The 64,167-nt window shown below is 40.3% G+C and overlaps 9 protein-coding genes across 13 annotated transcripts in view; 4 read left to right on the forward strand and 5 right to left on the reverse strand.

The window, feature by feature from the left end:
• fam20a (FAM20A golgi associated secretory pathway pseudokinase) overlaps positions 1-9,902 on the forward strand; it is a 9,935-nt gene extending 33 nt beyond the window's left edge. Inside the window, exons 1-11 of the mRNA XM_072455577.1 lie at positions 1-622; positions 2,734-2,927; positions 3,965-4,015; positions 5,029-5,107; positions 5,300-5,392; positions 6,304-6,419; positions 7,935-8,115; positions 8,187-8,296; positions 8,371-8,452; positions 8,553-8,612; positions 9,618-9,902. The exon at positions 1-622 is cut by the window's left edge and continues 33 nt beyond it. Coding sequence (XP_072311678.1) covers positions 261-622; positions 2,734-2,927; positions 3,965-4,015; positions 5,029-5,107; positions 5,300-5,392; positions 6,304-6,419; positions 7,935-8,115; positions 8,187-8,296; positions 8,371-8,452; positions 8,553-8,612; positions 9,618-9,900 — 1,611 coding nt within the window. The 5' untranslated portion in view covers positions 1-260 and the 3' untranslated portion in view covers positions 9,901-9,902. The remainder of the gene's footprint in view (positions 623-2,733; positions 2,928-3,964; positions 4,016-5,028; positions 5,108-5,299; positions 5,393-6,303; positions 6,420-7,934; positions 8,116-8,186; positions 8,297-8,370; positions 8,453-8,552; positions 8,613-9,617) is intronic.
• Positions 9,903-12,816: 2,914 nt separating this feature from the next.
• LOC140368613 (cAMP-dependent protein kinase type I-alpha regulatory subunit) lies at positions 12,817-19,046 on the reverse strand. 2 transcript variants are annotated; one of them, XM_072455580.1, is made up of 11 exons: positions 18,887-19,046; positions 17,148-17,344; positions 16,362-16,529; positions 16,183-16,274; positions 16,033-16,094; positions 15,892-15,938; positions 15,655-15,813; positions 15,526-15,586; positions 15,297-15,418; positions 14,942-15,023; positions 12,817-14,874 (listed from the first exon to the last, which is right to left on the reverse strand). In XM_072455580.1, the coding sequence occupies exons 2-11, from the start codon at positions 17,319-17,321 to the stop codon at positions 14,702-14,704; spliced, it is 1,140 nt and encodes a 379-aa protein (XP_072311681.1). In that variant the 5' UTR covers positions 17,322-17,344; positions 18,887-19,046; the 3' UTR covers positions 12,817-14,701. The 2 variants fall into 2 exon arrangements, with proteins under 2 accessions (XP_072311681.1, XP_072311680.1); XM_072455579.1 differs by having other exon boundaries at positions 16,183-16,529.
• A 778-nt stretch (positions 19,047-19,824) lies between these two features.
• On the forward strand, positions 19,825-24,388 carry LOC140368612 (WD repeat domain phosphoinositide-interacting protein 1-like). Its single transcript, XM_072455578.1, has 13 exons — positions 19,825-19,939; positions 20,013-20,242; positions 20,961-21,043; positions 21,339-21,508; positions 21,577-21,673; positions 22,259-22,356; positions 22,437-22,529; positions 22,602-22,672; positions 22,964-23,071; positions 23,156-23,320; positions 23,395-23,502; positions 23,596-23,735; positions 23,825-24,388. The coding sequence occupies exons 2-13, from the start codon at positions 20,166-20,168 to the stop codon at positions 23,944-23,946; spliced, it is 1,332 nt and encodes a 443-aa protein (XP_072311679.1). The 5' UTR covers positions 19,825-19,939; positions 20,013-20,165; the 3' UTR covers positions 23,947-24,388.
• A 729-nt stretch (positions 24,389-25,117) lies between these two features.
• Positions 25,118-32,381, reverse strand: LOC140368616 (arylsulfatase G-like). Its single transcript, XM_072455582.1, has 11 exons — positions 32,226-32,381; positions 30,330-30,564; positions 30,021-30,256; positions 28,988-29,102; positions 28,288-28,437; positions 27,210-27,397; positions 27,049-27,129; positions 26,868-26,976; positions 26,621-26,741; positions 26,442-26,538; positions 25,118-25,540 (listed from the first exon to the last, which is right to left on the reverse strand). The coding sequence occupies exons 2-11, from the start codon at positions 30,542-30,544 to the stop codon at positions 25,254-25,256; spliced, it is 1,599 nt and encodes a 532-aa protein (XP_072311683.1). The 5' UTR covers positions 30,545-30,564; positions 32,226-32,381; the 3' UTR covers positions 25,118-25,253.
• A 793-nt stretch (positions 32,382-33,174) lies between these two features.
• On the forward strand, positions 33,175-35,363 carry LOC140368615 (monocarboxylate transporter 7-like). Its single transcript, XM_072455581.1, has 5 exons — positions 33,175-33,415; positions 33,515-33,658; positions 33,734-33,862; positions 34,153-35,013; positions 35,092-35,363. Exons 1-5 carry the CDS (start codon positions 33,178-33,180, stop codon positions 35,346-35,348), a joined length of 1,629 nt encoding a protein of 542 aa, XP_072311682.1. The 5' UTR covers positions 33,175-33,177; the 3' UTR covers positions 35,349-35,363.
• Positions 34,393-38,464, reverse strand: LOC140368617 (archaemetzincin-2). The gene is given in 10 exon segments (XM_072455583.1): positions 34,393-35,187; positions 35,902-36,062; positions 36,469-36,645; positions 36,711-36,885; positions 37,242-37,370; positions 37,407-37,516; positions 37,518-37,585; positions 37,676-37,723; positions 37,726-37,963; positions 38,414-38,464. Coding segments are annotated over 9 exon segments (1,107 nt in total). The 5' UTR covers positions 38,417-38,464; the 3' UTR covers positions 34,393-35,187; positions 35,902-35,903.
• Positions 38,465-40,944: 2,480 nt separating this feature from the next.
• On the reverse strand, positions 40,945-44,122 carry tepsin (TEPSIN adaptor related protein complex 4 accessory protein). Its single transcript, XM_072456730.1, has 13 exons — positions 44,005-44,122; positions 43,776-43,848; positions 43,585-43,676; positions 43,406-43,499; positions 42,961-43,028; positions 42,817-42,898; positions 42,665-42,736; positions 42,392-42,580; positions 42,125-42,308; positions 41,945-42,058; positions 41,788-41,866; positions 41,573-41,707; positions 40,945-41,471 (listed from the first exon to the last, which is right to left on the reverse strand). The coding sequence occupies exons 1-13, from the start codon at positions 44,041-44,043 to the stop codon at positions 40,974-40,976; spliced, it is 1,719 nt and encodes a 572-aa protein (XP_072312831.1). The 5' UTR covers positions 44,044-44,122; the 3' UTR covers positions 40,945-40,973.
• A 124-nt stretch (positions 44,123-44,246) lies between these two features.
• ndufaf8 (NADH:ubiquinone oxidoreductase complex assembly factor 8) lies at positions 44,247-44,822 on the forward strand. The gene is made up of 3 exons (XM_072456731.1): positions 44,247-44,472; positions 44,550-44,660; positions 44,734-44,822. The coding sequence occupies exons 1-3, from the start codon at positions 44,392-44,394 to the stop codon at positions 44,752-44,754; spliced, it is 213 nt and encodes a 70-aa protein (XP_072312832.1). The 5' UTR covers positions 44,247-44,391; the 3' UTR covers positions 44,755-44,822.
• Positions 44,823-45,302: 480 nt separating this feature from the next.
• On the reverse strand, positions 45,303-59,356 carry slc38a10 (solute carrier family 38 member 10). Of its 4 annotated transcripts, none has more exons than XM_072456729.1 (19): positions 59,159-59,355; positions 58,763-58,966; positions 58,216-58,333; positions 58,090-58,135; positions 57,936-58,029; positions 57,688-57,831; positions 56,349-56,473; positions 52,438-52,540; positions 52,165-52,347; positions 51,357-51,468; positions 50,262-50,368; positions 50,022-50,172; positions 48,585-48,740; positions 47,987-48,078; positions 47,635-47,953; positions 47,478-47,561; positions 47,234-47,254; positions 46,876-47,016; positions 45,304-46,759 (listed from the first exon to the last, which is right to left on the reverse strand). In XM_072456729.1, the coding sequence occupies exons 2-19, from the start codon at positions 58,850-58,852 to the stop codon at positions 45,588-45,590; spliced, it is 3,258 nt and encodes a 1,085-aa protein (XP_072312830.1). In that variant the 5' UTR covers positions 58,853-58,966; positions 59,159-59,355; the 3' UTR covers positions 45,304-45,587. The 4 variants fall into 4 exon arrangements, with proteins under 4 accessions (XP_072312827.1, XP_072312828.1, XP_072312830.1 ...); XM_072456728.1 differs by having other exon boundaries at positions 48,585-48,743; XM_072456726.1 differs by lacking the exon at positions 56,349-56,473 and adding an exon at positions 55,480-55,604 and having other exon boundaries at positions 45,303-46,759; positions 47,635-48,078; positions 48,585-48,743; positions 59,159-59,356.
• Between the last annotated feature and the right edge of the window lie 4,811 nt (positions 59,357-64,167).

The raw sequence follows: 64,167 nt of genomic DNA on the forward strand, positions 1-64,167 counted from the left end.
AGTTGCTAACTCACGCTCGCTCGTGGCTCGCCGCGCTCTTCATTTCCTGCCAAGCTTGAAGAAAAAGAAGGACGAGGAGAAGGTAGTTCAGGAGGAAATTAACCAAAACATAGAGATTGGAGGTAGTAAAAAGCTCAAGGAGGAGACACAACTATTTTCTTGGGAGTGTGTGTGGACTCTACAAGTGATGCTGTGCTGAAGCGCTCCAACTCAACTTTAGCTTTTCTATTTTTCCTGACAGTTATTTTTTGTCTTCAATAATGAAAAGAGGTCGTTTGGTCGTGGTTGCCATTTTAACTACTATCTTCTCAGCTGACCTCTACTTTGTCTTGATTCCAAAGCTGCGCTCTTTCAGCCATGGAAGTCTGTGCTCGTGCCCGCTCAGTAACGTCACTTTGCCAGGACATCGGGGACTGGCACTGCCCAGGTTTTCCAACTGGACGTCTTCAACAACTTTAGAAACAACTGCAACTGTAACGGAGGAAAACGTGGGGTCCAAACTGGAGAGGCTGTTCGCTCACCCGCTGTACAACATCCAGGCACCTGCGCAGGAGGCAGGGCGGTTATTTGAAGTGGAACAGCTGATGGAGAACTACCAGAAGAAGGTGTCGAAGTGGGACAGGTCGGTACTTGAGCTGCACAGTTCAGTTAATGGTTTGGAAATGGTTTTAGTGGTTCAGTTCCTATTACGCCTATGAAAATATTGCACTATATACCATAGTAAAGTATTATATATAGTGTTACTAAATTACTTAGATATCATCACAAATATATGAATGCTTCGAGTAATATAATGAGTACGTCAATACTTGCAAAATCAATTATATTAATTATTCATTAATACAGTCTATAGTTCTGATCATAATGCATCTTAAAGTCTACATTATTCCTGTTTTATGCCTTGATTTGAGTATATTAAAGGTGCCCTATGTAACTTTTCTGCTTGTCATCATAGAGATGTTATTGAGACACCAGCAGGCCAAGTTACATGTCAGATCTGTGGATCGGTGACCTTGCAAACAGTAAAAATGCATGTTTTCCAGGCTATTTGCTGAAATGATATATGAAATTGATAAATGCAAGAGCGATAAGTCCCCTGCGTGACCAGTTATTACAGTGCTCTGCTAAATACAATTTGTACAACACCATTTAGTTATAAATCCTTCATTTTTTCAGTAGCTAGTAACTATAGTAACTATTCAGTCAAACAGCAGCGTTCAGTATTTGTTTGAGGCTTGTCAGAGTGGTACAGACAGTGACCTCTAAGACCAGTCCAGCCCATTACAGTCGCTTTATACTCAACTTACCATAGCATACCGCAGACACAAGACTGCATGTGTCCACTGTTTGCGCTCAGGCATTTTTTGTAGAATCTTTTGGAGTGTGCCGTCAAAGTCCAAAGGCTGGCGGAGGAAAAGAACATCACATGTCACTTTTTTTTTTTAGGTAAACACAGATTTGAAAGTAGTAAAAGCTCTCCTAATCCATTGCTGGCTAAACCGACTTGGCATGTGTGACGCTGCCTGTCTATCTCCACTTTTAAGATGGAAAACTATGTGTAACATGAGTAATCGGTCATGTTTTGGCTTTCAACCTTTGCAACTAGTATCACAGAGAGACGTTTTTTTTGGCATGACCTGATCTAAACGTTTTATTTGCAAGCTGGAAAGTAAAAGCGGATACATTCCTGGTCAGTCTATCTTGGTGCGTTAGAAAAACAGCAGGACGAAAACAAACATAATTGACTTTGCGTCGCACCTTTGTCCCAATTACCCCAGAGCTGTCAGCCTTTGTGCTGCGTGACTGATGAAACACGTCTCTTACCGGGAGATTTGTGCTCAATCATCACTTTTTCAGCCCTGTCCCAGAGATTTTGGGGTTTCTGACATGATGACAATTCAGTACGGTGTGGTCAGCGCTCGCATTGTGGGGCCACTCTCATTGCAAGTATATGTTTTGGTCCTCTACGGTTTAGGGTTTGATAAAAATGTATATCTAGTTTATTTTATAAGATAAGATAATCCTTTATTGTCCACACATGGGGAAATTTCTTTGTTGCATCGCAGGTAGATACAGAGGAAAAGGACAGATAACACATAGGAAATTTAAAAAACACTCTTAATAGAAGAACTCTTATAAACGAAAACTCTTAAAAACAAAAACTCCTATAGACAAAACCTCTCATTTCCTAATAAGAAATGGAGGGGGGAAATTAAAATTAAAATTAAATAAAAAACAGCTAGCGTAGGACAAGATAATACTAATAATAATGTCAAAATAAACACTCTAATTTCATCAGTTACATGCACATGAATGTGAATTATATTCCTCTTAATGATAAATAATTCATAATATTTTTTTGCAATCCCTCAAAAATGTTCCTATGACAACCCTGTTTGTGATAGGTACTGCACAAAACAGGAAAAGACTGTAAAAGTAAACACAAGACTGATCCAGACTGAAATCCAGAAAATAGGAAATTGTTTTGTCTGGTCAGCTTTATCAATGCTTAAACCCTTTACACAGATAACATTGCAAGTCTCTTTTCGTTATATCAATATATTCCTCATCTCTACATTGAGGAAATTCTTTGAAATGTGTTCGTTTTTTGCCTTCATTTGAATGTTTGCTCAGTAAGCAAATATAACATCCCTGACAACCACCTATGGCTGCTTGCCTTGTGTGTCAAACGTCTTCATGATTTATATGTATATATCCGGTTCTGCTCGACAGGCATATGAAAATCTACAATGAAGTCGCGGCCAGCGCAAACATCAACGTCACCACACACAAGGCCACCTTCGACCCAGACGCCAGCTGGGTCAAGTTTCACCTGGGAATAAACCGCCACGCTTTGTACTCCAGAGACGACCCCTCAATATCACAGCTCCTCCAAGACATGACGTCGATGAAGGTCATCCATGCAGGTGAATCTATGGCCCCAACGTGCCCCCACTGTAATGGAAAGACCACAGTCAGGGTCACAAATACTTTTATATGTTTGATTTATGTGTACATTAAATGGAAGCGTAAACTCAGAATGAAGAGCAAACTGTTTGTTGCTCGTTAAATAGATGCACATATATTTTCCGTGCAAATGTTTGTTGATTTGTTTTGTGCATGTTCCTACACAAATGATTAGATTTGCATCACTCATCGTTCATGCCTTTGACCTAGATTCATGGTGAAAGGCGCAATATGTGTTTGGAACAAGGCCTTCTCAGTATCAGTGTGCATTTTGGCAAGTTTTTATTTAGTCTTAGTTTTTTGACTAAAGGGATTTTCCTTTTTTACATTTATATTTTATTTTAATTTTTATCAACTGTATGACATGGCTTTATGGGACGTGTTCTTTGGACTTTGAGTTTATGTTCTGATTTGGGGCTTTGGGATTGAAAAGTGGAACTTGGATCTTAGTCTCCACTTGTTTCTTTTATTATTATTTTTTTTTTTAATCATTTTGATATATTTAGTACTTTTAGTTGACAAAAACATAACTAAAAATAACTAAAATAATATATTTTATTGTTGTTTGTCTGTATGTTGTAACTGATTTAAGCTTTCCTGCCTCTTGGCCAGGACTCCCTTAGCAAACAGGTTTTTAATCTCATTGGGACTCTCCTGGTTAATCTTTATGATTACTTTTATTTTGTTTTAGTCAGCAAAAATATGACATTGACAAAAACTGGGACAAAATATTATAATCGACAACATTAGAATCAGAAACAGTTTTATTGCCTGAACCAAGTTCACAAACTAGGAGCTTGCGTTAGCTGTAAAATGCAACATAAATTAATGAATAATTATAATAGTAAAAAACAAAAACCAGATATGATGAAATAGAAGCATGCAAATATATTTGTAGGAATAAAATAGGCTTAAACAAAACACATACACAGCAATGAACACTGTTTAATGTTTCAAAATTGTATGACCAATTTGATGCTCTTTATTCCATCTCTAGATTACACTCAAGACGAGAAAGGTTTAAAAGGAGCCTGTGACTGCACACAAGGTAAACCACAAAACATCTTTTAAATGTTCTTTTGTCTCAGTCACAATGCCCCATGCGTAATTCTGACTGGAGCTTTGTTCCTGTGTGCTCGTCGGGACTGTCAGAGGCAAACACACTGCTGCCTGTTAGATAATAGGATTTTTTTGGCTTCTAGATCTATGAGACATGCACTTTGAGGGGAAAACAAAATGGTAATGTTCAAAGAAAGCCGGCTCTTAATTAAATGTTTTATGTGTACATGCTCAAAGAGACACTTTCCTGCTTCTCAGCCCACACACGTCTCCACCTACTCTTCTTTTACCTCTGTGTTGCTAATGCTGAGACAGATAATTGACTATTCACTCATTTTGAACAACATTATGAGCAAACATCTCTTGACTATACTTTGTTATTTACGGCTGTAATAATAGCCAACAAGTCAAAGCAGAATACATTATGGTGCACAGGCTGTACACAGTTCTGATGTATGCTACTTCTACTTCAACCTCACTGTTTTTGCATTGCAGTGGTCATACTATTACTTTTGGTTAGTGTGAAAATGTTGAATGAGCTATTTATGTTGAAAAATAGCACACATTCTTTCTCTGCACATGTGTAGTCTGTGTTTTGGTTCAGTCCGACCACATAAACACTACTCGTTGCCAAGACAAAAGCATAAAAACAAAACGTATCCATTTTAAAGTTATCCTTGACAAACTGTCCCTTTATTTTAGTAACAGCGGCAGAGATCTACTGCGTGCGACGCCCACACAGTTGGGTTGTTTGCCAATTTGGCATTCGTTGATTCAATTTCAAGAGTGAAAAGTAAATTGTAAAGTCTATATGTTTTGGTGTGTTTTATAGGCTCGGCGGGGGAGGTGTGTGTGTGGTTAGTGCAGCCGACTGCTATGACATAACTCACAGCAGGGCGATGAGAAAAGGCAAATTAAGTTTAAACACATCAAAAACACCACAGGCGGATATTGCTGCAACAACATGAAATAATTCCGTCTATGTTTTTGCTTTTATTCCAGTTGTGAAGCCCAGTGGTTTCCACCTGAAGCTGGCTTTGAAGATGCACAACTTTGCCAAAGTCATGTTCAAGCCAATGAGGTGAGAAGGGAGTTTGTAGGTTTCTTTAACATTAACATTATAATATTGCAGTTGTTGAGCTATTATCAAAATATTTAGCTTAATAAATTATATACAATCTCATAGTCATTTGTTATCCCCAAAAGATTTCCCTTGACCAATGATTGCAGATTTGCCAGTGTCACGTCTCTGTTCTTTGTCCTTGTGTGTTAGGCAGCAGAGACACGAGGAGACGCCTGAAAACGTCTTCTACTTTGTCGACATTCAGAGACACAACGCAGAGATCGCTGCCTTTCACCTGGACAGGTGCAGCCTCTTAAAACCTCATTATTTTTAATCTGTTTCTGTTTATTTGTGTCATACATTGGCTATTTTAGGGCCTGGGATTTTATGTTGCATCGTTGCTTTGGGCTACATGTTGTTATGGAGACACATCTGTTACTTTACTGGCCTCGATAATGAAGCTAAAGCAAGGTTCTTTCTATTGAATATATGGAACGCTTACAGAACATCTAAGACCTCAGACAATGCAATATGTGTGTTCAGAGTTTACCCACGAATTATCAATAGGAAACGGTAACTGGTCAATATTGTCTCTAGTGTTTTGGTGCCAGTATAATAACCTCCTGGTTGCACCATATCGGCCCTGCCCAGGGTTTCCACACACTGTACACACACACACTGTAGGTAAAGGCACCGAGGCTGAGCTGGTGTGATTCACAGAAGTATAGTCATCTGAGTGAGACCGTATCATTAGGAAGCCACATGAGCACAACAAGACACGGCTTCAATACAGCAGACTGAAAACAACAGTGCCACATCAGCAACAGTCTCCAATGACTATCATCTCCTGCCCAAAAGTGTTATTGCGGAGTGTGTCTGCTCAGAAATCTAATTCAATTTCTGCATTCAGATTTAGTGCATTTTTCATGATGCCAATGTAAAGTAATTTAAAGGCACTTCATAATGAAATCTGTAAATTGGGGAATGTCTACTGCAGCAGAAAGAGGTTTACACAGTGATTATTGGGACAGCTTTTCCAGCACGGCCGTTGGGGAGGAATAAACTTTAGGTTCAGTCGGCCCTTATAAACATAGTGAGTTGAATGACATGGTAGTTTGTTGATAGAATAAACAAGTATGAACTGTAACCTTGTGTGAAACAAAGTGGGAGTTAACGTTGCCTCGTAACTTAAACACTTGATCTTTTGTTTTCAGGGTCCTGGACTTCTGCAGAGTGCCCCCGGCTGTGGGCAGAATGGTGAATGCCACAGGAGAAGTCTACGACGTGACCCAAAATGAAGACCTTCAATATGTGTTCTTCAAGTCTCCTGGTAAACATCCTCATCGTTTAGGATCTATTGCCGTTCAAGGATTTTTTAAATACTTTACACAATGCTCATGTTGTGAAAAAGAAGCGTTAAGCCAGTAGCTTAAAACAGGTAGAGTAGGTAAGAGCTCAAGATCACCTCCAGCCCTCTGCTCCTGACAGTTGGCCCCAGCGGCATTGTGGGATGGGTGAAATGCAATTTTACTGTTTGTTCCATCACAGAATAAACAACACAATGCTCCATGGAAAGTGAAATGTCACTCACAAGATACAAAAAGACAAAACTGAAAAATGTATGATGTCAGAACCATCTACGTCCATTAAAAGGCATCGGCCAAAACAAAGTATAAAAGTAAACTCTCTCACATTTATCACATTGTGTTTAAATACTTTTGAATTAAGTATGCGGTATCTTAAAATCTCTATCGATTTTACATTGGTCTTTGTTGTGTGACCTAATCCCTCATTGGTCCAGGAGTGTTTAATTGTAGAAAATGGTTCAGTTGTAGACTGTAGTCATCTGGACGCTGTTTTAGAATCCAAGAGTCACTCAAAACAGTGTCCAGATGACTACAACTGAACCATTTTCTACAATTTTCCCTTTTTTTCCCCTTTTTGGGATTAAGATACATTTAATTTTATATATTTTGTCACACAATCTTTAATAAAAAGAGCTTTGCCCTGTAACAAAAGTAGAGATGTGGTGCTTATATATTTAGCACAATGTCCACAAATCTATTTTAAGTTAACTTTTCACAAATAACAAAAGTAATAACAAACTGAATTCATCTGGGATCCAAAATAATTCTATGCATCAACTGTGTAAACATCTATACCAAATGTCGAGCGGTGTCAGGATTCTGCTATTTATTCAAACCCAAACGCCCTCTTTTATGACAGGATCCTATTGAAGCATGAACACAAACACCACACGATTACAACGTCTCACATTTTCGTCATCACACACAAAGCACATCGCTGTTTAAAACCATCTTTGAGCTCTTCCTGATGCGTGATGTTTGGGTGATGTTTGGGTGATGTTTGGGTGATGTTTGGGTGATGTTTGGGTGATGTTTGGGTGATGTTTGGGTGATGTTTGGGTGATGTTTGGGTGATGTTTGGGTGATGTTTGGGTGATGTTTGGGTGATGTTTGGGTGATGTTTGGGTGATGTTTGGGTGATGTTTGGGTGATGTTTGGGTGATGTTTGGGTGATGTTTGGGTGATGTTTGGGTGATGTTTGGGTGATGTTTGGGTGATGTTTGGGTGATGTTTGGGTGATGTTTGGGTGATGTTTGGGTGATGTTTGGGTGATGTTTGGGTGATGTTTGGGTGATGTTTGGGTGATGTTTGGGTGATGTTTGGGTGATGTTTGGGTGATGTTTGGGTGATGTTTGGGTGATGCAGCACCCAGCCGGAGGGAAAGACGCCGCTGATAAAAGCCTGTGTAAATGTGTACAAACAGGAAACTCATCTGTATTCCAACATTTCGCTCTGCTTTCCTCCCCCCAAAAAAACAGTGAACAACACATGCTTCTTTGCCAAATGCCTGTACATGTGTAAGACGGAGTATGCGGTGTGCGGGCGTCCTGACCTGCTGGAGGGCTCGCTGTCCGCCTACCTGCCCGGACTGAGCATCGCACCCCGCCTCTCCATCCCCAACCCCTGGATACGCTCCTACACCTTCACTGGCAAGGAAGAGTAAGCCATTAGTAAATATAGAGGAGTCATGAAAGTGCTAAATCCCTTTAACAGGTCTTCATGTTTTGAAGTTGGGAGGTGAATCCGTTCTACTGCGACACGATTAAACAGATTCACCCTTACAACAAAGGCAACCGTCTCCTCAACATCATAGACATGGCCATCTTCGATTTCCTGATGGGTATTTAGAATTGTTTCATTTAAAAGTCCAGTGAAGGAGTTTTTCTTTTAACTTTGATCTTGTGTCTTTGATAGGAAACATGGACAGACATCACTATGAAATCTTTACCATGTTTGGGGATGAAGGATTTCTGCTTCACTTGGATAATGCAAGAGGGTGAGGCGGATTTGATTCAAGAAAGATTGTTTAATTATTTGAAGCGAGACACACAAATCTGTATATTCTGTGCTTATTGAATTGCTGGGTGTTTGTTTAGATTTGGGAAACACTCTCGTGATGAAATGTCCATCCTGGCTCCGCTCACACAGTGCTGCATGTGAGTATTCATGAACTTTGAACATGAAATGATTAAACCATTTGAGATTTGCGTTCATGGGATGTATTGGATAGTTCAGATATGTTGAATTATGTTTGTAGTTCTATTTTTTGACCTATTTAATGCAGTTTAGGTCAATGTTAATGCTAATACTGATGAATTAAGATATGTTAGATACAAAATGCAACTACATTAACTATAAATGTTAAAATGTAGACATGAAACATATTAATATTTACTATATTTTCTAATATTCAAATTCAATATTATTATTAGTAATAAAATATACTGTAATTGAAAAACTTAAACAGACATCTAACTTGAGCGAGTTGATACATTTAATCATAAAACAGAACGCACATTTGGACAAAGACGATACGATATATATTGTATTTGAAATGTAATACTTTATTGTGAATTGGAATGCTTTAAAGGCCTTACATTTGGCACTATGAAATTGATTAGATTAATTACATCTACTTGAGTAACCTGTTATATAGAATAATGTACTTATTTGAATAGTTTTCTGGCACCACTACGACTTTTCTTGAGTAGCTTTGTGGGTGTGTGGAGCAGAGGCTTTTTACATTTTGACTATTAAATAAATCTTTTAACTATCAATTAATAAATGTAAGATGAAAATATTTTTTTCACATAAAAAGGGGCATACTACAGTAACAGTGATATAGAAATGTAATGCACCTTTTACTAATGCAAATAATCAGATTTGAGATTAAAAATAAAAATAAATGAAAAATTATAGAAAGGAAATAATGTTAAAAAGACAAAACAATTTTTAATTTTTTTTATATATATATTTGCACATTTCTAAGGATCAAAGAAAATGTATTTGTAATGTTCAATTTGTTTTATATATTTTAAACGCTTAACATTACAATTGTATCCAGATCCGCTGCTCTCATGAAAACACCAAATGACTGCCCTCCATTTGGGAGTATGACATCATCACAACTGTAGAATCTGAAAAGCACTGTTTGTGTGCAGGATAAAGCGCTCCACCCTGGTCCGCCTGCAGCTCTTGGCTCAGCCTCAGTTCAGACTCAGTGACGTCATGAGGGAATCCCTGGAGAAAGACCCTTTGCACCCGATCTTGACCGAACCGCACCTGCTGGCCCTGGACCGCCGGCTTTACAAAGTGCTGCGAGCCGTCCAGCGCTGCGTCCGGGGACTGGGGGAGGACGAGGTCATTACGACAGACTTCATCAAATCCAGCCTCGCACCTCAAGCAGCCCTGCAGAACGCCAAAGAGATCAAACCGGCCAGGTAACAGAGAATATGAGGGCAGAGCAAGCGTCGCCCTGTGGCTTTAGCGAACTAAATGGAAGAGACTGGAGACTAAAGCAGCTACAGAGAGGAAGATGAGTATTTGAACACCCTGCAATTTTGCCAGTTCTCCCACTTAGATTATGGAGGGGTCTTGGTTTTGGCCCACTCCTCCACACAGATCTTCTATAGATCAGTCAGGTTTCGGGGCTGTCACTGAGCAACATGGAGTTTCAGCTCCCTCCAAAGATTTTCTATTGGAGACTGGCTAGGCCACTCCAGAAACTTGATCCTCCTTGGTTTTCCTGGCCGTGTGCTTCGGGTCATTGACATGTTGGAAGACCCAGCCATGGCCCCATTCATTCTCTCCTTAACATAGTGTAGTCGTCCTGTCTCCTGAACAGAAAAGCACCCCCAAAGCATAATGTACCACCCCCATGTTTCACAGTAGGGATGGTGTTCTTGGGACGGTCCTCATCCTTCTTCTTCCACAAACACAGCAAGTGGAGTTCATACCAAACTGTTCTATTTGGTCTCATCTGACCACATGACTTTCTCCCATGATTCCTCTGGATCATCCAGATGGTCAGTGACAAACTTCAGACGGGCCTGGACATGTGTTGATTTAAGCAGGGGAACCTTCTGTGCGTGGCATGATTTTAAACCATGACAGTGTAGTGTATTACCGATAGTGAGATTTGAAACTGTGGTCCCAGTTTTCTTCAGGTCAATGACCAGTTCCTCTTGTGTAGTTCTGGGCTGATCCTTCACCTTTCTTATCATCACTGAGACCCCACGAGGTGAGATCTTCCATGGAGCCCGGGTCTGAGGGAGACTCTTCCATGTTCTATCAATTGCTTCCCAATTAACTCACAGCCCTTTCCAGCTTTGTGGAGCTCTACTATTTTGTCTGGTGTATTTTCACAGCTCTTTGGTCAGTAGTTGGAGTCTGACTGATTGTGAGGTGGACATGTGACTTTATCAATCAATCAATCAATCAATCAATCAATCAACCTTTATTTATAGAGCCCGTTACAACACTCAAAGTGACCAAAGTGCTTCACAATAAAAATCAAGGCTGCTAACTTACTTATACTTATTTGGAGCAATAACATAAAAATACATTATTTAAAATAACTCAGTGGAAATGCACCTATGATGAAAATTTCAGACCAGACAAGAGGGAGAGCTTTCCTCACTGTACATGGCCCTCGCAGACAGAGAAATCATGCCTTGTTGTAATGTGGCCAGATAATTCCCCAAGGGTGCACTTTACAGCACTTTATAGTCTCACTCTTCATGTGCACATAGATGAGAGGAGTGAAGAGCATAACAAAGCTGAATTCATTAACTCAGGTCAAGGCAGTAAAAAAGGTGTTTCAATAAAATACAATGCACCATTGTGACCTCTGCCAAGGCCATAGTCCTTTCTTGCTATTCTAACATATTTGGTGAAGTATTGCTGAACTGGTGATAATCTAGTTGAGGGGTAAAAAGATTTAATTTAAAATGACCATTTGTTTTTTTTGCAGTTTAATTATTATCTAGGAAGGCCCATTACACAACGTTTTGTCAAAAGAACATTTAACTGGACTAAACTTATTTTTTATTTTTTGAATGGTTTTATTGCATTGAAAAAAGTATAAAAACCTGTGTTTTTACTTTTTGATCGGGCTTGCAGCTCCACAAATCTGACTCGTACTTGGCCTCCAACTGCTTGTTTCCATAGAAATGTTATGCTATAATATTCCACAGTATGACATAAAACATATAAATCTCCATGGAGGATACTTTGAAGTATGGTCTTAATTATGTATGTGTTGTGTATTTTAAGTTACATCATGTGCCATAAAAATAACAACATAATTCCGTTCCCTCTTTTTGTAGAAAAATTAATCATTATTTATTCAAACTTGCACAGTACTGAGACAAAGTTCCACAAAAATGAGATACATGATAGTTGTATGCACTGGATTTGAATTTCAAGCTGCTGGGGGAAAACTAAAATGTCTTGGAACAAAATAATAATAAAAGTCTTGTTTTATGGGATCTTGTTTGTCCTTTTTGATGCTTTTGGAGAAATTGTGCTAATTGGTGCGTCTGGGTAAAACAGACTATATAAGACAACCACTTACTGTTGTTTACTCCACCCCATTTTCCAGACATATAATCCTCCCCCGTGCCATCAGACAGCCCTTAAACGCCTTTACAACACCACTGTGGACTTACAACAAGCTCAGGCAGAGATATAACACTGTGGAATGCCTCACGACTCACTCACGTAATTATTTTAGAGCAGGTCGTATCTGCAAAGTCAGATGGGAATCATTTTATGAATTCAAGGCACATTCCACACAGGTTTCTCTGATCAAATCACAGAGAAATAATTACAGGTATTTTAATTGTACTATCAAGACCTTGTGAGTAAAAGCACCTACATCTGTGTGAAATACAAAGTTAAATTAAGGGTACATTTTATTCTACAACACAACAAATGAAAGGAAAAGCTTTAATTGAAAACTTCACATTTTTATTCACGAGGAAAGATCTATTGTGGTTAAATGCATTAGTCTCACACCATATAGCTAATGTACCCACAAGCAAGGCTCAGATTAGAGAGAAAAACTTATTTTTAACTATTTAGATGTATAAATCTTTGTATTTGTTTGGCAGGCCTGGCGATTGTGTTGCTGTATGGCTCCCTCTAGTGTGCAAATTTGAGATCATAGTGAAAAACGTTCTAGTAAAATTAGCCCTTAATTTGTAAAAAGATCAACCATAAGCTGCTACGATAGGAAAATAACATTCATTCAATACGATGAAACATTTTTGCTTTGATATTTTAAAAAACACAAATACAATTTAATTACACTGTACGATAAAGAGACGAATAGAAAGAAACCACACATTGACAAATGTATGTCGTTTTTGAGTTTTTATTGCTTAAACTGCCATCTGGAACAATCTACCAAAAAAGATAAACATTTTGCACATACAGGAGGTCAAACTGAATACAGGGAAGAAGAATAGAAAAAGAATGGTCCTCAGAACGGCTGCAGCACGCGCCACACGCCCCACAAAGCTCTCACTGCAGATCTGGGCTTAAGCAGAGCGAGCGATTACCACTTGTCTGGGTTAGGGAAAGCTAAGGCAAATCTCAACAACTGTGGTGGGACTAGAAGTGATGACAATGCTGCTCTTATGTACACAAAAACAAATCCTCCAGAGGAAATGGGTGGGGGGGTGGGGTGGGGGGGACGGTAAGACGTGCCACTAAATATGACACCAATCCAAAAATCGAAACATTAAAAAAGGGGGAGAAACTGTAAAAAAAAAAAAAAAAAAAAAACTGCAACAGGCACCCCAATTAAATTCAATCTTACCCAAAGTGCCGTTTGGTAAAAAACGTTGAAAAGATCAGATGTCACCAGAACATTATGAAGCAGTTAAGCCAAAGGAGTAAATAACCCAAATATCTGACAGAAAAAAGCTCCTGCTTCCATTCATCCCATATCGACTGGGTGCCTAAAACATCATGCCAAGTAAGCATAGAGAACAGATTACAAGCTACTCCAATGAAAAGACAGCCACCTTTTCATTAGGCATAAGCAACAACACTAATTTAAATAAATATATCCGGCCTGGCAACCTCCAGCGATACATAAATACTTCAGATGTCCTGAAACCCAAGACTTCACTTCATTGAAAGCTGGAATTTTCCTTTTTTTTAAATCCATTTTTAAAAACAACCCCATGATGTTTCACACGATACAATTACATACTGTTTTGTCAGTCAACAAGAAGCATTTATTTTTACTTTGTGGCACTGGGCACCTAAAATAGAATTCATGGAAAAATAAGTGTTTACAAAAGACAGTAAAACAATTTTTTTTAAGCTTCACCATCACTCCAAACCATAAATTTCTAATCTCATAAACAATGTAATAGAACTATGATTAGTTGACTATTATAATAACATTTTAATTACAAACCATAGCATAAGAGTGACCAAGGTATTTGGTATGTACTAAAAAATTGAATACTGAAATATGCTGAATACTTTTTTTTTCTTTTTTCCCATGTATATAGATTTTTTCTGAGTATTCAAGGCAGTTGTTGTATGGTCTTTCTACTGGTTTAAGATGACACTGGGGTAAAGGACCACTTCCTGTGTGGAGATCCAAACTGTTTCCACGACTATGCTTCGATCGCTTTGTGACAATAATCAACATTTGGCACTAGCCTGGTAGCTGCACAATAAAATCAACAGTTGTACAAGCTCTCTCAAACTAAGCATAAAAGTTCATCATTGTCTAATCATACCAACCAAAAACAACAAACTGAGCACATCCAGAATATATCAAAGCCATTGTGTGATGCAAAGGATTCTCCTGCTTTGTACAGTTTTAGGTCCTGCTCTACAATGTATAGAACTGAGGTCTAAAAAGGTTAAAGCAGTCTTTATGTAAAACAAAGTCATCAAAAGCGCCACGTTAAGTTTGATTGTCCTGTCTCATACCGAGATCCTGAAACCTCTTCTTTCAGTCCGACTTTTAAGTCTATAAAAGCATAACCAGCAAATACATACAGAACATAAGTAACAGGTAATGTAACTGTGCCTACAAGGTAGCGTACAGCAGCTGGTATAAGCGCTGGTGAATGGATAGAAGTCACTCAATTGTGACGACAACATAATCTGTGTAACAGAAACGTAAAGAGGGTAAAAGCCAAGAAAAAAGTGAGAAAAGCAAAGAGTACTGATGGACCCTGGGTCTAGAGGAGAAGGGTGCATGGAGGAGGCTCCTTCAGACAGACAGCGACACAAAGCTGTTGTACTGTTGGATGTTCCGCTTAAGGATGTCTGAGCACGGGCCCAGCACACGCTCAAAACGAGGCCGGTCCAGCTTCACACACTTCAGAGGGCCACGGGCCACCACTGTGGCAGCGCGGGGGCGGTTCATCAGCAGGGCAATCTCACCTACAAAACAGGAGACATTAGAACAGGCCTGTGCAAATGGAGAACATCTCCAGTCTTCAGCGCTTACCAAAGTAGTCAGACGGCCCTAATCTTCCCACTTCCACAAACTCCTCATTCTCAGAGCGACGCTGTAACACCGCAGCAGAGCCCTGGAAGACAAAACAAAGAGAAAGTGAATTCTACAGCCCTCATTAACATCAAATGCTACAGACAGTGGTGAAAAACTGCCTTATTTCAACTTGGCTAAAATGAACTAGAAAAAAATGGAAACCATTTGTTGTCCACCAGAGGGCACACTTTCTCCAATGATACACATGTATTCATTGAAACTGGGGCAGCAGATACAAATCATTACATGGCAAAGTGACACAAATGTTGTTTAAGTCAGAGATTCTTAACTTAATAAATGACTGTGGCCATACCTCTAGAATGATAAAGAACTCATCTCCAGGTTCTCCCTGCACAACTATCTTCTGTCCATCCTCAAACTGGACAGGCTCCAAAGCATCAGCCACCGTCAAACGCTCCCATTTATCAAGGGATTCTGAGGAAAGGAGATCAACATCTTAAGAACATCTTCAAGACATTCAAGTAGTTTTCATTTTAACACATAACAAAGTAAAAAGGTTAAAAACAAATACAATTTCTCACCTAAAATGGACACTTTTCGGAGGAATTCTTCATACATCTTCCTCTTTCTCAAAGTGCTTCCCTACAGAGCAACACATTTTCTTTAGACAAATCCCAGACACATGTTCTAGAGCAGGCAGCAGTTCTCACCATCAGTATTCTTCTGTAACTGTCTCTGTCGATGCCCCACAGCTTGACGTTTGTCTTGGCTTTGACTGTGGCTGCTCTTGGGGTACCGTAGATCAGGGCTAGCTCTCCAAAACTGCCACCCTCTCCAATACTGGTCACCCACTCATTGTTTACATACACCTGACAGAGAAAAAACATATTATCGTCAAAATCAAACGATAGTGTTAGTGTGTCATTTCAGTACTATAGAGGACTTACATCCATTTCTCCTTGATCAATAACATAGAAATTATCACCTTCATCACCTGTGGTAATTCAGTAAAATGATCAGTATGAGCTTCATGGCAAAATTCTTCATTAACTAATGAGCAAAAAGAGAATAAAATACATTTCTCTTACCCTGTAAAATAACAGTTTCTCCTGCTATGTAGGTCACGGAAAACATTGCATCAAATATGTCACTGTAAGAAAGAAAAATATGAAGAAATATTTGATATCATTAATGTGTTTGTTTATGCGTGTTTTTTAAAGTGCTTGTGCACAAAGTACCTCCTTTCATTGTCATCTAGATGTGAGAAAAGCACATTCTTTTCAATTGCTTTGGCCAAAGCAGCCATTGTTTTATAGTCTTTAGGAATGACCTTGGGAAAAAAGCATAAACACATTACAGATCCACTAGTGACATCAATATGAAATCTCAAAGGAGCATTGACAGAATCGGGGCTCACCTTTCTCACATAGGAGGCAGCATCCTCCTCTGTGTACACCTCTGCACTGAAAGCCCCTCTTCGCCTGCGGCCCTTGACCACTGGGTTCATGGGCGGAGACACCTCCTCATCCCGAGAATCGGAGCGGGAGCTGGCCTTCTGCTGGTTCTGGATCTGCTTGGCCTCCTCCTGGAAACAAGGGCTTTGTGTTAATACTCTAACCCTCGACTGCTCTTTATTTATTGTGAGCCAAAAGCATGATAAACAACAGGAGAAATGAGATTCATACTCTTTTCATACTAAAATAGTTTTTTTTTTTTTAGTGCGTGTCCCAGCAGAAATAGAGGTCTTTATAATCCAAATTATGGATGGTCTGATATTAAATCTTACAGATGTGGCCAATAAACATTTGTCAATTCTAATAAAGATTTTTTTTCTAAGATTCTGATTTGAATAATCACTTGTTTGTGTTATTTTTTATGGAAATAATAATAATAATAATAATAATTAAAACAAGTTTTTAAAACCAAAGGCCCACAAAAAATAAAGTAAACTATTCTCTTTTGTAAAAATAATGTCTGGATGAATTTTCCAGGATATGTTATACTTTGTATTGTGTGCAAACATATCTCTTTAGCTTCATTGCTCATCTATTTCCATTAGATATGTTTCTGATATTTTTTTTTCGATACCACTATATTGAAGAAAAAAATCATGACATAATCAATAATATATTTGCCCATTCCAATCTAATGTTTGAATAAATCCTTGTTGTAAAATAAAGGGCTGATTTTACAGCAGCTTTACCTTCTCAAGCCTCTCGAAGTACTCCCGGAGAAAGGCCATGGGCCTGTCCGGTCGAGAGGTGCACAGCTGTACAATGCAGTCCTTCAGCAGCTGCTGAATGTTGTGCTTCTGCACGTACTGCTCGCATTCTCGGAGGCTCCGCTCCTCTTCACTGCTCGTACTTCCAGACGCCATAACACTCTTCTGTGACTTCTGACCTGTTGATAGGAGCAAGAACAACAGAAGTACCAAAGATCAGCTAACAAAATACATTTAGCTCTTGTTTCAGAGCACTACTAACAAAACAAAAAGAAAATGTAGCATTTTTTTTTCCCTCTGTGAAGACACAACACTGATGAAGGAGTTAAACAGCGTTCAAAAGGAAACTGTGTGGACAAATGGAGGCAGTGTTTGACAGGGCTTGCTTTTCCACACATGCACACATGAGCGCACGCAAACACACACAATGCTTCTAAGAGCCAAGAACTAGAGCTGGTCATATGATGAGATAACACACTTCTCTGTAAACAGCAAACTGGAGCAGCAGCACAGTCAGTTTTGGATAAGCTTGTTCCAAGCGTCACTTGTGTTTTACCTCTAAACAAAGTCCATTAGCTGAAAATACAAGATTTTCCTTTAAGTGAAAAGCTTAGAACATTTGTGTAGTCCAGATATTAGGACATTTACATATGCCAGACGGACTTTCTATGGATATTTTTCTTTTTGTTCTGCGTCTTGTTTGTTTTCATTTGCATTATATACACTTCTATTACTAATTATAATAAATAAACAAAAAGAAAGCTTGTGTTGTGAAATAAAACTAGCATAAAGAAAAGCACATGTTCAGAGTTTCAAAACGTCCGACCACAGTAATGCTTCTGGAAAGCACCAGATCTGAGATCATCTGATGTGATACAACTCTGTGCCTGGAGGGACTGTAAGGGGCTCTTAATGAATGTAAACCAGAAGAAAAAGTGATTCTCCTGGCTTTGGGAAGTGGATTGTGCTTCACAAACAAACAGCCTAAATAAGAACTACCCACGGCGTTAATGCGGAGACTTGGCCCGTGAATCTAAACCCACTTTTAGGATCTCGCTGTTAAATAACACTGACCTGGGTAATCAATTGAGAGCCAAGACATCACACAGGGCGACAAAACCAGAGTATCGCATCTTCCATAACAATTGTATTTCGTAACTTCTATTTTTTTTGGGTGCATTTGAATAGCACAATTATTTACATAGTATGTTTATTTTATTTATGCCTGGAGGTGATTAATTTGAAATATAGTAACATCAAAAACAACAAATGACCTTGTGACGATGAACATCCATCTAACTCGTGTGTTTGTGTTTAAACACAAAAATACGTGCATTATGCTCATATGGGCGAGTTTGACATGAAATAAAAATGCGTTTGTTGAATGCTGTGTGGGTCTGGGAGGCGGCTGCAGCAAACTATCAAGCGCAGATCGGGAGTAAAGTACATTTCACAAAGATACAAGTTACACGTCAAATACACTTTACGGTGCATACGGCACTTTGAGATTCTAACTAAAACATCCGCTGAAAACGAGATTTGATGCGCAGCATTTGTGGAGTGTGTTCACTTTGAAGCCTAGCTGCTAGCTCGGCGCAAAGGCAAAGCTCTTCTCCAATGACGCCATCTTGAGCTCTATCATAAACAAACGCTTGAAGGGGAAATAGATTTCACACATTCAAAAGGTTGACGTTTTGACGACAGTCAAATGCAATACTTACAAGAGGTGTAAATTCCTGCCAAGTCCCTGGATTGTGACTCGGGATGGGTATTTGTCAAAGCGAACCGTTAGCAGATCCTCCTCGCTTCGATTTTTTTTGCCGAGCCTTGGACCGCTGCCCCACCGGATACAGCAGACAGCCAATCAGCAGCCGCCACTGACGTCAATGCTCCCTGCTCTGACATGTGAGCCCGTAACCTATGGCAACCTTAAAGGAGCCCGCGCGGAAGCCTTGACGTCAGAAAAATGCTTTACAAATCGAGAAGGAAAAAAATCGATGGAAAAAAGTGAACAAAATGTACTTAATACAACACTGGACACGGTAAGCACACATTTCCAGAACACGATAGCTTGAACTATTATAAAGATGAATACATGTAAATACAGTCCAGCAATGAACGAAGATAAACTTTGGAACTTGGTGATTAAATCGTGAACTTTATAAAGAAGAGCAGGATTACACCAACTTTAAAAAGAACCATCGTTCCACTTTTGTAAGGGTAGTGGTGGCTAAATGTTCAGGTTGTTTCGTTTGTATCGTTGTCTTCGTAGCCGAGACTTTCAACTAATAATTGTTCGTTTTCGTCATAAACTTCGATTGCTCTTAAATCACAGCCTATTGGAAGTAGCAGAATAACGAGCCTTTTTGGATCCTCTGCTGAAGTTGACATTTTGATATTTATTGTGCATTTAATTTAAAAAGTACTGCATAACTATTTTCCTCTTATCCTTATTTTAGCCAATAAAATTACCAAAACATTTCCTCGTGACAAGACTGAAGGTAAAATTGGCCAATCAGCAACATTCAATTTAAAAGGCGGTGCTTAGTTGATTGACTGTTGTAAAAACGAATCAGCAACATGCTCTAAACAAATCGGCCAATAAAAGTCACCAAGAAAAGAGCTTGTTATGGTAGCGCGAGCCAATGACCGATCTCCTTGGCGTGACGCATCCTCCCATCAGCTGTTTTTGTTTTGTTGTGAGGCTATTGGAAGTTATAACGCAATAATTACATCTGTGTTGCATTGCTCAAGTACCAACACTTGTTAATGTTGTCCACGTTCAACCCTAAACACCTTGACGATTGGTTGTACAACAATTTGGTGGTAAAATTTTGGATTCTGAAGCGCCAGGTCTGACCGGACATACCTCTTCAGAAGAGTGTGAGCGTGGCGTTTGAGTCTGGGAGCCGAGGAGGAGACCAGCTCCGACTGGGATCGACCCGAGCCCAAGGCCTTCGACCTCGACCGGTAAGAGGAGCGGGGACATCGGCGGCTGGGATGGAGACCCAGGAAGCACCGGACGGCCCCGATGCCCAGCCAGGCTTTATCTGCGCCTCGTTCAACCAGGACACCACGTAAGCAGAGCACTGAACTCAATCTTCTTCATACACCTGACTGTTGCATAATAATTCACAACCGCGTAGTTTTTTGTCTGTCCAAAATGATACTAAATGCAAAAGGACTGTCACTTGTGAAAACGTTTATTATTATTAAGCTGCTACGCCACATGCTTTATTAGGCAATTAGTGTGTTGTTGGCCTGTTGCTATTGACTAAAGTTACATCAGAGTTATTAACATAAACCTTCCTTGGTATCTGTTGTATTAGGCATAATGCTTTAACAAACCAAGTGGAATCAGAAACGTCTTTGCCATTTTTTCTGCTACTAGTTAACCTAGTTAAGACAAAGGGAGCATTCACTTCAGTTACAGGGTTTGACTGCAAACTAAGCAGGTGGACAAACAGCAGCTAAGATAAACTCACTAGCCAAAGGAAATAGCTTTATGGGCATTACGGTCTTCCTAAATAAACACATTCTCTGACACAAGACAATGATAAGGCTTTATAATCAGTAGTTTAACTGATTTGATCTCCCAGTTAAATGTGTCATTTTAAAGGCCACATTTTTGTAATTTAACAACTTGTGTTTGTCAAAAAAAGAAGTTACACTATATTTCAAAGGTATCATTACATCATCATAGTTTTGCGAGAATTGAATTGTGTATTTTATATTTGTTTTTAAAGTGCTATGATATTTTTTGAAGCAGCAATATAAAATGAGTTTATGTTGTAGATCTCTGTCAATGGGCACTAAGACTGGATATCGGCTCTTCTCCGTAACATCTGTGGACAAGCTAGACCTTATCCATGAAGGAGGTAAAACACAACCTGTATTTATTGTTTTTTATTCATTACAAACATAGATTGTAGTAACTGGTCTTTGTTGCTTTGTATTGATGGCATTCACTCCCTAGCTCTGTGGTCATGTTCACCTTTGTCAGCTGATGTCAGATGTGCCACAACATGTTTGTTTTACACCACAGTGAATCCCAACTAGCCTTATGTTGTTAAGGTCATGAGGGAGAACATTTTGCTTCCTCAAACACATTCTTTCATAGGTTGCAGGAAATTTGCTTATTGCAAGTTCACACTGTTAATCATTTTGTGTTAGTTGAGTGCCCAGATGTCTACATAGTAGAGCGGTTGTTCTCAAGCAGTCTTGTTGTGGTGGTCAGCCTATCCATGCCGCGCCGGATGAACGTCTACCACTTCAAGAAGGGAACTGAGATTTGTAACTACAGCTACTCCAACAACATCCTTTCTGTCAGACTCAACAGACAGGTACAAACCACAACTGAAATGACTTGTTCAAGGTGGTCACAGCTTCTATTGACAGCTGTTTTTCTCAGCGACTGGTGGTCTGCTTAGAGGAATCCATCTACATTCACAACATCAAAGACATGAAGCTGCTCAAGACCCTGCTCAACACACCCACAAATCCCTCAGGTATGGTAGTTTTCTCTTTAAAAAAAAAAAAATCATATTGACACCCTTAAATCTAAGAGTATGTTATATTGTAATAAAAGTGGGGTATTGATTTTCAACCATGAAAGTGGAAGGCTGGTGGTTTAAAGTGTCACCTGCAACTCTAACTTATTCGATTTCACAAACCCTTTATGTGAAAGAATTTTTTGGGTGCATGTATCACTCTTTCAGACTGTAAGGAGCAGGGTGGACCGACACAATCTTATCCCAAAACGTAACACAGCAACGTTTTAGACTCTTTGTTAAAGATTTGCAATCAATACATGGCTTCACAGTTAAATGCAGACTGTGCACATCAGTCAGAATTCATCACATATTGTTTATTTTACAACATACTGTACAGGGGGGGAAACGAAGTGTACTCGTATCCCTAAAAAAGTTTGTTACTCCAGATTTTAGTCAACACATGAACATTGGAAACTCCAGTTGCATTGCTTTTAAAACATGAACAATACTACAATTAATAGCATGTATCTTTGACGATAAATCAATATAAGTAAGGATTGTGTAACATTATCCCAATTGTTTTTCCAACTTGCATCATAGGTCTGTGTGCACTCTCCGTGAATCACAGTAATTCATACCTGGCATATCCTGGCAGTGCCACTATTGGAGAAATCACAGTCTACGATGCCAACAGCTTGGTAAGAAAACGTCAAATATGAAGACAGTATGTCAGCCAGTGAGTCCTGTGTTCTATTGCAACTTGCCATTGTTCTCGCAGAGCACAGTGACACTGATACAGGCGCACGACAGTCCACTGGCTGCACTAACATTCAACGCATCAGGCAGCAAACTGGCCAGCGCTTCAGAAAAGGTGCGTTATTATGCTGTTTAATATTAACATTCTGTTTGAGGCCACCTGTCTGACCAGCTCTGATTCTCTCAGGGCACCGTCATCAGAGTCTTCAACATTCCAGAAGGAGAAAAACTCTTTGAATTTCGAAGAGGGATGAAAAGGTTGGAAATTGGCATTCGCAATTGATAATGTAAATAGAATGTAAATTAGGATGGAGTAATATAGTGTTAAAGTTGACAAGATTGCATATTTTTGCTGGTTTAAAGGAGAGAAAAGGAGAAAGTTGTGTCAGCGTGGAGCTTTAATATAAATTAAAAACAACAAATGGAAAGGAAAGAAGTGTAAAATGTTGCTGTTGGCATTCAATTCCAAAACTATGCAACATTTCAACTGTACTCTCTCTAGTACTACTGCTGTTTCTCAGTCTAAAATATCTGCTTTTCTTTTGTCAGATATGTCAGCATCAGTTCGCTTTCCTTCAGTGCAGACGGACAGTTCCTGTGTGCCTCCAGTAACACCGAGACAGTGCATATATTTAAGATGGAGCAGCCCAGCCCTAGGTAAACATCAAAGAAAGTGCTACAACTAACACTACAAAATACTGTAAAGGGAAAACATTGTGATGATTGTGCGCTACCTTCAAGGGAGGATGAGGAGTCGCCTACATGGTCAACATATGTGGGGAAGATGTTCACAGCGGCTAGCACCTACTTACCCAGTCAAGTGTCGGACATGATGCACCAGGACCGAGCCTTTGCCACTGTGCGACTCAACATGTTTGGCTTGAAGAACATATGTGCACTGGCTCTGTAAGAAAAAACATGTTAAAAAATGACAAAATGCAAAAAATCCATATTAATAATAGGTCATTGAATTTTTTCAGGATTCAGAAACTCCCTCGTCTGTTGGTGGCTTCATCAGATGGGTTTTTATACATCTACAACGTTGACCCACAAGATGGAGGAGAGTGTGTTCTGGTCCAAAAACACAGGTGTGAAAAAAATGTCATGAAAAATGAACCAAGCGTGCACAATTATTTCATTTAAATTACAAATACAAATGTAACTTTCACCATTTGCAAAAGGCTGTTTGAGGGCAGTGATGACTTTGTGGAGGAGAAAGACGAAGACAAAACAGAAGAAATCGCACCTCAGCCAAGCAGTCAGTCGTATGCGGCTACAGTGGCGCTGCCGTCAACGCCACCCTCTTCCACTACACTTATGGGTACAGATAAAAGCTTCTGTGCATTTAATGATCAATAATGTTTCACTAGGCAACAAAACATTAAAAACTGGAGACTGATTTTGTTCCAGGATATTCGGAAGAAGGTGGTGCACAGAAAGGAGAAGTCATCCCAGAGCATGAGTTTGCAGAGAGCCCTGTCCGTCTGGATGATGAAAATGAATTCCCGCCAGTTGGTAATCAGAGTAACTGACAAAAATACCCTCTTCACTCCCTACGTACTAACTTGTATAAAGCAGTGGACTGGAATATTCCTGATGTCCGTTTAGCACAACCCCCATGTACTCCTGCAAGCCTAAGGTAAATCTCCCCAGTGTTACCTTCTGGTGTGTCTATTTTGTCCCCCTCCCCCACTTTTTAAAGAAAGTGGAGGAAAACCATAAAAGTCCCAACATTTCAGAGTATATTTTGTAGTGTTACTGTATTACTTCTACATAAACTGCCATCTTACTACATTCAGTTTAGTTTGTCTAGAGTAACAACTGGATATACGTTCATCATTGCCACACTGTTGTAAGCAATGAGATAGCAGCTTAAAAGAAACTTGAAAGAATGGGAGGAACGAGCAACTTGAAAGCTATAATTTCCGTAGGGCTCACTAAACAAGCTCTACGCAGTGGGCATTACAGATGTCACAGCAAGAAGCTGTAAGGAAATGGAGAAAACATTTGTGTTACACTATTTAAAATAATGCAGTAAGTATTAAATGACTTGATGCAGCTGTTGTATCAATTACCGTAGCATTAGATGTGGCTATTCAGTAGAGTCAGCCTGTGTGAGGAATCTCTGAGGATGCTGAAAAGGTCAATGAATCTCAGCAGCATCGTAAATATGTAACATCTTGTAATTTTTACTCATATTATGTTTTGTAAACTGTTATGCATTAGCATCAACACAGCCATGTGTAATTATATATATTAAATGACTTTTCTATAAGGTATGTTGTTTATATAGTGCGACATGTATTTACATAGTATTGTAATGGATCGTATGGTAATACGCAAAGATGCCAACGGGTGGCGCTGTTGAACATCTTTACATTGCTTCCATAAGAACATGTACAATAGAACTCAATAAACTGACATGGAAATCTATGCAGTGTGTGCCTTTTATAGCGACAATTAAACACAAGCTCCTCACTGTCCCGTCCATCTGCTATCATCAACACAGTGGGCTATATATTACTAACTCTAAAAGTATGACCCATTGCCAAATCTTTTTGAATAATACAAATACGTACAGGGCAGTGGGAAGAGATAGGAAGTAAGTGTAAATGTACATTTTCTGAGCACTCAGTCATTGTTTCCCTTGAGCAACATAATTACATTTTTATTATGTGAAAAGAATTTAGCATAATAATTTTTAAAACAAAAGCAAATTTACAGACTGTGTGTCGAATATGATCTTCCAAAAATAGTTTGACACTCCTGAAATAATAATAATATTGACAAATGTCCAAACACATTTGGACCTTGAGCTCCACAGGACCTGATTCCCAAATCAATAATTTGATGGGCCTTTTAAGGGACATCGACAGACAGGCAGAGTGGGGTCACAGCAGGGTGCGGCCGTCCTGTTTGTGCTGTAGTCTGCTGTGGACACTGACATGTCACTGGCTATGTCCCAGAGCAGTTCCTCTCTCCCACGGGCCATCCTGTCTGCCACCTCCTGATAGTCACATGTCCAGGGATCCATTGGGCTTTCTTCTGCTTTATCTGCTTCCAGGTCAAATATTAAAGGGGGGTCATGGAGCTCTTCACTTCCTATCATCCCACCACATGCTTCCGCTGCGCCTGCAAACATTATAAATAAAACATTTTGTAGCAAGAATCAGAATAGCAAGAATCAGCATTTTCCCCAAAGGATTGTTGAAAAGTATCACTAAATGTCTGTTTTGATGACCATGGACATGTAACAGACGTTTAACACTTCTTAAGTGTTTAAGGAAGTATAGGGTGAAGTGGAAGTGGAAAGTAACTTATTACAAATACTTGCTGTAAATGCACTTTTATTGAGTAAATGTTTAACCATGTACTTCTACTTGTAATGGAGTACACATTTTAGCACGTAATTTAAAATGTGAGTACTGAGAAGTCTCAAATGTCCCCATCCAAGGTTGTCTCACAGCTGTATCTGCTTCTTTCTACAAAACAAACACTCAAAACCACACTGCATGGCCTGCTGTGATTGGACAGAGCTCAGAGAATAAGTGAATTGTGGTTTAAATATATATATTTTTTTCAATTTCTCAAATTTAAACTAATGTATTTTCCGGACTATTGCACCAGCCAAAACATGCATAAGAGAGAAGAAAAAAACATATATAAGTCACACTGGAGTATGAAATACAGTTGCAAGTGTGAAAATAACAAATAATATAAGGGGTATAAGTAAAAAGTATATAAGTATAAATATAAGTATAAGTCGCACCCCGGCCAAAACTATGAAAAAAGTCCAGAAAATATGGTAAAATTGTTTTTAAAATTACCTCAAAACTAAGTAGTATCTTTACATGTACTTTTACTTAAGAACAATTTTGGCAGCAGTACTTGTAATTCAGTATATTATTTGCAATGTATTACACATTTGCAGTAATCTTTCCACCTCTGTAACCAAGTACAGGCCCAAAAAACAATTCACTTTTCCATTTTACACCACGATCAATTATATGGAGAAACGTGTTTTGACACCTGCCTGTGATGTAGAAAGCCTTGTATTTCCCAGAGCGAACAGTTTGCAGATCTCCATACTGGCCTGCTGCGCCGCTGTTTGGGTGGAACAAGAACTGAAACAAACAAGCATGACGTTTATATAGAGAAGCAAAGTGATAGAAAAGTCAAATAGATTTCATATACTGTAACACTTACTTCATGACCCGTCTGTCCTCCATTCAAGAGGACATCTGTAACATCTACCCCATCATAACGTCTGTTAGAGGGAGGGGTCACTCCAGCCAGCGCCAGAACAGTGGAGAAAATATCCATGCCACTAAACAAACACACAAATCACTTTTTGTTTAAATATTAACATCACATATCTGTATTTAACAAAACAGCTACAAACCACAAATCCGATTGCAATGAAAAGCAGGAAACAAAATCAAACTAGAAATACCTCAATAAGGCAGAGCTGGTGGTTTTGGGAGGAATCCTGCCGGGCCAGTAAGCAACTGTTGGCACCCTATGGCCTCCTTCCCAGGTAGTCTGCTTGGCTGAACCTCCACCTAAACAGACCATTGATAACAATAACTATTTTTTTCCCTTTAGGAGTTGGTGTTTCAATATAAAACTCATACCTTTGTTAACCTGCCACTTCCCTTTGAAAGGTCCCACACTTCCAGCATACTGACACTTCTGTTCCCATGGCCCGTTGTCACCTAAAGTAATCAAAACGTTTAATTTACTTTATTTCTAACGTTCAATGACACGAATAGGACCATGTGAACAGATGACAAACCTGTAAACCATATCAGCGTGTCCGAATCCTCCACGGCACTCTTCAGCGCCCCCACCAGGCTGTCCATCTCCTGCAGGCTGGTGGCATATATTGAATGGTGTGAGGTCTGGGGTGGACTGAGGCGTGGAGCTAGTGGAACGTGCATGTGAGCCAAAGCTATATACAACAGATAGGGCTGCCCCTTCTCCCTGCGGAAACATCGTAGGAACTTTAAACTTTATACACAGGACGCATGGCCAATAATGACAGGAGAAAATTAAGAAACTAATATCAGCACCTATTGGCAGATGTGGACTTGTGCATATTAGTCTGCTGTTTCCTTCCTGTAGTTTGCCTTTCAGATTATTGTAAAAGCAGCATTTGTGAGAAGTAATGAGACTGGGTGTTATTTGCTTGATGCTTATACATCTTAAAAGGCATATTGTTTGATGAGAACCTTACAGATTTCGCAACTCAGAAATGTTATTGAATCTGGGACATTCTTGGACACTTTGTGCATTTGTTTTTTGTAGATCTAAGAAATTACTGCCAGTGTACAGTTGCCTGACCAGCCAGTCAGTATCCAGGGACTTGTTTGATCCCGCTCTTGTCCTGCCTGTGCTCCCCTGGTCCCTGTTCACCTGTAAACACCTCACTAAGTCTCTGAGCGCCGCTCAAGGTGGGTGCCAGGGTGTAATTGTCGTCCTGCAGCTCGAGGGCTTTATTACACGCTCATTAAAAACAATGAATTATAACGAACAGATACTATTTATTAGACTTACAAATACTGTTAGGATAATCTAAATAATTTTTTTCTTTGACTGTGAATACATCTGACAAAACATGCTGGGTTTGGCAAACCGGTTCAATCATTGGCCAGACTCGCTCTCAAGCCAGGAAGCCCTGTTTGTTTGGTCTTTGGCATGTGATTCATTACCAGTGCATCCACTCACGTGACACAGAATACAGAGTGAAGACAGCTGCTCACAGAACTCTGCCCTCCTAATGTGTGGCGCCCTCTTCATCACACCCAATACTACTGTACACCAAAGCGGTCTGAGTGGAAAACTATTGGGTAATGACTTTAATAGAATTCTACCTTGCATTGTTGATAATCCTCAGTGCAGTCGACTTGTATGTTTCTGTGAGTGTCCAGAGGTCGAGGGGTTGGTCCACGATACTGTCGTTTTCAATCAGAGGAAGCCCCACTTTGTAGTAACAGCCTTTCATGTCACCTCTCCTGAGTTTCCTGAAAACATTTCAGCACAATTGCATAACCAAAACAGAAATCCACTCCTTCTACAGATGAAAAGTGCAAGTTTAGGATCACTACTGGACACGGCTTGATAAAATTATTTTTTGTAAAGCCAAAAATCACAAGAGCAGTTCCCTCGACTCGGACTTGGCAATGTCCCAGCATCCCGTGTCCTTAGACCTTCCTTCTCTGCTCCTTCTTGGCTTTGTTCTTATCAGATTTTATTATAGTAAGAAATGTTCCCACTAAAGCAACAACATATTACTCAGTTACTGGGCCATGTACTGTGTATTTTTGTAGTGATATAATAAAATGTAAAAATAAATCACACACCACAATACCGTTTATGCCTTTTAATTGAACAGTAATTGGGATGTGCACTGGCCCATGAATTAGTGTTGTATGATTACAGTATGCACACCTGATAGCGAAATAATATTGCAAAAATAACATTTCTGTAGCAACGGTTGCTGTGAAAACCAGAAAAACGAATAATGATAACTGCTCCATTCCAGTATAATGTTGAACTGTTTTTGGGTCATACCTGGTGACATTCAACACTACTGAGTCACAGGGAAGGCACGGTGGCAGGTCATATCCAGGTGTGTCCGTGCAACCCATGTCATTACTATAAGGAACACCTAGATAGTAGTCGAACCCTGGCAAAAACAAAGGCATTTAGATTGTATAGAGAAAATAAATTGTGCTGAAACCATTATAATGGCACATTCGGTTGATAAAATACATTAGAAATGATTAGAAAATGATGCATTACATTTTTGTGTTTTTTATTGGGTGAAATTTAGGATTTGAAAAGACAGTGATCGGAAGTGTACTTCTGTGCAAAGCCTAAAAGTAAATATATTAACTTTTCTTCTGGAGGGTAGGCTATGTCACCTGCTTGTCTCGATGGAGATGTTATTGCTTTGGCTGGAATGTTCCACAGTATGACATTAAAACGTTTAATTTGACCAATGATTGTTTCATTGATTGATTTTCTAACACTTTAGTGAAGTCTTGTGAGTAGACTGCAGTTGTGATTTTGGGCTCTACAAAAATTAATTGGATTGAATTAACACCAGTGATTGAAGATAAGATAAGATAAGATAAGCCTTTATTTGACCCGCGGTGGGGAAATTCCAAAATAGGTACAGAAATAAATAATAAAAAACAGGTAACTTAAAAACTTTATAAAACACTCTTAATAGAAAAAACTCTTAGAACTCTTATGTGACTGTGGAACATTCAGAGAAATGATTGTACTGTCAGTCAGTATTCATTCTATTCATTTATTTCTGGTCTAATGCCTGATTTTGCATGTAGGATTGGATATGAGATATGTTACTGTTGAGTCAGCAGTATGTTAAAGGTCATCCACATGACACAACCACAGTGAGACCACAGTCTGGTCCCTACGGTGAGGCTTTCAGACCCAGTCACACAGACTGAAGCGAGGTCACAAATGATCCACTGCAGCCATAACTTCCTCTGCTTTTGTGCAATATAAGATACTGCGATGATTACAGCATTCTTTTGCATGTCACCCGAGGGCATTTCTGAGGTGCATGTTCACAAACCTCTCTTGGTAGGTCTGTAGGGTCCGTTATGTCCGAGATGCCACTTGCCGATCATGGCAGTGTGATATCCAGCTGCTTGGAGTAGCTGGGGAAAGGTGACCTCAGACAAAGGCAGACCTGCTACAGAGTTCACACCAAAGTTGTGGGTCACACCGTTTCTCAGGCCATACCGTCCAGTCAAGATGGCCGCTCGAGATGGAGAACAAGTGGAGGCCGGCGAGTGAAAGTCTGTGAATCTGTTCAAAACCAAGAAAGATCAGAACTACAATTTAACATGAACATTAGCATACTACTGGAAAGATATCCCACCTGAGTCCCTGCTGGGCCATCAAGTTTAGATAAGGTGTGTTATTCCTTCTGACTTCAGGATTTAAGTTTTCATCAAGGTCACCCCATCCTATATCATCCGCTAATATTACGATGAAGTTAGGTTTTTTAGTAACAGTGTTTTGGAGGGCTAGGTGCACTGGGAGAGCACATAGTAGCACGCTGGACAGAAAAACTGTGCTGAAAACCTTTGCCATGGCAGTCAATCAGTCAAATCCTGCAAAGCAAATGATAATAATTAGAAACTATTCATATATATATATATATATATATATATATATATATATATATATATATATATATATATATATATATATATATATATATATATATATATATATATATATATATATATATATATGTGATTTCTGTATGAGAGAGGCCTATCGCGATACTTAATTTTTGAATACGATATAAATTGTATTGCTTATTTAAGGAAACTAAAACTAAATTAACAGTATTTAGCCATGTAAATGTAGTGGTTTTACTACTAAACTAAATACCGAAATATGTATTAGTTCCTTTTAAAGCAGTGCTAGGTACGACGATGCGCTATATATCGATTATCACACGTATCACCATATCGAATCTAATTGCCATGGACCATGTGATTCCCAGCCCTATACTGTAGTTACAATGTTTACAATCTGTTTATTAGCCTAGACAACAAATAACCAAACTAAATCTATAACATATATAACATGAAGATTATAGATCATTAAACTTTGAGTATTCTTGTAGATCAACGTAATCTGGGATGATCAGGAACTTCCAATGTGGTCAATGTGTCAATGTGGTGTTAGCGCTAAAGGCCCATCTATTTGTCAATACCTTCAGTAGGTTCAGTGAAGCTCATAGACTCATCTTTCTGCAACAAAAATGTTAATAAGTAACAAAATCAATTGCTGCTTACATAGGGTGACCAGATGTCCCCATTTACCCAGGACAGTCCCAGTTTTTAGCCTTGTGTCCCATATCCCAGCAGATGTGTCCAAAACCATTGATTTATCCTAGTTTCACACTAGACATGTCCCAGTTGTCCCAGTTTTTGGCCACTTTGAGACACACCAACAGTAAAGAGGGGGACATAATTGTCGTCTCTTTAGCCAAAATAGAGAACTATGACTTTAGAATAACAAGAACACACAAAATGCACTGATTTCCACAGTCTCTCAACTAAATACTGACCCACAAGTGAGCCGTGAAAGTGGTGTGAAAGAGACATGGATGGACTAATACATCCATGGGATGGACCGAGGGAATAAAAATGTACTTAATTACACACGCTATACACTTCTATCATAACCCCCATCACAACCCGGTGCGCCCTGTTTTTTATTTTGAAAATCTGGTCACCCTGTGCTTACAACGTCTGAGGAATAAAGTCTGGCGGTAATGCAACACTCGGATGCCAACCGCCATAAAACAACAACAACAACAACAACAACAACAACAACAACAACATTTGAAGAGATACAGGCTACAATAAATTAACATAGAAAACTCCCGACCCCGACAATATACTGCATGTGACAATGTACTGCATGTCCTCCCTTCTCTCATCCCCATTTCACGCTAAAGCTGTTGTATGTAATAAAGCATACGGGCCAACAAACAAACAAACAAACAAACAAACAAACAAACAAACAAACAAACAAAAAACTTAATATTCTACTCTAATGAACGTACTCTAACGTGGTGATTAGCACAAAGGTCGTGTGTCTCTCTGTACCATATTATTTCATAAAGTAACTAAACGTCTCGCGGTCCTTCCGTTGTCACACAAGCCACGAGGAGGAGGCGCGTACACAAACCGGTTGTAACCAGATTAGTTGAGCCGTCACCCCCTCGCGCCGGTGGGAGGGTCTTTAATGTTACCGTGCGGCAGTGTGGAGTAGTGGTCCGTCGCGTCCAGCACAGGATGTCTTTGCCTGACAAAGAACCGTGTCTTTTTGAACACGTGCCACTGTATTTGACCGTTGTAACGCGAAGGTAACAGCCGCTGTCCGCCGAAGAGGGGATTCTTCTTCGGGTTTTAAGAGGTGAGTTTGAACTTCTCTGGCCGGTTCTTCTTCTGCATCATGAGATCGGATAAACATCCTCATTGGCAGCGCGCACGTTGCGTCAGGCGGTTCTGGGCTGGCCAAATGGTCCATTTGCTTATTAGCTATTATTGGCCGTTCATTTCAACTGTATAAATTAGCCTATTTTAAACTTTCTAAAATTGTATTTAGGAAGTTCACACCCCGCCTAAGGCCCATAGTAAATATAAATATTGTTTAAATCAGTGTAGCCCATTTGCCTCAATTACCTACACTACACATTTCAATAAAACGTAGTTAACATGATTATATTAAAGATTTTAAAAAATGTTTTAATTTACCCAGCTCGACCATTTTTGTGAAGTTTATAACGTTACTTCCTTTGTGACATAGGTACAGAGGTAATTCCACAACATACCTGGCAACCAAAATGTAAACAAGGACAAATCCATATAAATAAACCAATAGTTATGATTTTACATATTAATCCTGACGCCTTTATTTTATTATTGTTTAAATGTATCCCTATTTTTATGTAATGTCGCTTATTGATGACTTACACAGAGGGATTCTGTTTTAGAACTCGGCATACTTCCTGTTTTTAAAAAATAAATAAAAGAAATGTCTTCACAGACTGCCACTTAACTAAAACTATGATTGACCACAGACTATTCCCCCAAACCAATTTACAATTAAAAAAGAAACATGAGGATCTGATGTGTGCTCTTTAAATTGTTGCCTACAGTACATTTGGCTTGTTTAATGTACTATACTCTCTTTTGCAGAATATGGCAGGGTTTAAGATGTCCTCAGTGCGGTTCTTGGGGCCCAATGTGTATCCCGCGGCCCCTGACGGTGGCTGGGGCTGGGTAGTGGCTGTGGCCTTTTTCGTGGTGGAAGCGTTCACGTACGGCACCATCAAGATTTTTGGCATCTTCCTCCTGGACCTGATAGAGGAGTTTAATGAGACCAACAGCAGAGTTTCCTGGATTGTTTCTATATGTGTCTTTGTCATGACCTTTAATGGTAAGTAGTGACAAAGTACAACACAAACAGATAAGAAAGAGTGTGACACTATACTCATTGTTACACTCACACTGTTAACTGTTTGTTGTCTCAAACTAGGACCTCTCTCGTCTATGATGACAACTCGTTTTGGGTTCCAGCCCGTTGTTATGCTCGGAGGGTTACTAATATCATCTGGAACTATAGCAACCAGCTTTACCACCTCTATTAATCAAATGTACCTCACATATGGACTCATTTCAGGTATTACTCTGTTATTATTATTATTATTATTATTATGATCATAAGAAGAACCTTATTTTATTTTGATTTTTTTAGGTTTTGGCTACTGCCTGACGTTCTTGCCGACCGTGACCATCTTATCCCAGTACTTTAGCCACAAACGATCTTTGGTGACAGCTATAGCCTCCACTGGAGAGTCATTGTCCATGTTTGCCTTGGCACCAGGTAAATCAAACATCCAAATCAAGACAGTAAACAATTGCATTATTCTGAACCTTTTTAACTAGTTACCTCTGTTGACCCCAAATCAGCACATCACTTTATCAAAATAATTGACTATTATAATGATCAAAATCTGTTAAACACTTTTAATTACCATATGTATTTTTTTATTTTTTTTGCTCCTGTAGCTGTACATTTTAAATATATTACTTATTCTACCACTGATGTTTTTTTTTAGTTATTGTTTTCATTAGGTCAACATTTCAACACAATTATCTTCTTTGTACCTACAGCTTTCTCTGCCCTGAGGGATAAAATTGGCTGGAGGCACACTATGGCAGTCATCGGAGCTTTGCAAAGCACCATTATTATATGTGGTGCCATGCTGCGGACTATCATCATCGATCCCAAAGTCAAAAAGGAAACGAAAAACTCGCCAAACGAATCAAATGAAGAGGATTCTGTGAGAACTGAACACTGCCAGAACAAGCTGAATGGAGACTCGGGAAACCAATCTCCGAAGGACACAAATATCAACAATCATGAGGCGAAGACATTATTAGAGAAAAGTATAGAAAATAAATGTGTACAAAACTGCGAAGAGACACAAAACGGAGACATTGAGGTGCAGACGCCACCTAAAAGTGAAAGCCTCGCTGCTAAGAAACCCAAGCTTTTAGATTTCTCAATCCTCAAAGAACCCAGCTTCATTTTCTATTCTTTATTTGGGCTCTTTGCAACGCTCGGTTTTTTCGCACCACCGCTTTACATAATAGAGCTTAGCGTGAGTTGGGGCGTTGAACGGGACCGTGCTATATACATGCTCCCCATAATGGCAGTAGCTGAAATCTTGGGTCGCTTCTCCGTTGGCTGGGTCATGACCAGAACCTGCGTGCTGAAGAGGAAGCTGCTGGTGCTGCTGGCCTGTATTGTTATAATGTCAGCAGATCTGGTTGGCTTCACTTTGGTGAGTGAGTTCTACGGCCTGGCTGTGTGCTCTGCGTTGTATGGGTTCTTCATGGGGACCGTCTCATGCACCCACATCCCCTTGTTGGCAGAGGACGACGTAGTGGGAATCGAACGCATGTCGGCAGCTGCTGGAGTATATGTTTTTATACACAGTTTTGCTGGATTGGCTGGTCCCCCACTTGGAGGTAAGAGCCACACTTGAGATGTACAAAAATCTTGAATTTGTTTAATGTAAAGTAAAAAACTCTTTTTTTTTCTTGCAGGGGTGCTGGTGGATGTCACTAAAAACTATGGAGCAGCTTTCTACTCCTGTGCAGCTGGGATGACTTTGAGTGCCGTATTCCTCGCTTTAGTGCGACCTGCGAAAAGAGGATTGATTTGCAAAAGAAATTCAACAGATTCCGGTCAGCAGAAAGAAAAGTACCTAAAGGGTGCTTGCACTGACAATGTTTCTCAGGAAAATGTGGCTTTAGACCAAACACGTGGTGAGGAAGCCCCACAAAATGAGCTGAACGTTTGAACTTATGTATGCATGTTTTACTCTTCTCACATTTTGAAATGTACACTATTACAACCTTGTAAGTTTACGTACATAAATATGATTTCAGATGTTCAACTAAACTATACAAAGTGCAAATGGTAATGCAGCAAACACCTATAGTGCCAGAGATAAATACTGTGAAATGCTGTAGTTAGAAGCACATGAAGTTCACAGTTGACTGAAGCATTACAATGGATCACTCTCAGGTCCTGATTTTGTACCCAAATGTACTGTTTACATAATTTGTTGTGTTCTATATCATCTCATATAAAATACATTATACAGTTAATTTACATAGAGGCTATTTTTGTAAGAAAAATGATCACAGTAAATCTATTTTTACACAAATACTTTGCTACATGTGTCAGAAGTGCAATTATTGTTTATTATAGTACAATCCACTGTCACCAATAAGAAAACATAGAAATACATAACAGACTATATTACTGGTCACATACATCGATGTACCAAAAACCATGTTAATTTTGTAATGGTTCCAATAGAGGATCATGCATCACTTTCTAGCACTGACAGTCATCTCTGGAGCCACAGTTTGCTGGATGAAAAGTCTTGAGTGGGTTTGGGGAGGCCAGGTCCAGAAAGACAGGTAGCTCCTTCTATTCTGGACGTCTTACTCTGATCCTCCTCTATCCAATTTAGTAACGCGTATAGAGCGGAAATAAAAACGTTAACCTGGGCATGATCTAAAATCTATTTAAAATGTTAGTATAATATGTACTGTTGATAAAATGCTAGATATTACATGAGAAAACTATACAGAAAATATTGTTCCTGGAACTGGTTGAAATTAAAATGTGCAAAAACTAAAAAAGTAAATAATTAGTCAGTATGTTTGGTCTTGGTCAGGCTTCTCAGGTTACAATAAATAATTTACTGAGAACAACCCACCTGTGAACTCCAGACACTTGAGGTCACAGAACATTCTCAAGGCAAAGTTAGGAGGGGGGGATTAGGAGCATTTTTAGCTTGAGGGTTTACTATACTGCACTCTACTTTTTTTCAGAAAAATATCAGGCACATGTGTAATTGTGTCACGTATGTTTGTATTGAAATGTTGAATCCATTACCGGTACTTTACCTTGTATCTGTCAGCGATCTTGAAACCGATGGAGACCTGTAACTTTCTGAGACAAACGGGGCAAAAATCCAGAGGTCTGCGGTCGGACTCTTCCAGGTGATTTGAGCCCTGCATGACACAATTCAGCCACTGGCAAAGTCTTATTCCAAACATATGACCAATCTCGTGGGTCATTGTCTAGGCGATAGAATGGAAATGTTAAAAACTGACTTTTGCATTAGGAAGCGTGAGCTCAGTGTCACCTTGCATGATCGCAACAGTAAAGTGCTGCTGATGGGAGGGGTGTAATACTCCTCAAACACAGAGTAGTCATCCTTCTTTAACTTGGGCTTTTTCTTTAGTCTACCTGCATAACTTCTGCTGTAGAAGTTGTCATCATATCTGGCAAAACTGAAGACACCCATTCCTGTTCAAATTAAGTGATAAGTACATTATATGCAGACTGACCTAAGCTAAGTGCCCTCTAGTGGTGATGGTCTGATGTCCTTGGCGCACTCTTTCAGCACCTTTAAATCATTGAAGTTAATTCGTTTTTAATAATTCAAAATATATACAGCAGTTTATTCTATTGGCTACTAACTGATTATCAACACATGAAAATGTAATATTGTATAGGCCCAATATAAGATGTAGTTATATAATTGCATGAGCTAAATTTACTTTTCATAAACTACAAGCCATAAGATCACAAAATAATGCTAGAAATATCTTCACTTTTATGAAATCTATTTTCAAACTAAAAGATGATAAGCTTAAACACTCACCACTATTTAGAGGCCTGTCCAAAAACAAAATTCCATGAATCTTTGGGATATAAATCAATCATTGTGATTCCAACAATGCAGAACGCATCTGTAGGTTTCCTAATGGAAAAAAAGAGACAAGAATACCAGACAAGATATCTGACATGGCTTCATCAAATATAGATGAAAGAAAACTTACCAGTAAGAATTTGGAGATTGTGAGAATCGCTGTTTATCCTAAATGAACATCTAGTTTCAGCCACAGTAACTGTTGGTAACAACTTGACCCTGAGCCCATGAAAAAAACGCCTGGCAGTATTCTCTCAGCCACTCCACATACTGATCTGTTTGGGGCCCAGCTTCACCGAAAGAACCTTAGGGCAAGGCCAATATAAAAGGCTCATAAACACGCTTAAAATGTGGACACACATCTATCTTGTGTCATAGTCTGCAGAGAATCTCACCAATAGTTTGAATGTAAATAGTAGTATGACTTGCATCTGGGGTTTTCGAGACAGGTCTTTGTAAAAGCTCTCAAAGTCTTGTGGCTCTTCAGGATGAGCAGGAATCCAGTCTGACTCGGAATCGACAGTGATATTCTGGAAAAGTGAACCTGGCTGCCCTGCGTTGTAGCCCTCCTCCAGAAAACGTCTCTCTTGTTCTGTGTGCTTCTTGTATAATTTAGTTAGATTTGTACTATTGGATATTAAAGCTCTCTGCAGTGCCTCTTTGGAGTGCTGGATAACTTTCATCTGCAAAAGAAAACATGTTACACAAATGAGACACCCAGAATGAGATTAGGAACATATAATCATACATTTGGAGCCAGTATTAACCCATGTGAAAATAAACACATCCCATCAAAGTCAAGTGTAGGCCTAAGTTTAGCAGCGTACGTGACCACAACAGGGTTCTGTCCTGAAGCCACTGAGACCACTGCATGGACCAGTGTTAAGTGCTCCCGCTTCACGAACTGTACAAACATAATATATTCTACACACTTTCTTTTTGACTTGTTATTTCTACACAGGTCAGGTAAACGCGCTCTGCACTCGGAGAATTGTCCCATCCGAACTGCACATGAAGCGCATGAAGGCAACAACCCACTCTCCCTTAGTAAATAAAAATACAAATACCGCCATAGCCTATTGTAGTTATAAAAAGTCTTCTGGCATGAGAGTCGAGTAATGTCATAAATAAACCATGTGTAATGATCAAAGACAGCGAAATTTTAAAAACGAAACAAATTCTTGATACCGGAAGTGACGTCAGCGTTGTCACATAAACAGATGGGTGGGACTTAAAGCTTGTGAAAATCCAGGTTTGCGCTGTCATACTTTTTAAGAATTGTATGTCGGGTAATCTCCCCTTTAAAACGTTCATTTTTTAAAATTATTTATCGTGTTTTTTTGAAAATTACTTTTACCGCAGTCCTGAAAGAGTAATGGATTGGTAAAAGGAGAGTGCACAACGGAATACGAAAGCGGAAGAACTTTCTTTTAGCATTGAGGGCTGAAGTTAGCTTCTGTCAAGTAAGATGTAAGCTCGAGAAATAGCTAATACATCATTACTCAGTGTGTGCCACCTTGTCAGCCCGTTTCTTTTGCTGTCATGAATAGAGCATTTGCAAATTTGCTGTGAAAACGAGAACACGTAGAGAACATTTAGGATTGGCTGTTGGCAGACGAGCTGTCAGAGCCAGTGCTTTGCAGAGAAGGCAGTGCTTCTGGACCTGACACCAGACTCTGGCCTCCATCTGCTGAAGGCACCCGGCGTATGACAGTAATACCATGAAGCTCGCGTAGTCTAACTGTAGGTAGAAGTCGGGTCGGGAGCTGTACAAGTATTTTGTTTTGTTTTTTAATTAATTTTATTCCTCGCCACTCAGAGGATGGCAGTCATGTTTGCTGATAGTAGGTAAGGTTATCATCTTTTAAATGTCGGCACTAACCTATTTCTTTACAGAATGTATTGTACCTCTGTCAAAGGGTGTGGATGTATCACATGATGCCACCATGTTTGGTTTTAACCTGAGTTCTCTCTCCAAATGGTTGTGTCACGAAAACACACGTTTGTTTTATGACAGGAAGCGACACCGCAGCAGTGACAGTGATGGGGACCAACAGCTGAGTCCTCAAGCCAAACGATCTTGCAGTGGTCCGTGCCTCCTAGTCTCTGATTTGGATTCAGAGGTAAGGTCTCTAGTGTCGTACTTCATACTGATTACTTCTATCAGTAGTGATGCCTTGTAACACTAATAGTGCTGGCTTTATACTGAGTAGCATCTGACTTTTTGTCATGTTTTTAGTCTTCCAGCAATGATAGCAGCAATGGGATTTGCAGTCCTGAAGGAACATTACTGATCAGGACAAGCCCATGCTCACATACCCAGAGCCACTGCATCTCACAGTGCTCTCCAAGCCCAAACCCTGAAGACTCTGCCAGCTCTTTGCAACATGGTTTCCATGGAGACAGCAGCAGTGTCTCCTATGACTACATTAACAGAGTGTTGCGGGAGGCACACTTCAACAGTCTGCAAACCAGGGGACGTCCAGGCTCCACATGACATTACATCTGAACTATCTACTGATGGCCTGTCTCTCTCACGTCAGAGCCAAGTGTTCTGGCCCAGAGGTCCCTCATGGAAATGTCATGTGAACATGTCGGGAGAAAAAGTGTGACATGTACCATTTGTCGAGACCATAAGCACATCAACAGTACTGTGACCCTGCCACTGTGGTATATGTGCAGTATTGATGGGTATGTCGTGTGTAAGTGTGTGCATGCACCCAGTGCACTTTATTAAGGAGTTCTTCTCTTTACATGCGTGTCAATGCGTGGACATCTTCATTGGTGCTAATCACAACATAAATGTGATCATTAAGTGCTTGTGTATCTAAATAAAGCAAAGCACTTTCATCAGAATCTCATTTTCTCTTACTCTTTAGTTTGCCGTTGATATTACAATGTTGCAGAACTGTTAACAAGACTAGCAAGTGAAGGCCGAGCAGGGTATAGGGTAGGAATAATCTAGCTCAGGCAGTCAGACAGGATGCATTCGAGCTCCTCAGCATGACCTCAAAATGAAAATGACCTGAAATTCTGAGGAAGAAAGTGTCCAGACCTTACCTGCTTCGAAACCTTCTCTACTTTTCCAGTCTTGTTGACTTGTGCAATTGCTTTGACTGAGGAACATTTTCTGAAAGTTCTTCGGATACATTAAGAGCACAGCCCAAGTTGCTGGTGCAATGGTTTGCACACACAATAAATTTCAGTTGTAGAAAACTGGTGGTGCTTGGATCTAAAATCAGTTGAGTGCAGTGTTTTGTTACTTCAGTTTTAATACAAATTACAGTACATTTATGAATATTTAATTTTGTAATTTATTTGAACATTAACTTCATGAATAATTATTCATAGTATAGCACGTCACAGTCACACTCTTGGGGTTAGTTTCATGTTTTGAACAGTTCAAAAGGTATTAAATGACAACTCATTTACAAACAACATAAGAAAATAACATCAAAATAGAAATATATTAAAAGTTAATGTGCAAATCAAACAGAGGTTCTGGGAATTCCAGAGGCAAACCACCCTAAAATCCTGAGATTTAGCAGCTAATTTTAATAAACAAAATAAAGTTCTGTCAAGTCTTTTTTAATAAAGGCATCACAAAGCTACAAGGAAGAGGAACCAACTTCTGATTCAGATGTTTCTGAAATGCTGAGCCAGCGGTGAATAAATATTTTTTTTTAGACATTGTCAAGAGTTGAGAAATGAAAAAGCAGACACTGCTTGTGTGTTATCAGAAAAAAATGAATTACAATTCAAATCTGTGTCCTCAGCTGTTAAACTAGTCAAACGTTTGTCTGCATTTTCCTCTTGAGACACATTTAAGATGTCCTCCATCGCTTTCTCCACTGTCTGAGATGAAACACACACAGGCTTTGACTTTGCCACCAGCTCCATACCACTGAACAGTGACAGTCTGTCAGAGTCGGATCTGTGGAGCTCCCAGGACAAAGGGCTGCCATTTTCATCTTCAGCTTTAGCTGTCCCAACACACTCCTCCTGTCCTTCATGGGGGTGGAGGGGGATATACGCTGGTAAAACCTGTGGCACCTGGGCAGAATGCATTATGTTTGAAGAGTCAGTACATGCAGATGTGAAATCATTTGGTGTATGATGGCTGCTTCTTGAATTTTGTTGTTTATGCAAATGCTGAGATCCACGAGTCAGAGCCTCAAACTGCCGTAAGAGCTGTAGAAGTATAGAAATACAAACTTGTTAGATTCCTATGAAGTACATTTTATAATGAGTCTTAAGATGAAGAACAGGAAGTACTCCACATATTGCTTTACCTTGGTAGCTTTGTTGGCCACAGGACCTGGAGGCCCCTCACTCAGCAGATAAAGCCTGCACTGTGTTACCGCAAATATTTGTTCCAGTGAAAGGAGGTCAGATGTCATGAGGCATGCTAAAACACACATTGTTCGCTACAATATAAGAAACAAAATGATGAAATTAAACAACATTTTACAATAAAAAATAAAGATCAATTTAATTTTGAAATTACCATTTTAACTGTGCCTGAGGGTTCTTGGAGTTTCTTGGCAAGAAGGTCAACTACAACGTCACAGTTTAAAGTGGAAGACCTGATAGAGCAAAAACAAAACTAAAAAAACAATATCCAAAAAAAACAAACACCTAAATGCTTACAAAGATGGACTAACTCTTTGATGAAGAGCTGGCTTTCCTCTTGTGACAAAAAAACCCTGGAGCCCTCTGTAATTCTACTGACAAGTGCCACCTCTGGGCCACAGTCACCTAACTGCAGAGCTTCAACCCTGAAACAACAAGAATGTCAAGCACAGACAACACCTTTTGCTCAAAAATATTTTGTTTTGACCAACCTTTCAGATAGATCTCCACTGCTCTCTCTGCTGGCTCCGGACTGGCTGCCCGGGCCAGCTGACCCTCTTCCTACAGAGACTCTGCAAATGGCTGATACTTCTTGTGAGGAATTACGAGATGAACTGTTGGCACTGTCCGTTTCTTCCCAGCCTCCTCCTATTTGTCCAGGGCAGCGCTGGGTCACTGTGTACAGAGAAGTGAAGCGTGAGCAAGGTCTGTAATGGCTTCATTTAGGTCTCTACACATTTATGATAACCATATTTGACCTTTAGGTTTGCGTGACGTCAGGTTGTATGAACATGCAGGTACAGCCACTTCTATAGGTGCTGCTGGAGCCACTACCGCACGGTAATGGTTGTCATAGAGACGGATGCCTTGCTGTTCAGTTGGAGGAAGCACAGCACTTGCCACAACTTCAGCAGCTTTCTGAATCTTGTCTAATAACGAATCATTGCCTGTGGACCAAGAGACACACATGAAAGAAAGAGTCCATGCATGGCTTTCACTTCAACGTGTTCGATGAAAATTGGGTCACGCACCAGATCCCCGTTTACCTGGACTGTACCCAAATCCCTGCATTCCTGACTTGTGGGCAGTGGCAGAACCCATGCCTTTCAAACAAGAAGCATAAAAAAACACCTCGTCAAAAACAATGAATAAAACACTCCATCTTCCATTATGTTTAACACACCCATTGTTTGATGAACTGGTGGAATTGCAGTAATTCTGTTCTTTATAGCAGCTGTATCTGTGAAAAGTAGCCTCGCCACCTCCTAGAAATCAAAATTGAACAATAGACAGAACATCCACGTAATCTGTTTTTCTAGCATTGTACCTGTGCTGTATTTCGCACTCTCTGATACAATGCAGTGCCGTGGATGGGGTCAGGAGGGCCGCTGTAAACTGAATAACAGAAAAGCAATTTATCAAAATTGAATCAAGATCCAGTAATTACTTATCGTCAGTAAGAAGCTTGGGTCCTTTTTAGGGGTGTGCTAAGATATCAAGATACTGAATTTGTCACTACAGTATCAATATAGCGAGGTGCTGGAGACTTAGTAAACATATGTATGTAACGCAGGTGGCATATTCACTGTTTTTTTGTTTTTTAAGTTAATAATAAACCACATGTTTTTGTTTCTTGTGACATATCACAGAATATTAATTATACAGTATGTATCGGCATATATATGAGATTGTGTGTATTGTATCAAATCGTCCAGCTCTGGTCAAGAAAGAAAAGAACAAAAAACACATGACAGTGAAGTTACGAGACAAACCTGATGCCTGCTGGATGAAAGTAGAGTTTCTCCTCAGTTCTGTGAGAAAATGATTTGAACCATGGTCACATAGATGTACAAAAATCTTCAGCACCTAGAAAAGAGAAGAATGGGCAGTTGGGTTCACAATACAATACTATTAATGTAGATATTCAGGCCTAGTTTTAATGTAGACTTGCCTTGAGTTTAACATGACATGATTTCACCTGCAGCCTCTCCAGGAGATACTCCAACAAACATTGACCATATCCTAAAGATTCATGAGATATTTCTGCAGTGTTAAGGGAATTAACAGAAGGAAAAAACACTGCTGTCAGAGCTGTTTACAGTAGGCATGAGACCAGTGACTGACCACACCAGCAAAGGATACTGCCAATTTCTTGAAAAAGATAACCGGGGCAAGGGTTTTCATCATCTGCAGTGGCTTTCATTAGTGTCGGTACCTTGAAAGGATGAAAAATGTGTCGTTATGGGTGTTAGCTAACTTTAAGCTAATCGGGAAAGTACTATCCGAAATATTAGCTGTAGTACTTGCTCTTTTCAGACATACGGAGCTTAAGTTGCTCAAGACATCACAAAAGATTGTCAACAAAACTTACTTTTTGAAGAAATGCCAGTCGTTCCATGAATGTTGCCATGATTTAGCAGAGCACACATCTTTTTCCTGGTTCTGCAGGGAGAGGGCGGAGCTAGACGTGACAGCCAACCAATCACAGAAGGACTACTCACCGACGCCAAATGTGATTGGGTTAAAGCAAAACGGAACAAATGACGTCCAAGAGAGTTGATTGATCGAGAAAAGAGCGAATCACATTTGTAAGTTTCAGAGGCGTTTCCTCGCTCACGGGGTCAACAACATGGCGCTGTCCGTTTATAAAATCATGGATCTATAATATGACCATAGACAAACTGAACCGAGTATCGTATTAATTGTTGATGCGTAAGATCCATAGAAAACGAAACATAATCCATTAAATAATTGTACGATGTCTGGATCGAATGTATGGAGTCGTACTCGGGAGAAATTACGACTTTTCCCTGAGCTTTTTGCTGAGTGTTCGTTACAGGTGAGTCAATGGGCCCATTTTCAGGTTTGGGAAGATGGTTTGTGAAATGTCATACTCTTTAATGTTCCACACTGTAGGCTGCATCTTATGGCAAGTGTGTCGCTGCCACTACCACAAGCAAACAGGAATTAAAGAAGGATCTGTGTGTCAAGGAGTTTGAAGCACTGAAGACTTGTTTTACCAATGCAGTAAGAAGCAGAAGTAACTCATCTGATGGCTCATTACATATTTGTTTAATCTATGACTTTTATTTCCTTGCAGGCCAAGAAAAGATGTAAATAACTGGAAAACAAATTGTGTCAACTATTGATGTTTGTGGTGTCAACCTATTTGTCTCTGTAATGTTTCATAATCATAATAAATATGTAAATAAACATAATTTAATCAGATACATTTTATTATATCAGCAAGGAGGCCGTTCACAATACAAAAATAGCAGGAAAATAGTTTGATATAAAGTAAAGGTTCAAAGCATTATGTATACAGTAACCCACTTTTTCCTCACATAAATAATTTCACTGTAGCGCAATATTACAACATTTGGTCAATAAATTCACTTCTGCATCATTTTACATTTTTATAAGGCACTGGAATGAAGAACTACCTGGATATTATCAACATTATGCTACACCTCATAGCTGCAGTTTAGAGGTTGAACGCACAAATACTCAAAAATAAAACAAATGATTCGAGGATGATTTGTAACACATGCACTAATGCCTTAAAATATTGGGATATTATGTAAATAAGCAGATGACGAACAAATTAATGAAAAAGAGCCAAAGAGAACAGAAACCAAATGTACATATTTACATCAACCTGATGTAAAAAACAAAAGAAAATACAGGCAAAACAAACATCTGATTGCACAAGTGAGGAATAAAAGTGACAGTTATACACTTTCAATTCAAATAACACGTAACGGTAAATGCATAGACTTTATATACATTTCAAAAGTAACAAATCCCAAGGTCCCTCTGACTTTACAAAATAAGTTAGTATTTACATTTTTAATCGCTTTCAAAGACTCACAATTATGGATTTTTGAATTCGCAAACACAAGTTGATAGTAAGGCCTATGTGGTCCACTACACAGTATCCTTTGTGTGTCTAACCTATTGGGTGCCTTCTGCTTCTGAGGCTTGTTTTATCTGCCGTGAGTGCACCACTGCTCCAGCCAGTAACTGCTGCTCCAAGGCCACATGCAGGTCCGAGCCCCCAAGCTCCAGCAGGGGCTCCAGACCGTGGCCCCCTCTGGACACGCCTGCCTCACCTTGAGTATCCTTGGCCCCCAATGCCCTGCGCCTGCGCTTCAGATCAGTCTCTCCTTGGTCCCTGGATTTCTCGTGTCTCGAGTCCTGGGGGTTGACCTTGTTCTCTTTGAGGTCTCGTCCTCCCTTCTTCAAAGCATCTACGTCCGCGCCGTCATTCCCTAGTGCACCGTTTTGGGCTTCTACAGCTCGTCCCCCCCCTCGAGCTTCATCCAGCTTGTTCCCCGCCCTCTCAGGTTCATTCTCTGCCTTTTGGACTTCTCGTTTGAGTGCCTCTTCAGATACCTTCTTTGTTTTTTGCCTCTCTCGCTCCTGCTCCAGTTCTTTGGCTAGTTTCTCTTTGCCTAGTTTCTCTTTGCGCTCCCTCTCCAGTCGTTCTTTTTCTACTCTTGCAGCAACTTCTTTTTCTATCCTCTCCTGCTCAGCCCTCTGCTTTGCCAGCAGCTCTGCCTCCTGATGCTCCTTCTCTAATCTAGCCTGCTTAGCTTTCGCCATCTCTAGTTCTTTTCGTTCTCTTTCCATTCGTTCCTGTTCAACCCTGGCCTCCACTTCCTTCTGTATTCTCTCTTTCTCTTTCCTCTCTAACTCTTCCTTCGCAAGCCTTTCATTTAGCTCTTGCTCCTTCTGCTGAAGTTCCACTCTTGCCTGAACCTCTTTTTCCTGGTCTTTAACTTTGGTTGGTTGTTCATTTCGAACAACAGGCTGAGCATCCTCAGTTTTCTTTCCTTGTGGTACTCCTCGTGCCCCAAGCCCATCCTCTGGTAGTTTCACGTCCTCTTTGTATGCTACAGGTGCTTTTGCCCCACCTTCCACACTGTTGCCTCCAGGAAGAGCCTGATTTTGAGCGATTACTTGAGGGTCACCTGCTCCAGCCGCACGAGCATCACCAGCTGCTTCCACCGCAGCCTCAGCAGTCTGCTTCAGGTCTGAGGCAGGTTCTGGCTCTTTGCCTTTCACTGCTCCTTCTTCAACTGCTGCATGTTCCTGAATGTTTTTTTCTGCATCACTTTCAGGAACTAAAACAAATATAATGGTAATATTCTTTCAAATTTAAGTCAACAAATGAGCGGATTGATAAAGATTGTGGACAATTCCAAAGTATTTCGATCTGTTAAAACGCATGTGTACTCACCAGCAGGTTGTTTCTGATGAATTTCCTTGTGCTGTTCTTCTATGACAGCTAAAAGCTTTTCCTGCTGATCCAAAAGCCTCTTCTGCTGCACTTGCTGCTCTTGTATCACTTGCAAGAGCACTGCGTGGTCGAGCTGGCCCTCTGCACAGACAAAATCGTTATGTCCTATTCTATGGACACTTCTCACTGTTAAAATGTGTTTATTAAACAGAAATAACCATCTTGAAAGAAGTTGAATGGTTGATTTCTATTGCTAACTTTTTATTAGTATGTTAGTCAATTGAAGTTATCTAAACTATAGAATTAAATTAAAAGAACAAGAAATGAATGAAAAGTAGAGGCAGGAAAGAATTCATACCTGCAACCAGCTTTTTTATCACTGTCATGGAAGTCCAGCAGAGAAAGAAGGAAAAGTGGTACAGGAAACGAGAGCAAAAGCAAACAGTAGTCAACGGAGAACAAAAAGACTGCAAAGCATCAAGTCAAAGCAAGAAATAAGTCTAGATATCTACTGTTACCACTTAGTCAACAAAACACCCTGTATTTGGTATTCATTTAAAAAAAACACTGCTCTACGATGTTCTTTTCACAATCTCACTTACCATCCATTTTCTCATCGGCTGCATCTTTACCCTCAGCTCCCTGAGCCACAGCAATAGCAAGTTGTTCTCCTTCAGGACCTTGTGCTGGACATGGAAATCATAAACCATTTCAATTTATATTTTCTTTAAACAAAAATTCATGAGATGGTGAACTTACGTTTCACCGCAGGTTCTTCTTTATCCACTTGTGCCTGGTTTGCTCCATCTGCTTTCTCTGCAACAGCCTCTTTAACTGAATCTGGTTTAAAATCTTCCTTTAGCTGGGAAACATCTTGCTTTAAAAGTCCATCAGGCTTTTCCCGAATCTCATTTGAAAGTTTCTCTCCTCCATCCAAATCATCTTTTTTCACGGCGACTTCGGCAGGTTTTTGCTCCTTCTCCATTTCCTCTTTTTTGTCCTGGTTTTCCACTCGTGGCTTTGGTTCATTTTGAGATTCACTTTCAGGTTTCTGCTCCTCCTCCTCCTCCTGCGCCTCCTCCTGCGCCTCCTCCTCCTCTTGGCGCTCCACGTCGCTCTTTCTGATGTCCACTTTGACCTCATCGTGAGGAATGGGAGGTTCATGGCGATGGGCTTCTGCCTCTGGTACTACAACACCGCCAACTATAGACAAAGAATAGGTTGTGTTCAACGATGTCAACATTTATATACATAACTAACTTCATATATATAACTCCATGAGAGATTCAACGTTATTGAAAGAAATATTCTAACTGGAAATTCAAATGTCAAACCTAATCATTTGTTAGGGATTGACTCCACATATTACCCATAATAATCTAGTTGCTTGAAGTCCTTTCAATTGACAACTATCTTGCTTTAAATTTTTAAATCCGGCATCACTTTGAAAAGCTATTGAGAAATTCACCACAGAATTCAGTTTTGAATCACACTTAAACCAGTTCAGATTTTACAGATTCAGACATTCAAACTTATTTCAAGACCTTAAAAACAATTGACACATTGTAGAAATGGCCATGAATAATAATAAGGTCAGCTATAATATGGTAAATATTGCACATTTATCAGCTTGTGTGAATTGCCAAACCACCACGGTCTAACCAGAAGACCTTTGTCCAAATTCCCTGTCTATTGTACTCTTCTTTTACCGGCTTCTGGGCGGTCTAGCTGCACCTCTTCATCCTTTTTCCTCTCGGGTAGGTCCACCGGTCCTTTAATCTGTGGGGGCTCAGCCTGGTCCCTTTCCACAGCAACCGGCATCTCAGGTTTCTCCATCTCCACTGGTTTCTTATTTGGGACATTATCTACTAAAAGAGAACATACATTTAAACGCCAACACCTTTGATAGAATTAAAAATATATATATATATAAACACATTTGTTCTTTTGCCTTTTCCTGTTTGAATACAGTAAAATAACTATTACAAAAACCTAGACTGAAAGACATGTTTGTTCCATTTACACACAAACCTTATTATATTATCTATTCTATAATTTAGTTGGGTTACTCCATTCACTGAGATTAAGAGCAGTTTGTGTTGTTGATGCAAAGACCCACTAGATGGCAGCAAACACTATAACAAATACAATTGTATGGGCCTATTTTAATGGCAGAGTAAACACTGATATGACTTGTAAATAACGTTTGAGAAAACGCACCTGGTGAAGGCAAGATTTCTCAAATGGACAAAAAAAAAGATAAAATAATGTTAACACGCTGGAAAAGTTACTGCCACACTCATCTTATCAGAAGTCTTCTTTCCATTTGTGTCTGTGGACTCCTTTTAAACCTGTATCGCTCTTTTTATTTTATAAAGCCAGAAGCTTGCAGGCATTTTATAGCTGCCACCGGAGACATGGGAGGAGTTGCAGACAATGTATTTCAGGGGGAGGGGGCGGCAGGAGAAATGAACATGGGTAGGAGCAAGAAAGGACAGGGGGGCTGAGAAATTGCCGGAGTTTGAAGGGCATCACTCTCGCTCTATCAACGTCAGCCGCTCACCGCTGCTCTCCGATATTATCAAGAGGTTATCTCTTCAAGCTGCCCGTCTGTCTATCTGTCGCTCTGTCTGTCTCCATCTTTTCTTCTCTGCAAGATGAAAGAATGGCTTTTTTCTTAGAAACTCTGGGTTTTTTGTTTTAGTCTGTTACTGCTTTGGCCTTACTTTGTGAATCACAATGTTTTTGCATCATGTTTTTGCTGCAGTCTGTGACATTTTTGTTATTAAAAAAAAAAAAAAAAAGTCTTAACAGGTTGACTTATCGTATTGACTTTTGAAGAATCTTGATTCAGTCTGTGCCAGTCAGATAGTGAGAGTGTCAAACCCAGTAAAATCACTATGCATTCACTTCTTCTTGGTCAACAGCCCAAAAAACTAAATCTGTCAACAATGTGTTCTTGAAGATGACAAGCTCAGGGGAAAGCCTCACTGAATTGTATTATGGTGAGAATTAGATGGGACGGAATCATTTCTGTTTAAAAATCAAACTTGCCTGTGTTTCTGCCGGAGCAACTACTGCTGTACACGATCTTGGCATCAGTTTAATGTAAAGGCCTCATCAAGTGGATAAGCTCTGAGCCTTACCGTTTAGCGCAGGGATTTCTGGGAGTGCAGGGTTGATCCGGCCCGGTGCGGGAGGAGGATGATTGTGGACTTTGATGGCAGGGCCGCTGGAGATGGACAGTGTGGTGAACGTGCTGATGAGGAGGATGCACAGGCCCACCAGAAGTACCAGCTTTATGGACACATATGGAATGTGAAGGTACAATCAAAACACAGCATAACCACACTGATGCCAAAATGATTGATTGTGATGGATTTTACCTGCGCTACAATGCCATTCTTTTGGATTTTTCTGTAAATGAGAGCTGGGCAAATGAAACAGATCAGGCTGCCCATAGTGGCTCCAGTCAGACCCAGAATGGTTTCCACTGAAGACAAAAAGGGAAGAGAAAGTTACAGCTTAATGCAATATTCTGACATCTTAGAACCACTTACATAAACATGCATCAAAACATCCATCAGAATCATTCAGGTCTGATTAATAAAAAACTTGAAAGATAGAAATATGAAAGCATGTTGCACCTGGTTATGTGATAGTAATGTGTGTTCAATTGTCATGTTCTTCATACATTTACATAAACAAGGCAAGGCATACTGCACATAAAGCCAGGAATACAGTGTATTTAGCCGTCTGTGCACCTTATCGCGTGGTCCATTCATACCTGCCTGTACCATTCATACCCAGCTCTGGGCTCCAGTCCATGGCGTCCCGCTCCCAGCTGGCAGCAGCCCACCCTGGCTCCACCCCTGTCTCTGTGGACCAGCCAGCCGGGCGCTTGTCCCGGAAACCCATCGCTTATCCAGAGGACGGACACCATATTGTCCGCCTCAGATTTAGTGTCCATTCTCTCTGGGGTCCTTACCTCCCTTTCCTCTGTCTATTAGTCTGATTAGAAACATTAAGAAACAGCCAAACCCGGTATGTGTCCCCTGCCAATAAAAGATTTAACTTGTGGCTGTTGTAAAATTCAATGAATAAAACATAAAATCATGTTAATCTTTACATCTACAATGTATGGAGGTAGTTTGTAAGAGGGACAGATAGAATCTAAGAAGCTGACATGGTGCCAATATGGGTATGTGCATAGATTTGTGTGTGCAAGTGAGAGAAAGCGCCTGCAGAATAATAGCCCTATCTTCCCGTCTGCCCATCGAAAAGGAAATAAAAGTTAGAGCCCTGATTTAAGGACTGTGTTAGAGTGTGACAGTCACTGACTCGTAAAGTCACATTCACACACATCGTAAAGCTGCAGAGCTGCTCCGCCCTCATAAAGAAACAGGCACCTTAAAGGCCTTTACTCAGAGACCCCAGCTACAGCCAGCACACACTCTCACTCAGGGCAAGTTCAGACGTACCATTAGGGATGAGGATGCCTCCCAGCATGGTCCCAAACACTATGCACAGGGTGATCATTTTAAAGCGCAGCGGAGGCATGTATCCCCCTGCAGCGAATGTTCCATCTTTCTGCTGCAGGAAAAACAGCAGACAAAAGACTTCAGTTTCTAAAATGTATTTGATTTGAGGTGGTCTCCCACTCACAGTGGTGGAAAGTACGATGCAGTTTCTTAAACTTTTACAGTGGGTATTTTTTCCTCACTCATTTGTGAATAGGGATGTCATAATTATTAGGTTAATCGATAATCGTGATTATTCAGGTCAAAATATAATCGTGAGAAGTATTTTCTTTTAATCTATCGTCCAAAAATAGACTTAAACGTAAATCTGTCCGTTTTTGTCCAATTTTATTTTATTTGGTCATTCAGAAGTTTCAGTTCCATAAAGCTGGTCATGAACTTGAGGGACAGTAACATGTCAGACCACGGGAATGAAAGAAACTGAAAGATTTAGTCTCAATGATGGTGAATAATCGTTAAATCATGATGTTTTTTCTCACAATAATTGTAACTCTAAAATTTTATTTTGGTGAGCAGGTAAATCTAGGAGAAAGACTGTTTATAATGTTTATAAATTTGAAATGGCTACTCCAATAAATGTATTTAAGCAGATTTTATATATGATATTTAGTATTTGTTCCATCACTGCCTCCCAATAAATTAGAGAAATCAAATTTGAAGTTTCAGATCTTATTGGGGGGTTTTATCAGTGCAATTGAAAGATAACCCACAGAAACACAACATCTATTGTATGTGCATATGGGCTCACCTGCTGCTCAAAGAGCATAGTGTTGATGGCTTGGCGACAAGGCAAAATCATCATGGGAAACCCAACAGCCACAGACATCATGAAGCCCACTCGGATCATCTCCGTCACCAGGTTGGACGGGAAATTCATCAGAACATTTCCTGCAATGGAGTCGGTGAAACTAACATAGCCAAAGAAGCCCACCTAAAAGAAGAGGGAGAGGATTGGGAAAACATTGTATGAAACATTTGTCTTAAGAGCAAATCAATGGACAGTATCCATCTTTGCACTCACAGTGATGTAGAAGATGGTGACTACTTTGAGAGACGAGGTGAAGATGGTACTCATGCGTTTGACCGAGGGCTCGTCCAGACTGTCGTAGGTGGGCAGCACTTGCCTGTCGGAGACAAACAGTCCACATGTCCCTGCAGAGGATTTCACTGGGACTAAAACTGCTGTGCATTCATGTGCCGTGTGGGCACTGGGCTGCCAACAATGTCCATTCTTTATCCCACAGAGGTTTTAAAACAGCAGACACCAAAATACAGTATGACAGCTAAAACGGGCTAACTTCAAATTTAGCTGTAATCACGCTTTTGTAGATTTTTTTAATGAGCCATATGGGGCCCATTTGTGCCACTCAATAATCAAATGATGCATCACTCTCCTTATGTCCTTGTCAGCTTCCAACTCAGAATAGCGATTTCATTGTGTCTTTTAGTCTATTAAAGTTTTCGCAACAGAAGGCAGTCATTAGTTGCTTATCAACTTACACTTTTTATCGTCTCCCATATGACTGATTCTTAAGTCAAGCATGCCACTTTCAACTATAAATGTAAAATATTTTCCGCATCCAAAAAGTTCTAGAAATCAAACACAATCTAAGGAGGTATTTATTACAGTTATTATGGACGATCACTAAATACTGGTTTATAATGCTAATATAATGGTTTTGTCCTTCTGTTCGTCTTTGCAATGTGACCAAAGTTTCAGAAGACAATTTGGGTTCTAGATTTGTTCACTTTGTAAATAAGTAGAACCAAGACACATGAATGCAACAGCGTCAACAATAAAACTGACATTAGAGATGCAACGAACAATCATTTCACACATTGATTAATCTGTTGATATATGGTTAAAGTTGATATCTGTTTAAATGAATTGTGTAATAAAGTAGAGGCCATTTAAAACATCAAGTCTCTGTGTACTTCAGACTTCAACTATGTGATTAATACATTTTTTTACTTCATTTATTGACTTCAATGGTTGTTTATAATCAATTAATCTGAATGAATGTTGTTGCAGCTCTGATTGAAATACAGTACTACTACATATTATTCCTACCCAGTAAGCAAAGCAGTGGGTGCGAAGCCTGTGTGTGGGTGACAGAGTATGGACAACAGCCTATCCACCATTCGGCACCTCCTTCCGTCCCAGTGAGATGCGTGGAGGTGACCGTCAACACATTACCTAATAAATTCTCAGCCTTTCTATCTAACAGCGAGTGCTTGGATTTCTTGGCTGACTCTCGCCTCTAATTCTCAAAGGAGGAGAGCTCGAAACCATAACTTTCTTTCCTCATCTCTTCGCATGTCTTCATTCACACATGCTGGTTTTATGAGCGAGCAGTGTCGTGGGGTGCCATACTTCATCGCTTGTTTAATTTGCAATCCAGTAAATCTTATGGCCAAGGTTAAATAAAAATGCGCTTTGCCACTAAGCCGCCATTAGATCTAATGGTCACTCAATGGTTGTGACAAAAAGACTTCAAATGTTTTCATTTGCTGCTACACGGTTTTGTCTGGATGCTGTGAGGGCAATGAACGAGCGGCAGACAAAATCATTATCTTGGAGTAGAAAGCAGGCTGACAACAGGATCACAGAGGGACATTTCTATAACACATGTTTTTCTTATGTACCCCCATTATGAGCTAACAGCAATACGAGTAAAGCCAAAACGTAACGCGGCCAGGTCCCATCCCGTCATAATGGTGATGCTAAGTAATGTTTTAAGTGAAAGTAAACACATTTCATGAATGTAATAAAAATCCAATGTGCTGAGAGCTGTTTAATCAGCCTGTGAATACATCAGTGTGTGTCTGGAAGATGGCCGTGGTCCAATGTGTTGATTAGTGGTTTGGCTTAAGCTCGCTGCCGCCTAGAACGGAGCGCTTGCCTCGCACAGTCTGACCACAGGCCAAGAAATCGCCCTGCCAAATATCACTCAGCACTGCTATTGGAAACCAACACATGCGGATAAACACACCGAAACTTTCTTCCTCTTTGAACACGTGTGCTCCCTGTTTGATAATAGACATGCCTTCCATAGCATAATGTTATGTTGTGTGGGGGCTATTACCTCAATTATGATGGCTGGAGCTCGAGTCCTGCCAGTTACCTCACTCTCCCCGGCAGAGCTCTCTTAACATCTGCCCCCTCTGACCTCACTGTAACACTCCCCCCATATATCCTTCCCCTAGCTGCGCATTCAAATCAAAAGATAAGACTACCATACGCCCCGATCCCATTAGACCTTGACACATTACCCTTTACCATCCGAGAGCAAGCACTAAAGGCGAGGAGAACATGACAAAAGAGGCAGCGATGGAGCATGCAGATGGGTGAAAATGGAGATGTGAGTGACAAAAAGTGGTTCGGAGAAGGTCTGATTAAGCTGTGAGAGGTGAAAATATGACAGTGGGCTTTCTGGAGTCACTGTGAGGAAAGTTAATGGGATGCTAAAATAGGCGTGAAACACTTTTTTTTTTTTTTTTTACTATCTGACCAAAAAATGTGCAGGTAGAGAACTGTATTTGATGGATATGCTTGGTAAAAGGCCTCTGTGTACAAAAAAACAAATCTTTTCATCCCAGACAATTATTATTCGACTTTTTATAATCAACATTTATAGCACATGCATCATATTGTACTTGATCTATGTGATAATAAATGTATTAAAGTATTAAAACTATAATTAACCTTTCTACAACCTGCTTTTGGGTCCAGACCACTGCTTGGAAAACAAGTATTTGGAACTAGTAAGTAACACTGGTCCAGTAATGACATAGTATTAACAATATTTAACAAAAAGCTTAATAAAAAAAGATGGAAGAATGATTTAACTATGGCAATATGAATAAAAGCCTGAACATGCACAATTGTATTTGAACATGCAGGACTTTACTGCTCTCTTGAGAGGTTAGTGAGAACAAGCCAAACTACAGCATAAATTTAAGCTTACTGTCAATTGCATCGATGTCCTTTTACAAAGCCTTCTCTGACATTAGTTTTACGGGAGGGTCTTGTGCGGTCAGAGGGGCGGGGAAGAGTACTTACGACTGACAGGCGAAGGCCATCCCATAGATGGGGATACAGCGAAACACACCCTCCCAGCGCACCACATTGACCCGCCCAAGCCACAGGCCGCTGAGCAACTCATGTTTGAATGAGGACAGCACCATCTGAAGGAAAGGAAGGTGCTGTGTTACAGCCCAAACCAAACACACACAAGGAAAAGGAAAGAGAATGGAGGAGAGAACCAAAGACTGGGACCATAGATGAAGAAAATATTGGAAGACGGAAAAGGTTGAAAGCTTATTGAAAGCATACTCCAATTTTACAACCCTAGAAACCCAAAAAGGGTGAATACCGTTTAAAATGTAAACAAACAAAAATATACATCAGAAGAAAAATTTACTGTTGCGTTAAAATATGCCAATTGTCATACAGTGGTTTAATTCAAGGGAGTGTCTACAGATCCGCGAAACTGCCATGTTATTTTTTGCCGCGGCTCCTGAAACTGCTGGGCTATTTGACCGCGCCGGGTTAGGGTTAGGTCTTGGGGTTAGGGTCAGGGTTAGGGTTAGCCATGAAGCTATATGGCCGTGCCGCGGCTCCCGAAACTGCTGGGCTATTTGACCGCGCCACGGATCTGCAGCCACGGCCTTTCAATGTGATAGTTTCAAATGTGCCTCACTACACTTTTAGATTTTTCTTTACATTTCACATTTCTAATCTTGCTCCTTGAAGTAGTCAAATCGTGTAACTTCCAACACCAATAGCTCTAGCGAAACTGCCACCACACACACAGACCACCACACAGAGCAGAGCCCCAAACTTTAATGGAAAATGGGACCTTCCAGGACTTCTTTTGGGCTCCAGGTTCACCCTCCTGTGGCTTCTTTGTTGGGGTGTTTTTTACTTACGGGTGACAGCAGAAGGTCGTGGCGATAATGGGCAGGCACTGAATGACGCCCCTGACACGCCACAGGTGGACCCGCTCCACCCACGAGCCCGACACTAAGCCGTAGCGCAGAGACGACAACACTATCTACAACACCGGCAGAGGAGATGGCGGGCGATGGGGAGCAAGGACAGGGCGGAGTGAGCGAGAAATAAGGAGGGGTGGTGGACAGGTAGGAGGAGAAGAGGAGAGCAAAAATGGGGAGGGAAGGAGAAAACGTCACTGTTAGGGAGTCAAGGGTGTAGAGAGCTGATCTAAAGCCAGAAAAACTTCACAACTGTTCCAGGTACAGGCCATGCTATAAAACAGAGGGTAAGATCACAGCAGAGCACACAGATCCAGGTGGAGTCTGTGGAGGTAGGCCAGTTCAAAATACACATGCATTTCAACGTGTGCTTAAAGAGAAAACAAACTGAATAATTGAAATAGCAAGTGTGTATCGATGCTGAATATAACAAAAGATGTGTTCAAACCCGTCGTGCTATTATGCTCCACTGTTCCCTGCAGTTCAACAGCTTTCTGGACAGTTCCTATGTTCACATGCACCCCAAAAATCTGATCCGTTTTTGATTTCTGGAATTATCGGATTATTGAAATGTCATGTAAACATCAGATTTCTTTTTGATGGTTCACACACCTGTTCAGTTTTTCACAAGGAAAAGTAAGCAAAAAACAGGGGCAAACTAATGTGGCAAAGACAAAATGAAAGAGAAAATGTTGTAATTCATTGTACTTTGTTTTCCAAATACAATACAATTCTAAAAATCAATTGATTAACTGGCACCGTGTTGATCAGATTTCTTTTGTGCATTTAAACCCACATCAAAAATCATATCTTCTAATTATTGGGTTATCTGATTTTTACAGGCCATGTGAATGTACCCAGAGTGATTCAGTTTGGATTTGACATGTCATAAGAAGGAGCAAGACAAGAATGTGCAAAGTAACGTATTTTAGTCAAATTAGGTCAGAATTTCTTTTTGGTTTTTTTATGTGTCCAAAATCACTTAGCATCACGTTGTGACAAAATAAACGTGCCTTGTTTTTTTATTTGTTTTTTGTCTTTTAAAGGATTTTTGGCCCGTAGGCTTTATTGGACAGGACGGATGAGAATGAAATGGGGGGTGAGAGAGAAGGGAGGACATGCAGTAAATAGTCGGGGTGGGGAAATGAACTCTCGACACATGGAGCCTGGCATATGTGTGCTGCACCTTAACCACTTGACTACCAGACACCACTTTTTCTTTTAAAGGACTTTCTTAACTACATGCGGTTTGGTTGTGCAGTGTAGTGGAACTCACTGTGAACATGAAGAAAGTGTAGAAGATGAGAGCCATGGCAGAGAAGGACTGGATAGAGGTCATCATGTTCCTCTGCAGGCTCAGAGGCAGCACAATGAACAGGGATACAGCAATGAGCAGCACCACACGAAAGCTGAAAGTCACCTGACATAACAGACAGATACAGTCAACCCTAACAATATGACATGCAAGATAAATGTCATCAATTATATCAAAAGATTGGATATCCAAAATATGTTATTTCCAACCTGTAAACTTAAGAGCTGTGCAAAGAAATTTGAGCCTAAATCAGCAATGACAACATAGAAGGCAATGCAGGTACCCAACATCAAGCCGATCATACTGCAAAAGATAAAGAGTGTGACAAATACAATTTTATAAACTTCTGATAAATAGTTTTACCTCATTTCCACTAAGGCCTTTCCCGCTTTCCCATAGGCATGGAATGCTTCAGAGGAAAAAGGTGACAGTAAGTATTCACGATTTTACAACAAATTTTCAACTATCATGGGTTGATAAAATGCTCACCTAATCCTGCATATGTTCTTCTCTTTGTGCTGTTGGCTGTGTGAACCAAGAACATGCAGGACTGGTGAGTCATCCATGAGCAGAAGAACAGCAGCAGGGTGCCCAGGACTATTCCACACTAATAAACAAATTAACACATTCACATGAGTTGTTAGACTGTACCTGTTAGCTCCATTGTTTAGCTTTTACAGCGTCTGAATGTGCCTTGAGCACTAATTGACTGAATTCCATTAATTAACTGCATTTTATTGGGACACAACAGGAAGACACTATGTTACATTCAGCTACACTGCATTTTTTCCCCACCATTATTTATCCAGGGAGTTTCATTTTTTGTTTTGTATACTTTTTTATTTTAAATAATGGGGCAAATTGGCAATTTCTTATGGAATTTAACCATGTAGAATCCCATTGCTCCTGCTGTTTGTGCCCATAGGGATCTTTAGAGTTCTTTCAGAAGACACACACTGTACATCTGACGCATTTAAATACATGAAAGGCGCGCGTGAGAGGCTCGTGCAGCGTTCATCCAATCCGCAGCACTCACTTGTTTGAAGCAGAAGGGCATGGTGAGCACGCTCACGCCGACGATGCTGTTCACCACATTCATGATGAGACCCATGTTTGACCCGGTCATTTTTACCACCTTTATAAACCCTTCTCGTTTGGCAAAGGGGAAAAAAGAATAAAGTATCTGGGTCCAGAGGTTTGACTCAATTCCGGGTTTCTTCTCTTGACAAATGACGTGGCGCTGTTGGGGATAACACAGAACAGCAAAGCAAAGTCTCAACATATGTTACATTTTGATAATGTCTATTCAAATAGGCAATTTCTAAACAATGTAAACGCGCAATTACCTAGTATATAGCTGTGTTAATGGCCATCCCCTAAATAGTTAAACTGTAGCTACGAAGCTAACGACATTTCACGTTTATGAACTCACTTCTGACAGCGACTCTAGCACTCAACGCCTGGTTTTCAAGTTATCATCGGTATTATGTTGACATTCGGCCGTCTTCAGTGGTAAATTAGTTATTCACCACTTTTATTTCTTTCCCAGATTAAAAAAAAACTTGCGAACGACTCGTTTACAAGTCCAATCTTGCTGCTAAGCGTATCCAGGAAGTAAACGGTACAGACGATGAGCTTTCTGGAGACAACACAGGCTGGTGGCGAGGACCCGCTGAAAGGCGTCAGCGCCCACTAGTGGACACACGCGCGATGGCAACAGGTCAGTCACTACATATTTTTATTTAGTTTACAATTTACAATCACCTTCTTGAAACGCAAGAAGCTTCTCAAATACACCCAAAGATTATAAATGTATATCCAGATGCTCATGGGATTCAGGAAAGGGAAGCAGCAAACAGGGGATGTTGGGGCCACCGTGCCGAACAAGCTGACGTACTAAAGACAAAAATTAGCCCGTCCACCTGGATGTCATTGAAAGTTTCAGATGATTTCCGTCAGCTAAAATGCCTGCCCGGTGCCCTCTCCCATAGATGACTATTGTGTTTTGTGACCAGGAAAGAGAAGAAGGAACATGGGCTGTGGAAGAGGGGGGTTTGACCTGGGAGCTTTAGTCCAGCTGACACCCAGCTGCCCCTGGAGATGGAGGGATTTAGAAACAAGGATGTGCTCGAGCTCTCAGAGCCACACTGGATACATCTGTGTGTTCATGGCTTCAGCATCCTTTATATTTCCATTAAATTAGTCCAAACATTTCCTATTGGATTATTTTAAAACATTTTTCATGAAAATAATTGTTCTCTTGCCGATCAAGTAGTTGTTTATTAGTGTTGCTGTTGTGCACTTTTCCAGATCAGCTTTTATGTTTAATATAGTTTATTGTCATGATGTGTGATTGAGCGTGCATGTGCATATGTGTGTGATCAGAGGGGTTACGACAGGAAAACCCTGGCCATTGGGTGCAAGTGACCCCTCAAAATCAATGTGACAGAGCGGTTGATTGGCTGGAGGGTCCTGTCTGTCTGCACCTAATCCTTCAAGGTGGGGCCTGGGCAGGCCTGCTGCGCCTCTGAGAGGGTGTATATGAGCGTGTAGCTCCACTTGTATGTGTGTCTTTCTGCACCTAATCCTTCAGGATGGACTAAAGGCCACGGGACGGGTATTATTGCAGTTACAGGGGGTCAACCATGTGTGTTTGTGTGTGATCTGTGATGGGAAAAAAAGAGAGGGCCTACTCCCCAGTAGTAGTCCATTAGACAGGAGAGTACTATGCATTTATGTGGAGGCTAGTCATGTGTGAAAGTAGGACTGGAGCAGGAATGGATGAGAAGGGGACGTAATTTCGGGCAGATTTGGACAGATTACCCAGTTCGGCCAAAATTACAGGCAGGCATCTGGATTTGACCTAAGGCCCATAATGTGACCTTGGGTCATTCGGGGGTCATTGGGCACAAAGCAGAGCACTGACCCTGCACAGGTCAAGCATGCAGGCAGCTGAAAGGACTCCTTTGTGAGGCTTAGCCTGCTCACTATTTCCCATGAGCACTAGGGCCTGTGTCTGCCAAGTAAACTACACTGAGAGGTGGCCAGTCAAGGTGTGTTCTCCGAGGACATGGGCACCTTTTTGTGTGTTTTATTTAAGTCAAATCTCACAACGTCTTGCTGTATTGAATGATCAGATGAAGTGATTTTACTCCTAAAATCTTGTCCACATTGCTTCTCTTAGATCCGGATTGTGTCCGAGGGAGATGCTAGGTGCGCCAATGGCCATTGCTTGTGTACATCTGTTAGCACCCCCCTAATGAGCGCATGCACAGTGCCTCTAGTGCTGTGTGTGGCCCTCTGAGAGGCAGAGAGGAGCCCTCTGCTCCAGTAATCACATTTAATTACGCAGCAGCATTAGAAGGCCTATGAATAGGGTTTTTAGGCAGGCCTCTTACACTGAAATTGGCTGCATCCAGCCGAACATTGCCCATCTTTGTCCTAGCTGTCCCGCTATATTCTATTAAGACTCTGTCTTTTGACTATCAGCAAAGCACTACGGTCTAGCACTAACAACTGCTGGGCTACTGCTACATATTAAAAGGAAAGGTAAAGGGAACAATAGAGGTTTTCTTGGCTGAGCGGCTAGCGTCTGCCCCATTAATGAAGCAAATGGACCACACATAGGAATACATTCACAATCGCATTGCATTTAGCATTGCATTTAAAGGATGTCTAAAAGAAACCTGGCTCGTCTGTTTATCTGAGCTGTAGATAAGAACTGTGGGGCTTCTTTTTGAGAGGAGGGAAGGAATTTACTTTGTTAATCTCCAGAGGGGTTTTTGGGCTGTGAAATCAATTTCTAAGCAGAACATTTTAAGATGATGTGGGACTGTGCTCTTTAAGGGGTGACATGCCAACTGTCCATCTGCAGCTCTGTATGCATACATACATATGCAGTTTGATGTTCATACTCACATATGCATGTGCATGCTCAGATAACCTGTCTTTAGGAAACAGATGAGCCTTCTCTAAGCCTAACATGTCACAAATTACAATTTCATCTTCCCATACATTGTACTAAATAGAAGTATTATAACTTTTGTGAACATGAGCATCTCAATTCCTCGCGGAGCATTTCACTTCCTGCTTGAGTGCCCAAACTGACCATAAATCCAAGATGTTTTAAAAGGCCAGGCCCATAAAAGTATAGAACTGACTCAACAGCACCACTGGGTCATGGCAGGCTCCGTGTCAGGACTACACAAATGCTGTGTGTGCCTACAGTTGTGCAGTTGCATAACAAGCAGTGGTCCATACAACACACTTGACACACTGTGCATTCCACACAGGCCCAGTGTGTGTGACTGAGGGGGTTCATGCTGGCTTTCCTCTATTAAACTCTGTAATAAGGCTCACTGTGTACGGGAGTGTTGACGTCCCTGCCCACCTCAGTGATGTACGGCCCGCTCTGTGTGTGTGTGTGTGCTTAAGTCTCTACCTGTTCCCAATGATCTATAGCTCCAGGGGTTGTTCTATTCCATATATGAACATTTGTGTGCATTTGAGTGTGTTTAAATCAATGTTTGCGAGTGAGCATGTCCACATGGGCGTGCAGCTGCATGCTTCACAGCCCCGGTCTGGGCTTTGGCACAAAGAGGGAGGGAATTCCTTCACATTCTGGCAGAGGAGGGTCTCACTGGTGGCTCTGAATGGCTGCAGACCTTGGACCAGGGGTGATAATTTACAGTGTGAGAGTGCAGGACATGGGACGGCCAGTATATCTCTCATAATTGACAGCAGAGTTCAGAGCTAGAGGAGACGCTCTTATCCAGGTCCTGTCTGCGAGGGCTCGCGCGGAACAGGCCTTTCATTTAAACGTGTCTTTATACAGCTCTCTGGTGCCAGCGGCATCATTAGGGTTTTAGGAGTGGCACTTAGCACATGAACAGCTTGGTCCTTGCCTGGCCAATATTAACACCAAGGCATTCCCACTTACGTTTCACTGCTTCGCTGATTTGTCCTAACAATCTTGAATTTAATCAGTTAACAGTCTTTCAAATATCCACCGTACAATAGAGGATCATGCTTACAATTCTATATTTTGAAAAAAATAAAACTTAATGACTTTGTCATTAAGTTTCAGAAAGCCCTTGTTTTGTGAAATACAGTGGTGTGTGTTAACTTTTATTACAATAAATCATGTTTAGAGTGTGGTACAAAAGGAATTAAGAGTGTTAAGTAAAGTTTGGACAGACCTGAGACCTTATTCACATATCTTAAGATATTCTTTTCCTTTTTTTCCTCCCGTGACATGCCTTCCTTGCCTCTGCTTGTTCTTCCTCTTTCTTCTGTCTCATTAGAATGCAGCACTATAACTTTGCTGCGTACCATTGATCTCTGTCTCTCTTTCTGTCTCTGTCTGTATCGGAAAGCACTGTGCGGTAGAGCAGTGAGCGGCAGGGAGTTGGAGCTAGAGGAGGACAGAGAGGAGGACTCACTGAAAGGGGAAACGGAGAGAAAGGACTGGAGAGGGGGACGAAGGGGGAGGCTGGGCCCCATACAAGAAAAGACACGGGCTTTCCTCGTGATCGCATCTTCCGCCCCTGTTTTTGAAGCCCACAGAGACAAGAGAGCAGCTATTTACTGAAGCCCACACATAATGGCCACTTTTATTTACTCAAGCCCATTTAGGCACTGCCAAGGACTCGCTGCTATGCAGGCCAAAAACAGAAACCCGAGGTGTTCTACAAACCACCAATTCCCCTCCTCTTGGCTGTGCGTCTCTAATGCAGTCGCAGATATCCATCTCGCACATTTCTGTCAAACAAAAATGTCTTTTAATACAGCTCAACATATGGACACATTTAGACGTGACCTGCATGAGCCCTGCCTGGAGCTCTACTGACGCCGTCTGACATCAGAGGGGTCAGCCGTGACCCTCGGTCCCACAGCAGACTTTACGTTGCACATGCCGTCACCAACATGTGTTCACCTGCATCCTTTTTATGTAGGCTACTGAACATCGAAATATACTTGGATGCAATGATAAATTAATAGTGAATTAATGATTATTAAATTAATTAACAACTCATTGACTGATCAATTATCATACACTGCAGTGTACACAGTCCAAAAATATTCCTTTTTTGAAATCAGTCTCTATCAACAAGAGATCCTCAATCAGCATGTTTTTATGCTTAACACACGTAGTTAAGATTTTTTTTAAAGGCAAAATTCTAAAAAAGAAAATGTACACACGCATTTTCATAGCATAACATTTTTTTGTTTGACTTAGAAATTAAAATGTTCTCATTTACAATAGCGCTGTGTGTGTGTGTGTGTGTGTGTGTGTGTGTGTGTGCGCGCACGCGTGTGTTTCTGCACAGGGTTAATTCTAAATCTATATATATTGTTATATATTTTATCTAAACATTTATTAAAATAAATTACAAATGTAAAACTATATTTTTCATTCATTTTCAAAGATAATTCCAAATT

This window comes from Eucyclogobius newberryi, unplaced genomic scaffold (assembly GCF_026437365.1).
Source record: "Eucyclogobius newberryi isolate DKJ021-1_F unplaced genomic scaffold, fEucNew1.0.hap1 SCAF_20, whole genome shotgun sequence".
Taxonomy (NCBI): domain Eukaryota; kingdom Metazoa; phylum Chordata; class Actinopteri; order Gobiiformes; family Gobiidae; genus Eucyclogobius; species Eucyclogobius newberryi.

Excerpts from the sequence above, each read along its gene's own strand:
- LOC140368613 (XM_072455579.1), bottom strand. The coding sequence starts at position 17,321 with ATGGCGTCTGGAAGTACGAGCAGTGAAGAGGAGCGGAGCCTCCGAGAA. Across the intron at positions 15,814-15,891 it reads TTGATCAAGGAGAAATGGAT|GTGTATGTAAACAATGAGTG; the intron begins GTAAGTCCTCTA and ends TTTCTCTGTCAG. Across the intron at positions 15,024-15,296 it reads AGTTCTTTATCATTCTAGAG|GGCTCTGCTGCGGTGTTACA; the intron begins GTATGGCCACAG and ends TTTGTCTTCCAG.
- LOC140368612 (XM_072455578.1), top strand. The coding sequence starts at position 20,166 with ATGGAGACCCAGGAAGCACCGGACGGCCCCGATGCCCAGCCAGGCTTT. Across the intron at positions 20,243-20,960 it reads TCGTTCAACCAGGACACCAC|ATCTCTGTCAATGGGCACTA; the intron begins GTAAGCAGAGCA and ends TTTATGTTGTAG. Across the intron at positions 21,509-21,576 it reads CTGTCAGACTCAACAGACAG|CGACTGGTGGTCTGCTTAGA; the intron begins GTACAAACCACA and ends TGTTTTTCTCAG.
- LOC140368616 (XM_072455582.1), bottom strand. The coding sequence starts at position 30,544 with ATGGCAAAGGTTTTCAGCACAGTTTTTCTGTCCAGCGTGCTACTATGT. Across the intron at positions 26,539-26,620 it reads GAGGACAGACGGGTCATGAA|TTCTTGTTCCACCCAAACAG; the intron begins GTAAGTGTTACA and ends TGTTTGTTTCAG. Across the intron at positions 25,541-26,441 it reads TTTCTACATCACAGGCAGGT|CGGAAGCATGTGGTGGGATG; the intron begins GTCAAAACACGT and ends TTGCAGGCGCAG.
- LOC140368615 (XM_072455581.1), top strand. The coding sequence starts at position 33,178 with ATGGCAGGGTTTAAGATGTCCTCAGTGCGGTTCTTGGGGCCCAATGTG. Across the intron at positions 33,416-33,514 it reads CTTTGTCATGACCTTTAATG|GACCTCTCTCGTCTATGATG; the intron begins GTAAGTAGTGAC and ends GTCTCAAACTAG. Across the intron at positions 33,863-34,152 it reads CATGTTTGCCTTGGCACCAG|CTTTCTCTGCCCTGAGGGAT; the intron begins GTAAATCAAACA and ends TTGTACCTACAG.
- tepsin (XM_072456730.1), bottom strand. The coding sequence starts at position 44,043 with ATGGCAACATTCATGGAACGACTGGCATTTCTTCAAAAA. Across the intron at positions 43,500-43,584 it reads CATGTCATGTTAAACTCAAG|GTGCTGAAGATTTTTGTACA; the intron begins GCAAGTCTACAT and ends TCTCTTTTCTAG. Across the intron at positions 41,472-41,572 it reads TGGCCAACAAAGCTACCAAG|CTCTTACGGCAGTTTGAGGC; the intron begins GTAAAGCAATAT and ends ATACTTCTACAG.
- ndufaf8 (XM_072456731.1), top strand. The coding sequence starts at position 44,392 with ATGTCTGGATCGAATGTATGGAGTCGTACTCGGGAGAAATTACGACTT. Across the intron at positions 44,473-44,549 it reads TTGCTGAGTGTTCGTTACAG|GCTGCATCTTATGGCAAGTG; the intron begins GTGAGTCAATGG and ends TCCACACTGTAG. Across the intron at positions 44,661-44,733 it reads AGACTTGTTTTACCAATGCA|GCCAAGAAAAGATGTAAATA; the intron begins GTAAGAAGCAGA and ends ATTTCCTTGCAG.
- slc38a10 (XM_072456726.1), bottom strand. The coding sequence starts at position 58,852 with ATGACCGGGTCAAACATGGGTCTCATCATGAATGTGGTGAACAGCATC. Across the intron at positions 58,334-58,762 it reads TGCCCTTCTGCTTCAAACAA|TGTGGAATAGTCCTGGGCAC; the intron begins GTGAGTGCTGCG and ends TTTGTTTATTAG. Across the intron at positions 50,369-51,356 it reads AGGCATCCTCATCCCTAATG|TGGAAACCATTCTGGGTCTG; the intron begins GTACGTCTGAAC and ends TTTTGTCTTCAG.